General features: G+C 50.1%; 3 protein-coding genes across 5 annotated transcripts; 1 reads left to right on the top strand and 2 right to left on the bottom strand.

Moving 5' to 3' along the window:
* Window positions 1-380: 380 nt before the first annotated feature.
* On the bottom strand, window positions 381-36,876 carry Xylb (xylulokinase). 2 transcript variants are annotated; one of them, XM_021171378.2, is made up of 19 exons: window positions 36,711-36,876; window positions 34,946-35,028; window positions 33,140-33,209; window positions 29,671-29,751; window positions 25,924-26,010; window positions 25,293-25,421; window positions 23,678-23,743; window positions 21,852-21,924; window positions 19,377-19,495; window positions 15,240-15,321; window positions 13,203-13,243; window positions 12,526-12,641; window positions 11,611-11,726; window positions 10,981-11,054; window positions 9,916-10,012; window positions 7,053-7,111; window positions 4,955-5,042; window positions 3,406-3,500; window positions 381-1,999 (listed from the first exon to the last, which is right to left on the bottom strand). In XM_021171378.2, exons 1-19 carry the CDS (start codon window positions 36,810-36,812, stop codon window positions 1,922-1,924), a joined length of 1,656 nt encoding a protein of 551 aa, XP_021027037.1. In that variant the 5' UTR covers window positions 36,813-36,876; the 3' UTR covers window positions 381-1,921. The 2 variants fall into 2 exon arrangements, with proteins under 2 accessions (XP_021027037.1, XP_085684305.1); XM_085828179.1 differs by lacking the exon at window positions 33,140-33,209 and having other exon boundaries at window positions 36,711-36,815.
* A 7,340-nt stretch (window positions 36,877-44,216) lies between these two features.
* On the bottom strand, window positions 44,217-53,106 carry LOC110301085 (3-ketoacyl-CoA thiolase A, peroxisomal). Of its 2 annotated transcripts, XM_021171310.3 has the most exons (12): window positions 52,769-53,106; window positions 52,536-52,629; window positions 51,668-51,725; window positions 50,202-50,281; window positions 49,940-49,982; window positions 47,693-47,791; window positions 46,729-46,809; window positions 45,751-45,941; window positions 45,419-45,598; window positions 45,109-45,164; window positions 44,881-45,026; window positions 44,217-44,559 (listed from the first exon to the last, which is right to left on the bottom strand). In XM_021171310.3, the coding sequence occupies exons 1-12, from the start codon at window positions 52,937-52,939 to the stop codon at window positions 44,484-44,486; spliced, it is 1,275 nt and encodes a 424-aa protein (XP_021026969.1). In that variant the 5' UTR covers window positions 52,940-53,106; the 3' UTR covers window positions 44,217-44,483. The 2 variants fall into 2 exon arrangements, with proteins under 2 accessions (XP_021026969.1, XP_085684304.1); XM_085828178.1 differs by lacking the exons at window positions 44,217-44,559; window positions 45,109-45,164 and having other exon boundaries at window positions 44,882-45,026; window positions 52,769-52,963.
* A 694-nt stretch (window positions 53,107-53,800) lies between these two features.
* Window positions 53,801-58,488, top strand: Myd88 (MYD88 innate immune signal transduction adaptor). The gene is made up of 6 exons (XM_021171309.3): window positions 53,801-54,813; window positions 55,751-55,885; window positions 56,274-56,454; window positions 56,615-56,706; window positions 56,950-57,125; window positions 57,544-58,488. Exons 1-5 carry the CDS (start codon window positions 54,486-54,488, stop codon window positions 57,102-57,104), a joined length of 891 nt encoding a protein of 296 aa, XP_021026968.1. The 5' UTR covers window positions 53,801-54,485; the 3' UTR covers window positions 57,105-57,125; window positions 57,544-58,488.
* Window positions 58,489-60,948: the final 2,460 nt, after the last annotated feature.

Genomic DNA, 60,948 nt, shown 5'->3' with positions numbered 1-60,948 from the left:
GAATGGCTTTCCAGTCAGGAGTAATAATAAAAGCAGTAGAGGTTTAAAAGGCTCCGGCCCTGCACCTGCCCATCACTAACCATTCCCCGAGCCCACTCAAGACCAATCGTGTTGACTAAACAAGCTGGGTTAGATGTGAACACACAGCACACTGCACACTTGCCTACCTACCCTCACACGGCCTCAGTTTTATGGTCTAAGCCTTTTGATGCTGGGTCAGTGATATACAAATCTCAAAACACTGCTAGACCACTTCTAAATGACAAGGTAGACTCTTACGAAACACGTTTGGGAAGCTGGTGGAACATCTCAGTAAGAGCATCTTCAAAGTCACAGGTTCAAACCCCTGCACCAACAAAGGGGAAGCAGGGAGAGGTGGATTTTAGGTGTTTTCAAAGTTTTGTTTATTTTGGGAAGTCCTAAATATCATCGGGGATCTTGTCTTTACTCTCCTCCCTTCTTTCCTGGCGCCTCCCTGAACTTCCTGCCAGGTCTCTGGATCAGTCACGGTCTATCCTTCTGTTTAGGGATCAGTGTCTTCTCACATAAGCTTGCTGTGTTTCCATTTGGATTTGTTTTTTAAGTTGTCACTTACGGTGGCCTTTTTCATCCACAATTGTCTGACTTATTGTAGGATCTGTTGGAATGTCGTCCTGGTTAACTGTTTTGTGGTCCCAGATGCCTTTGCAGTTGGTTGGTAGTGTAAACCCTCTGTAAGAAGCAACATCCCAACGACCGTTTCCTTCTGCGCAGTGGGTTTGCTGTGGGCAAGATGGCCACTTGTTGCTTCTCCCCCCAGCTCACAGGCGGAGCCTTCCAAGTGACCTCATGTCTACACACAACTCTCTTTCCATCTGTGCTCTGTCCTTTTGATTTCCCAGTAGTCACTGCTCTGATCCTGGTCTCACACCTGTCTGCAACATCTGATCTTGCCACCTGTCAGATCCAGTGGTCCTGAGTTCAGCCTGGCCTTGTGGCAGAGGAAAACTTTGGGGGTGATCTGGGAGTGAGGAGAAGTAAAACGGGGTGGAGAGGGAGGACACAGCTCAAACATAGTAGGATGTGCAGAAGTGAGAGTCACAAAGTATGCCAAGTAAAAAGGAAACCCAAGCTGGGTGTAGAGTGCCTGCCTAGAGTGCATGGGTTCGATCCCTGATATTGCATAAACCAGGTGTGGTGGCGCACACTTGGGGGAGGGCAACAGGAAGATCATACGCTTAAGGTCATCTCTGGCTCCAAAGAAACAAAAGAAAAAGAAAGCCAGAATTTAGAAACTTCACGAAACACACAATTATGTCATCGTGTGAACTGGGAAGTGTTTAGCCTAGGAGATGTCCATCCAGGTTACCCGGGAAACCCCAGTCAGGCAGTCTCTATGGCAGAGAAGGGGGAGGGGAGGAAGGAGATTCACCAGGCCAATGAGGGTCGTCTTGTGTGGGAAGTTACCCAAGGTACATATAGGGAGGGAAGATGAAGGAGGAGACAGGCAGAGAGAAGAGAGCCCTGGGAAGACACCTACAGGAACAAGAAGGTCACAGGCAGGAGAGAAGTGCTTTAGTCTGGTTTAAGGATGGAGGGGGTGGTTCCAGGATGGGGGAGGTGGCCGAAGGTGAGGAAGGAGGAGTGGTCAGTGTCAGGGAAAAGGCTGTCTCTCCCTGTTCTGCTGTTTTGGTCCCTCTGAAAGGGGAACATGACTGTCTTTGGTGGCCATACCCTACAGTGTTTTCCTGAATGAAAGACAGAAAAGGAGAAATTGCTTTTCCATCCCAGGACATGTAGCCCACGTGTCTCCAAGGAGTCATGGCTTCAGGATGGTCCAGGACAGGGCAGGAGCGCTCCACAGAGCACAGCCGAGCTGTTCAGACCAAGCACAAGGACTGGTGCCACTGGGGAGGCAGCAGGGTGTCTGGGTCGGAAGAATTCATTCCAGAGGCCTCTGGGCGGTGGACAAGATTCTCTGTTCCAGTGCAGAGTATCGAGGGAGAAGGGCCGCATAGACCTGGACAGGCAGGAAGAGCAATGTATGTAACAGGGAAGGGGCAGTGTCTCTTACGGCTGCTGGCAGCTTCAAAGTTTAAAAACGTAAATTCTGCAGCTGGAGAGATTGCCCAGTGGTCTAGAACACTGGCTACCCTTCCACGGGATCCAGGTTTGAGTTCCAGTACCCACATGGTGACTCTTTATGGTCTGTAACTCCAGTTCCAGGGGATCCAACACCTTCTTCTGGCCCCCTCAGGCACCATGCATACACGTGATGAATAAACATATGTAAGACAAAACACTCATACCCATAAAAGAAATAAAAATTTAAATAAATATATATACATATTCCAAATTTTACAAACCTTGTGCAAAACCTATGTGAATTATGACATCACTATTTTCTCTAAGCAGTATATGTTAGAATGATGATACTTTGGATAGATTAGATTAAATGAAATAGATTATTAAAATTAATTTTGTTTGATGGGTGTTGGTGGCACACGCCTTTAATCCCAGCATTCGGGAGGCAGAGGCAGGCGGATTTCTGAGTTCGAAGCCAGTGTGGTCTACAGAGTGAGTTCCAGGACAGCCAGGGCTACACAGAGAAACCCTGTCTCAAAAAAACAAAAACAAAAACAAACCAAAAAAAAACCAAAAACCAAAAACGAAGTTGAGGCTGTGGAAGGAGAGTCTCTTGGTTCTGGGAAGGCTCAATTCCCCAGTGTAGGGGGGGCGGAATGCCAGGGTGGGGTGGTCGGAGTGGGTGGGTGGGTAGGCGAACACCCTCATAGAAAGGGAGAGAGGATGGGATAGGAGGTTTCTGGAGGGGAAACCAGGAAACGGGATAACATTTGAAATGTAAACAAACAAACAAACAAACAAACATGTATTACTCTTGCAGAGGACCTAGGTCAGTTCCCCGCACCCTTGGCTTCTTTTGTATGTCAAGAATGTAATTCTGGGGCTGGTGAGATGGCTCAGTGGGTAAGAGCACTCGACTGCTCTTCCGAAGGTCCAGAGTTCAAGTCCCAGCAACCACATGGTGGCTCACAACCATCCGCAACGAGATCTGGCGCCCTCTTCTGGAGTGTCTGAAGACAGCTATAGTGTACTTACATATAATAAATAAATAAATCTTTAAAAAAAAAATGTATTTCTGTAGTCAAGTGAATGTTTCACATGAGTGAGACCCTAGGGTCAAAGCCCAAGTGCTGTGGGTTGTGTGTGGAGTGGAGTGTGTGTGGAGTGGAGTGTGTGTGTGTGTGTTGGGGGTGGGAGAGTGGGTGAGGTAAGATTTCCCTCTGGTTAGGTACAGCAGGTTTAATATAGATGAGAGAGAAAAACTTACCTTTTAAAGAAAAGAATAAAGGCCCAAGACAGATTGAGCGGCAAGCACTAAGAGAAAATCCAGTGGTTTCTCACCTGGGAAGCTCCCGGGTTGGGGGTGGCAGCCAGGCTGGGCTGTGGTGCTGACTTCACAACCTCCGAAAAGGCCACACCCGTCCCTCCTGCAAGGCCTAGAGGGGAGAGGTCATCATATCCGTGCATGTCACATGAGGATGTTAACTGAGTGTGTCAGATGCTGCCATGGTGACAAAGTCAACCAGGCAGGGCAGCTCAGCAGCAGGCCCCTCCTCTGCCTGCACAAGACTCAGGCTCCTACCCAGCACCACACAAGAAAACCGTCTTTAAACTGGAGTTGTCCAGCTCAGAAGAGTTATTAAAAGTCATTGATAGTAGCCGGGCGTGGTGGTGCACGTCTTTAATCCCAGCACTCAGGAGGCAGAGGCAGGCGGATTTCTGAGTTCGAGGCCAGCCTGGTCTACAAAGTGAGTTCCAGGACAGCCAGGGCTACACAGAGAAACCCTGTCTCGAAAAACCAAAAAAAAAAAAAAAAAAAAAAAAAAAAAAAAAAGTCACTGATAGCAAAATAGCTTATAAAAATTACTTAAAATGGGGTGATTTTTGTTGTTGTTGTTGTTGTTGTTGTTGTTATACACATCGGAGAATGGGGAGTTCAAGGCTCACCTGGAATCCAGACTGAGTTACAAGTCAACCTGGACAACTTGGTAAGACCTCATCTCAAAACAAAAAGTACATTAAAGAGAGAGAGAGAGAAGGAGAGAGAGAGAGGCTTGTGACAGTCTACCAAGCACAGACAAACACAAGGCCCTGGGTTCAGTTCCCAGCATTGGGGTAAGAAGTAAAAAATTGGAAGTAAATTCCCCAATGATCTTGCTACATGAAGTTGCAGAAGTTGGAGGAGAAACAAGAATGAAGGTAAAGACTCATTATTAAAGAGCATAGAGCTCCACCCTTCATTTTCCATGTTGAAAGAAATATCAAGTTTAAGTGGGTGTGCTGAGGAGTGAGTTCACAGGGAAAGAATGAACCCCCCGGAGTGAAAGGGTGGAGTCCCTGATGCAGCTGACAGCCAGGAATTCCCTAGGGACAGGTCACTGGGTAAAGCAGCTTAACTGAGGAGACTAGCCTTAACCCCTAACTGTCTTTGTCTTCCAGCAATGTCTGCAGTTCCAGGGAGACAGCCCACAGAGTCAGGGCCTCTGCGGAGCTGTCCATGGTTCTGGACTTCTTGGTTCCGAGGCTTTCACCACTGTCTCAATTTCTTGCTTTTCGGGACTCCATCCACTGTCTTCATCTCCCCTGACTGTACAAACCTACAACTAGGCTGCCCTCAAAGCATGCCCTGTGGCTTTTTTGGTCTGCCTTTAGAGTTTGACTTGGACAGACCTCATCTCATTTGAATCCTGCCTCCCTTTCTCCACTTTAACTAGAGCACACAAGACAAAGGGTAGGGGTTCATTCTTGCTGGGATAAAAATGATGCTAACAGTCCTGAGACTGTGGTGTCCTTCAACAGGGAATTCACCCTCTCCCCCCTTCCCACGCTTCTCAGCCCAGTGATGCTTAAACACCCGTGAGACATCCTGCCCTGTTGTTCATTGACCTACCATGAAAAGCTCGGTATGCAGAGCCGACGCAGGCTGAACTGGTGGTGTCTATGACGTATACGGGGGCCCCAAAAACATCTGCAAGCACCTGGGAGGGACACAGAATTTGGAATGGGTAAGTCCTTGCTCAGAGAGATCATTCAGAACCTTCCAGACTCTGCTCTCTTTCCTCACGACTTCTGATGCCTCCCATCCAAAGCACGTGGAGCTGGTGATGAGACAGGAGGACCCTAGAGAAGGGCTACAGTCTCCAGGCTGACTCTAGACCTTTTAAAGACAAGGTCCTACCACATAGCTCAAGCCAGACTGACATTTGGTATGTAACCAGGCTAGCCACAAGCACACCATGTTCCTGCTTCTACCTCCAAGGCGCAGAGACTTCAGCTTACAAATTGGCGAGAGTGGCTTTGGCCAACCCTCGCAGAGACCCCTGTAAACCCCTGGAAGGACTCGATTGAGCGGCTAGGCTCCTGCTGCCCAGACTTCTCTAAAGGCAATGACAGCTGTTCCAGCCCCTTGAGGAGGGACAGTGACCTGGCTCCCTGGGCTAGCGGGGGTGGGGGTGGGGGTAAGCCTAAAATGAGGCCAAAAAAATCCTACTAATCACTGTGCTTGCCCCAAAACCAAGTCAAAAAAATCCGTCCAATCCCAGACCACCTTGGAAAGCTCCACCCCCAGACCGGCCCCCACAGGAAACCCTATGTAAACCTGCCCACCTGCTCTCTACCCAGCAGAAGCATTGTCTGTCTGTCTGTTGTGTGAGGTTTGTTGTATGGTGTGACTTGGTTGTATTCCTTGGCCCCTGACTGCCAGGATACCTCCCACTCAGAGCTGCAGACGCTTGCACCTCCTGTCTCCACTTCCCAGTGCTGGGATTACAAGTTCACACAACCAAGGCAGATATTTTCTGTCCATGGGAATCTGAACTCGGGTCCTCATGCCTATGCCCCTGGCTTTTTAACTATTTATAATCCTCATTGGTTTGTTGGATTTTTTTGTTTGTTTGTTTGTTTGTTTTTGTCAATTTGACACAAGTTAGAAACTGATAAGATGGAAACATAGTTGAGAAATTTCTTTCATAAGCTCAGCCTGATGATAAGCCTGTGGGGGCATTTTCTTAATTACTGATTGATGTGGGTGGGAGCCCATCCCTGGGCAAATAGTCCTGGGTTCTATAAGACAGCAAGCTAAACAAGCCTTAAGAAGCAAGCCACTCACTAAGTAGTACCGGTCCATGGGCTCTGTCTCAGTTCCTGTCTGGAGGATCCTGTATTCGTTCCCACCCTGAATCCCTCAGTGATGGACTTACAAGCTGAACCAAACCCTTTTCTCCCTAAGGTGCTTTTGCTCATAATGTTTTATCACAGCAACATAAACTCTGACTTAAGTTTATTTACTTATTTATTTTCAGTGCTGAAAATCAAACTCAGAACCTCAAGTGTCACAAGACAAATGGATGGACAGCTGAGAAGATGGCTTGTCTCAGTCAAGTGCTTGCTGTGTGTGCACAAGGACCTGACTTTAAACCCCTAGAATCCAGGTAAAGAAGCTGAATGTAGTCGGGCAGTGGTGGCGCACGCCTTTAATCCCAGCACTTGGGAGGCAGAGGCAGGTGGATTTCTGAGTTTAAGGCCAGCCTGGTCTACAGAGTGAGTTCAAGGACAGCCAGGGCTATACAGAGAAACCCTGTCTCAGAAAAGAAGAAGAAGAGGAGGAGGAGGAGGAGGAGGAAGAGGAGGAAGAGGAAGAGGAGGAGAAAGAGGAGGAGGAGGAAGAGGAGGAGGAAGAGGAAGAGGAGGAAGAGGAGGAAGAGGAGGAGCAGGAGGAAGAAGAGGAGGAATGTGCAGCACATGCCAGAAATCCCAGCCCGGGGGAATCAAATCCCAGGGACTTTCAGTCGATCCCTGGGGCTCACTGCCCAGCCATTCTAGTCGATCCCTGGGGCTTGCTGCCCAGGTATTCTAGTCAAATCTGTGAGCTCCAGGTTCAGTGACAGTTTATTCCCTCCAAATAAGGGGGAGAGTGATAAAGACAGACATCCAGCTCCTAGATGCAAGACAAGGAAGAGGTGGTGGTACAGGGCCACCACCACACATACCTGCAAGATGTCTTTATTGTGAGATGCTCCTCCCGTGGCCAGAATCTTCGTCTTGGGCACTGTAGGACAAAAGATAAAACAGAACTGAAATGCCTGTAGCGATTCTCTCAAGGCAGAAAGGACTGTCCTCCAGCCAGATGGCTTGTGGTGGCTCCATGGCTCTGGAGAGACCCAAAGCTTGGCTTACCCATGCAAGGCTCCTCATATGTAATTCGCCTGGGAATCTACAGCCCCTCTGCCTCTATTGTCTTTACCAATGGAAAAATCAAAGAAGGTGGGGTTGGAGGATGTAGTTCAGTTGGCAGAGCAAACACAAGGCTCCGAGTTCACCACCAGCTACTTTGCTCCACCCCCCCCCCCCCCAGCCCCCAGAAAAGGAAAAAAAAAAAAAAAAAACTCCCAACAAACTAATAATAGAAGTTTTCTTCTATTGGTAAGTGCCCCATACCTGAATCTTATAGAAAGCTTTGACGGGGTTATTACTGCTGCTATTATTATTATTGTTACTATTATCTCACTCTTTAAACGGATTTATTTCACTCCGTGTGTGTGAATACACATATGGGAGAGCAGAAGAGGGAGCTAGGTCCTCAAATCTGGGTTTGCACTTGAGAGGTGGGATCTGAACTCTAAGTCTTCTCTAAATGTAGCCACTGAGCCATCTCTCCTCCATCACCCTTTGACAAGGATTGAGATAGGATTTCATCTAGTCTAGGCTAGCCCCAAACTGTCTTTGTTGTAGGTGGATGACCTAGAACTCCTGATCTAGCTGAGTTCACAAGTATCTGCAACCATGCTCAACCCTGACCAACAACATTCTTTTACACTTATTTATTTATTTATGCATGGGTATCTATTCTTGAAATCCCCTTTTGATTCTTAGGCAGTATTAAAATTAAATGTGCTGATGACTGACCAAGAACAAACCGATCCATCCCAACAGCCTGGAGAAGCACAGACGAGCACCTCCACGGGTGCATCTTTGCGCTTGTAGGCATGTGTATCTAGGAGAGCCTGTTTGAGAGTGGGAGATGCACACCCAGCAGGCATGAGGTCCTGGGTCCCATCGCCAAAATTATGGGGAAAAAAAAAACCAACCAACTAAACAGGGGCTAGAAAAATGGCTCAGTGATCAGGAGCACTGGCTGCTCTCCCAGAGGACCCTGGGTTTGATGCCCAGCACCTTCATGGCCACTCACAACTGTCTGTAATTCCAATTCCAGGGGCTTCAATGCCTACTTCTGGCCTCTGCTGGTACCAGGCACACAAGTGGTACATAGACATCTGTGCAGTTAAAGCGTTCATACAGAATTAAATGAACTTTTTTAAATGAAAAATAAAAAAAAATAATAATAAATCTGCTGAGAGACACTTGGTGGCAAGTGTTCAAATCTCAAAGCTCACATGGTAGAAAGAGCGAAATGGACTCCACTCTCATGCTGACTGTGTGCCTGTCCCCATCCACAAATTATAAACATACTGAAAGATAAAAAGGGAACACCCCCTAAAACCCAGGGGTCTTGTTGGTCTTGTTTGAGAGGAACCTAGTAGGGTTTACAAAGCAGGATTGATTCTTGTTTTTTAAAGATTTTATTATATATATATATATATATATATAATTATAAATATATATAAATATATAAAATATATATAAACATAATATATAAATATATTTATAAATATATAAAAAATATTTTATATATGTATATATATATGTATATATATATATATATATATATATATATATAATATATGAGTACACTGTAACTGTCTTCAGACACACCAGAAGATGGCATCAGATCCCATTACAGATGGTTGTGAGCCACTATGTGGTTGCTGGGAATTGAACTCAGGACCTCTGGAAGAGCAGTCCAGTGCTCTTAACTACTGAGCCATCTCTCCAGACTGAGTCTTGCTTTTTAACTTGCTAAGAGGGTAAGTATCTTTATGGTCTAAAGGAATTGCTTATTAAGTATCACATATGGTCCTCACGTGCCTTCTGCACTCTAGGCTGCTGGGGGGGCCCCTCCACACCTAAATGTCCATTATTGATGGTCCAAAGACCCCTGCTAGGCACTCAGAACCAACTTCTCTGCCCTGCTCACACAATCTTGTTTCTCAGAAACTTCTGGGGGCTTCAGAGACCTTCTGGGCTTAAAAAAAATATGATCTGCCAAATGATGTTGGCTTGCTTTTAATCCCAGCATGTGAGGCAGAGGCAGAGGCAGAGGCAGAGGCAGGCAGCAATTCTCTGAGTTCAAGCCCATCTTGGTCTACAGAATGAGTTCTAGGACACCCAGGGCTATATAGAGAAACCCTGTCTCAAAAAACTAAAAAAAAAAAAAAAAATCTTAAAAACAGCCGGGCATGGTGGCGCACGCCTTTAATCCCAGCACTCGGAGGCAGAGGCAGGAGGATTTCTGAGTTCGAGGCCAGCCTGGTCTACAGAGTGAGTTTCAGGACAGCCAAGGCTACACAGAGAAACCCTGTCTTGAAAAACCAAAAAATAAATAAATAAATAAATAAATAAAAAACTAACTAAGTTTCAGGATGTTTATTTGCAGCTAGCACACAGCTGTGGGCACAAGAAGACCTCTCCTAATGTCTACCTACAGTCGTGTCAGACCTAGCGATCAGTTTAATAGTGTCAGAGCTGAGAAGCAGAACACCCTGCCTCTACATCTGTACCTGCTCTCTAAGGCACCTCAGTTGCTTTCTCACCCCACCCAGAACCAAGTCCACCCACCATCTCCCTACAGCATCTTATAATGTAAGACCTGAACAGACACTCTCTGAGCCCCACCCCCACCTCCCCAGAAGCCCCACATGACCCCAGATCATGTCCAGCTGGTCCCTTACTTACTGACTCTGTAGCCTAGGCCTTCTGCATGAATCCTCTTGGCCATGAACTGTCCTTCAATCAGTGCTCGGATCTCCACATCCCCAGGGAAGGCTGAAACCTGTCCCCAGACAATAGGCACAGCGTGAGGGACTCTGTGTGTGTGTATGTGTATGTGCACATGTGTGCATGTGTGTAAAATAGGTACAGTGTGAGGGACTCTGGGTGTCCATGTCTCTGTGTGTGTGTGTAAAATAGGTATAGTGTGAGGGACTGAGTGTCCAAGTCTATGTTTGTGCATATGTGTGTAAAAGGGTCACACGGAAATGAGAGAAACGCAGCTTCCAGCCAAGAAGGTCTGGGTTCGAGCCTCCTCCACCACCTATGTGCTTGTGACTTTGGGCAGGCCATGAAGGCTAAGCCTCCACTTCCACATCTGTAAAAAGGGCTAGCGGTGCCTACATCACAGAGTTGAAACTGAAATCACAAGCATGATGCCTGGAACCCAGGGCTCCTTCATGTCTCTCTGAAGGGCCTTTTCCACTAGAAAGAAATTCCTGCCCTCAGGACCCAAGAGCTGCAGTGCAGTGGAAGATACGGTTACCAAGGAAACGTCCTGCAACAAACAGCAGTCAGGGGAACTGACAGGAGCTCACAGAGCACTGTGACTGCTTGCATTCTTCCTTGGGGAGGGGCGGGACCTGTCTAAGCCCCTCCTGAGACCCCAACTCTAGAATGCACCCGAGCACACCTGTGGATGAGCAGAAGATGCACCCCCTAAAAGCTTGTTACACAAGGCTCAACGCCAGAGTCAATGCATGCAGCTCTAAAGCCCGCAGCGTACGTGTCTGAGGCTGGGAAGTCAGCTGCTGGTTAGAGTGCTTTCCGGGTAGCAAGAGGACCTGAGTCTGGAGACTCCTATGGTGGAGCTGGAGAATCCCCTGAGGAAGCTCTGGCTTTGACTGAGAGAACCTGTCCCAATGAATACGGCCGAAGAGCAGCCCAGGAAGACTCCACGCACACCGGCAACACACATGTAAACACACACACACACACACACACACACACACACGAAAAGGACACAAGTACCTCCATGTTTTCCTCATTAAACCTATGACGCCCAATAATTTCAGGGGTGATCTCCATTACATCGAAATAAAAACCTGAAGCAAAAGCAGAAAGGGATTATAGCTGTCGCCATCTCAGAGCAAAAAAAAAAAAAAAATACAGTCTCTCAAAAAACTTCCAAAAAGATGAAGCAAAGTTATGTCATCTGTGCCTCAGCCTCCTCCCATCCCCCAGAGGGGCCCTGTGATATCCTGTGACCTTTCTCTCTCACTGGACAGAGGGGACTGGGAAGGCCTGGGCTGTTCTGAGGCAACCTCTCTTATTGCACTTGGCAGCTCAGCTGAAGAACAGCTGCCTCACTAACCCTGAGCACCAGGTGAGGTATGCTCAGAGAGACATGTCCCTTTCTTCCTCAGGACATAGCCTGCTGCTTCCTTCTGTTTGGGGCAGACACCTGCATACTGAGGAGCGGGCCACAGGTTTGGGGAGCAGCAGCCAAGGGTACCGTGTGAGTGCACACCCTCAGAACCTGGGCACCCACACCAGCTCATGAGAACACATGTGGAGACAGAAAGCGCCCCCTCCCAACTTCTACACGCCCCAACTCATGGTGCCCCGAGCCTTGCTGCCCTGTCCACAGGCCCAGCCTACCCAAGTTTCCGTTGTTCCCCATCGCCGTGGACTGCAGGGCCTTAGAGAACTTGTTCCAGGAACAGGAGGCCGACTCATCTCGGATCTTCTCTCTCATGAGGGAGCCGTTTTTAAAGCTGCAGAAACACACACAGTATGAGCCCTGGGCTCCCGGGTTTGGTGATGTTAAGTTGGAATCCAGGTGCCCCCCCCATGCTAGGCAAGGATTTTTCTCCCAGACTGGACACAGGGTTGTTGAAAAGAGTCCCAGGCAGATGGTCTCCAGGTCAGGCTAGACCACAACCCATGGGAGGGGCATCACAGGCGGCCCAAATCTCAAGTATTTTAGTGTCTCCTTTGGTTTCATGAACATCCTGGAAGGTGCTGGACTCACGCTTATCTTGGGATATGTTTATGCTGGCCATTGCCATAGAGGGACCCACACAGGGCTCTCTATACCTTGCTTCTGCTCTTCAATAGTGCTGGGTACTAGCCCAACTAGACCTGAATATTCTCCAGTGGTTCTAGATGCTTACAGCTCAAAAGCCTTCTGAGCCAAGTCGCTTCCAACAGGTACCAAAGCCTTGTGACCAGGACATGGAGCATGCAGCTCCTGTAAGAACTCTCGGAAGCAAGCTGTCCCCAGATCATTTGCTGAGGGTCAATTTAAACATGTAGGTCACAGCGCCACGAAGCACACGCCTTACTTACAAAACCAGCACCACCCAGGACAGCATTGGAGGTGGAGTTTGCACCTAAGCTCGGGGGGCCTGTACGTCTTTGGCTCTTCCGCAGATGGTTCTGCTGTCAAGAACTCACGTGTCCCTGTGGCCTTAGCTGCCCAGGAGGCAATTTCGTAGGAAGAGCTTGGGGGGTGTTTGGTTGTGCCTGGACTGTGTGCACTTTCTTTCCCCAGCCCAAAAATTCCAGGATTACCATAGAAGCGCCATGTAATGCTGCGCATCCACTGGGTTGCAGAAGATGTGGCCTTCCAAGGCAGGCATGGGCTTCTGGAGCCAGAGAAACAGGGTGTCGCTGGTGCCCAGGCTGACCTGAGGAGAGCAGAGCAGAGGGTGAGGTGCCTGGGGCTTGCCTACAAGTGTCCTCTGCCAGTGATGCACTCTGCACCCCACCCTGCCTTCATCCAGTCACTTTGACCCTCATACTGCAGGTGACAACTGCTGACCCTTCTTTTTTTCTTGACTCTCCTCATACCACGTGAGTTAAAAGTCAGTTACCCAGAGTCAGGCTCTTGTGGTCACCATCACGGACTTTCTAGAGCTTAATTCCGAATCATGGAAGTAATGGTTTCCACAATGGCCCCCCTGGTAGATATAGAAAAGCCATAGAGGAAATCTTCCCACAGACCTGGGAGCTCACAGCAGCCTAGCCCTTTTCCAACCCTCAGCGACTGCGCCTAGCAGGCAGTCACTGTCAAGCGGACAGGGGTCATGCCTAACATCAGCAAAGGGCAATGACCTAAGGAAAGCCAGTGGGCCTCCATTCTCTTTAGAGGCGGCAGGACCCTCTGGCAGTAGCCGCCAACACACAGCTGAGACTCGGCACCCCGGTCCCCAGGACAGTCGGTCTGCAGGTGTGAGCAGTCACCTTACCGCAATATCTCCTTCCTCCAGCCTCATGCCGGCCAGTGACGCTGGGAATGGAAGGGGAACCTCTGGTTAGCACAAGTCACGCGGTATCCACAGAGCAATGTGCAGTAACCACCTAGACAGCGGCGCGGATACCACCTTCTGCTTTAACCCACAGTTGAGCAAGAAGAGTTTAAGGAGCTAAAAAGTGATAGGGATCAAAGGGTGGACTGCTCCAGCCAAGGCCCTGATTTGGCCTGAGAAATCTCCCTCGGGGATACAATCTTCCCCACCACTGCCAGGTACTCAAAGCCCAGAGAACCAAGGAGACCAGGCCAAGGCATTGAGAACATACACGACAGGAAAGACAGAGGTGAGCACACAGGAACGCAGTGGACTTTGCTCACCCAGGACAAAGGAAGGGCTGAGGTTTTGGCGATTGCCTCCTGCAGCAATCTTCTCTGCCCTCTTTGCTGGTATGCCCCAGCACTAAAGAGGACCTAGCACATAGCTGGTCTACCCTGAATGCTGAGTAGATGAACTGAGTGGAGGAGAATTGGGAACAGAAACAGACACCCCTAAACTCGGTAGTGGGCTGGGCACATGCCCAAGCCCAGGAGACAATGCAGAGTTCATCACAGGAGGTCAGGACGGTTGAAGCCCTGACACATACATCAGGTTGACCAGAAGGACGGAAGCTAATGCATGCACATAGGAAGAAGCTGAGGAGAACCCCTCCAGTGTTAGCTGTTCTTTGAAGGCTGGCTAGGAAAAGCTGGCTTCCCCCATGGGGCTAGAGTACAGCATACAGCATACTCCTCAGTGTGGTCTATCAGGCCTTTCATAGAAACCAGAGGCCTCTAGAGTCCCTGAAAGAGAAGAGGCAAGGTGGAGAGTTCCACAGGAAGTAAACTGTTTATAGACCAGATGGCCTCAGAACAGCATCCTAAAGGACGGGCCGAGGAGCTAAGACGGCAGCTGGAATAGAATGGAGGTGGGAGTGGGAAGACAATGGCCTTCTTTATGACTAACGACCTTCACCAAGACAGTACAGGCCTGAGCCCATGCCTGAGCCTTTGAGGGTGGTGGGGCCTGGCTGGGGTTGAGATAAAGAGCCAGAATTCAGAGGGCACAGCTGGTCAGTGGGCTGGGCACGGATGGTGGTATCCACTGCAGGTAATCCCAGCATCAGGGAGGTGGAGACCTAATATATTCTGAGGCTCTACAACCAGCCAGCATAGTGAACATGGGCATTCCAGGTTAGTGAAAAACCCTACGTAAAAAGAGAAGGTGGGCAGCATATGAAGAATGGCAAACAGCATGGGCTGTCCCATCTATACATGCACTCACACACATGTGCACATGCACTCACACACGTGTACACATGTACCCACACACATGTGCACATGCACCCACACACATGTGCACATGCACTCACACACATGTACACATGTACCCACACACATGTGCACCTGTGAGCACACACATGTGCATATGCACATACACATATGCATAGAGAGAAAGAGAGAGAGAGAGAGATGACCAAGAGGATGGCATGGAATTCTTTAAAAGTCCAGTAAGAATCAGGTTTGGTGACTCACATCCATATTCCTGTACCTGAGAGGCTGGGGCAAAGAGACTGATAAGTATATGAGGTCAGTTTGGGCTATGTAGTAAGATCTAGGCCTTCAGAAACCCCCTTCTCAAAAAAATACACACACACACACACACACACCATACACACACACACACACACACACCATACACACACACACACACACACACCATACACACACACACACACACACACACACACACACACACCATACACACACACACAAACACACACACACACCATACACACACACACACACACACACACACCATACACACACACACACCATACACACACACACACACACACACACACACACACACCAAACACACACACACACACACACACACATGGGTGTGTGTATGGTATGTGTGTATATGGAAAAAGAAGGAAGTATAGCAACCCAGCTGGTCTGCTAGCAGAGCAACCCCCACTGAGATACTTACCTGGGTTGTCCCCAGTGAAGGCCACCACTTTGCATCCTGGAAGGAATCCATAGCGCTGGACATAGTAGGAAGAAATGGCTCCCTAGGGAGAAAGAACACTATGTTCTGCTGAGGTAGCCACAGCCTGCTAAGCACAGCTCAACCCAGGAGACTTCTGGCTCCAGGTCACTGGAGCAGAAGGAATTTCCCACTCCTCGGGCCTTGAGGAGCTGCAGGAATCTGTGACATAGCCTGGAGCTCCATCATCCTTCCACAGAAGGACCCCAGTACATTTGGAACTCCACGCTTGAGGGCAGCCACCCTGAGGATCACATGAGTTTGAGAAATTCAGGACCATCAGAACACAGCAACTTCCACCCTCTACCTACTTGGTGGATACCAAATCTGGATATGATGCTGAAGGATAAAGGACATCCATCGGTAAGCAAGCTCACAGACACAGCAAGCTCACAGATGACACAGCAAGCTCACAGACACAGCAAGCTCGCTCACAGACGACACAGCAAGTGCCCATTCATTTGTTCATCATGTCAGCAACTAGACTAAGAATATAAGATAAACAAGTGCAGAGAACAGAGTTCTAAAGAAAACGAACCTCAGAGTCAGCTTGGGCTAGCCTCAACTAGATAGCAAGCTCAAGGCCAACCTGGGTGACATGAGACTGCCTCAAGAAAATGGGATTAGGCCTGGAGAGATGGCTCAGAGGTTTAGAGCACTGACTGCTCTTCCAGAGGTCCTGAGTTCAATTCCCAGCAACCACACGGCAGCTCACAACCATCTGTAATGGGATCTGATGCCCTCTTCTGGTGTGTCTGAAGACCGCAACAGTGTTCTTATATACATAAAATAAACAAATCTTTAAAAGAAGAAAAGAAAAGAAAATGGGGGGTAGATTAGAGGTACAGTACATTTGGCAGAATGCCCAACCAGCATTCACTAAGGAAACACTGGGTGTGGTCCCAGCACCATGCAAACCCAGCATGGGAAGGGGCTCCGGAGATGGCTCAGCAGTTAAAGCACTTGCTGCTGCATCAGGTCCCAGCATCCACACAGTGGCTCAGCCACATGTAACTCCAGCTCCAGGGAACTTGATTCCCTCTTCTCGACGCTGTGGGCACTACATGCACATGTATACACACACATACATGTAGGCAACCACTCACACACACAAATCTAAAAAAAAAAAATCTAAACCAGGCATGGTGGTGTACATGTAATCTTAGGACTCAGGAGACAGAGATAACAGGTCAGAAGTTTAAGGTTATCCTTGGCTACACAGCAAGTTCTTGGCCAGTCCAAGATACCAGAGACCCTATCTCCTCTTCTTCCTGCTCCTCCTCCTCATCATCATCATGATACTATTAATAATGGTGGTGGTGAAGTGGAGGCAAGTAGATCTCTGAGTTTGAGGCCAATGTGGTTTGCAGAGTGAGATCCAGGACAGCCAGTATTACACAGAGAAACCCTGTCTTGAAAAACCAATAATAATAATAATAATAAAGTAATCCAGGATTCCTTTAAATCAAGGTCAGAGCCCATCTCTCCCACAAAAGGTAAGTATTCTTTAGAAAGTAGTTAAAGGGCTGGTGAGGTGGCTCAGTGGGTAAGAGCACCCGACTGCTCTTCTGAAGGTCCAGAGTTCTAATCCCAGCAACCACATGGTGGCTCACAACCATCTGTAACGAGATCTGGCGCCCTCTTCTGGAGTGTCTGAAGACAGCTACAGTCAGTGTACTTACATATAATAAATAAATAAATCTTTAAAAAAAAAAGAGAGAATTAGTTCCTAAAAAAAAAAAAAGGAAGTAGTTAAAAAGGGCAGGGAAAGCCAGACAGTGGTGGCACACACTTCTAATCCCAGCACTTGGGAGGCGGAGGCAGACAGATTTCTGTGAGTTCAAGGCCAGCCTGGTCTACAGAGTGAGTTCTAAGACAGCCAGGACTACACAGAGAAACCCTGTCTTGGGGAAATAAAAAAGCAAGTGAGAGAGTGAGCGAGCGAGAGAGCAAAAGAAAAGAAGAGAGAGAGAGAAAGCAAGAAACAAACAAAAGGCATGATGGCTGATGCCTATAATCCCAACTCAGGAAGCTGAGACAGGAGGATGACCATAAATTCAAGGCCACTCTGGACTACATAGTAATGGGCCAATATGAGTCATATTAGATTGACTCAAAGAAACATATTTTTTAAAGATATTGTTTCCCCTACTAGGAGAAGAAAAAAATTTTCCATCCATCATTGTTTTGAGTTTTCAACAGAACGATCACCCATCCCCTGGGAAAATAAACGACTCTGACCTAGGTTGCCTCAGACGCTAGAATGTGATGGGGCCTGTGAGCAGGTTAACATGGAGGAGCGACCTAGGAACGTAGAGAAAACCAGAAGGCAGGAGCTTAAGGGAGCCTCGTCACACTGGGCACCCCAAAGGCAATGAGGTGGGAGCCACAGAGGAACCTCTAAAAGCTGGGGTAGGTCCCGAGGACTGACTCACAGGGGACAAGCAGGAATGGGTCACTCACTCACAGGGGACAAGCAGGGAACAGTTGCTCACTCACAGGCTCCTATGCCTCTCTGATGATGACTGCCCTACACACTCACAGGTCACAGTCAGGGAGTCAGGGAGGCCCCAACATGGAAAGCTTGATTCCTACAGAGGTGACACCCCGTGAAGCCACAGTGACTTCTCATTCACATTTGGTCAATAAGTGGAAACACATTTTCTCAGAACCGGTTCTTTCCTGTTCCTCTAATACTTGCCTCTAAAAAGACTCCTTGGAGGCATTCTCGCTTTACATAAGCAAAGCCCGAATTCTCCATTTCACATGAAAGAAAAGGCCACAGACGGTGGTAACATTCCAGGGGCTCAGTGTACACACAAAAACCCAAAAATAAAAGCAAAATTCCCACACTTCAACAGTCAAGCCCAACCACTGACTTGGGGTTTGACCCCTAGTGACCCATGATACCTGAAGCGTCGCTTTTTGGTTGGTTGTTTTTCTGTGACAGGGTCTCACTTGTGGCTGACTGTTCTGGAACTTGCTATAGAGGCCTGGAACTCATGGGGATCAAGCCACTACTCCATGCTTGCAGCCTAATTCTCCTCTTCCTCCTCCTCTTCCTCCTCCTGCTCCTTCCCCTCCTCCCATTCTATCTTCTCTTCTTCCTCCTCCTCCTCCTGCTTCATCTAACACTACATTGCTACTCGACAAGGTAACTTGATATCCACCTGTCCACATTGGTGGACCCCACACAGGGGCACGTGAGATGAGACAACTAACTCCCCCTTGGCTGCTGTAAATGAAGTCTCATGATCCTCCCTACAGCCAAGAACAGGGTCAGCCAAACAGAATGCACTTGGGTGTTCACAGCCCATATCCATTCCAAATGGGTGGCCCCACACTTACAAGTGCCGGAACCACCCGCTGAAACCCTCTCAACATACTGTATCTCACCTCACTTGCACAGTGGCCTTGCACACAGACAGTACTATTTCCAGATAGAGGAAGGTGGGACACTGATTAAATTCAGGTAGGCCAAGCAAGCTAGGTATGGTGGTGCACAAGCCTTTAATCTCAGTACTACGAGGCAGAGGGGGTGGGGGGAGTCTCTTTGAGTTCTAGGCCGGACTGGTCTACACAAGTTCCAGGCCATCTTAGGCTATATAGAGACCCTGCCTCAAAACAACAATAAGCCAAAAACAGGAGGGTATGAGTGCAGCCAGGGTTTAATCTCTGTCTGTGTGACCCCAGCGCCTGTGCTCTGTCTGTCAGATGCTCAGTATCTGTTTTCCATACCCTACATGATGCAAGTTTCCATGCAAGTGCCCAGAATTTCAGCACTCTGCATGCTTACCCTTAGGGGTGCAGTCACCCAGAAGCCCCCCAGAGAGCTTGGGAACCTAGCCCGGTACTTGAACACTACTACAGTATTCAGATATTCTGACTAATTTCAAATGTTGATGCACTTAGGCTTAAGTGAAAACTCTTTCTCTCTCTCTCTCTCTCTCTCTCTCTCTCTCTCTCGTGTGTGTGTGTGTGTGTGTGTGTGTGTGAGCTCACGTGTGTGTGTACACGACCCTAGGCTTCACCAGCAGTGCCCAAACCCACACTGAAGTCACTTCCGGAGAGACAACTTACCACAACTGAACAAGAAGGGACCGGTGAGCCCAGCTTCTCCTCCAGATGGGGAGCACAGACATCCAGGCAAGCCTGGGACCAGGCTTTCTCCTGGATCTGCAACAAATTCATTCCAGACCCTAAGGAAGGAAGGAAACCAAAATAATAAACCTCTGGAGGGATGGGAGCTTTGGTGGCAGAGCTGGGTAAAACTGGTGGAGAAAGTCAATTCTCTGGTGCAAAGGTGTGACTGGTTCTCTGTCTTTGTCCGCTTTTTGAAAGATTTACCTGCTTTTCTATGAGTGGATGCTTGTGTTTGCATGTATAAATGCTTGTTTGCATGTATAAATGCTTGTTTGCATGTATATCTGAGCATCACATATGTATAGTGCCAGAGGATTCCAGCACACAATGTCATGCTTTTGAAAATGGAGTTTCAGATGGTTGTAAGTTGCCATGCAGGTACTGGAAACTCAGGGCCTCTCTCCAAGAGCACTGAGCCTCCTTTCCAGCCCTGTGGCTGAATCTGTGGCATCACAGAAAGAAGGGTCCTCTTTGAACCTAAGAGCCAGAAGGTAGCAGGGTCCATGTAAGGAAACCGTGGTGCTTCCACCTCCTCCAAATACTCCCTCAGACGCCCATCACACAGGGAGCCCGAGAGCCTGCTGTCCCGAGGTCTGCCAGGCAGCAACTGTTCCCATGTCCTGTGAGCTTTAAGGCATCCACCTGAGGCAACCTTGAGAGAGGGCAGTCCTCACATACCCCAATCTCATGGCCCTTTCCAGGAAAAGACATGTAGGGTGGGGGTCCTTAGGATGGTAGCTTTATTAAAATATATATTTTTTATTTATATAAATAATGTATTATTTATCATTTTTATCATTTTTATTAATGTGTTGATATAGCTGACTGTGGCTATGTGCACATGAAGGCAGGCACCCAGAGAGCCCATACGAGGCTGTTGGATCCTCCATAGCTGGAGGTCCGAGTGGTTGTGAGCCAGCAGACACGGGTGCTGGGAACGAATGGGTAGTTTGCAAGACCAGCACATGCTAAGTGCAGAAAGAGAGCAGAGCCACACACTTGCTGTTCTGGGTGTCACGGTCCAAGGCGGCCTCAGTAGCTGCCCAGAAGGTTCAAGTGCCTGTGCGTCAAAACACTGTTGTTTGTCTTTCTTCTTAAGACTCGGTCTTGCTTCACAGGCTCACCCCAAACTTACTATGTAGCTGAGCTTGACCTGGGGGTTCTGATCATTCTCCCTCTGACCCGCAAGGCTGGGATAACAAGCAGATACCAAAGGCACCCAGTTTTACATGGTCCCAGAAACTGCCCAGGGCTTCATGCACTAGGCAAGCATTCTACAAACTAAGCTATGTCCCAGCTCCCAAATAAACCTCCATTCTTTATATATGACCTGATCTCAAGTGTTTTTATTACGCCAACAGAAAATGGACTAAAATATTCTCACACTCACCAATGAGTTCTTTCAAGAACTTCCCTCTAGCTTCCCCTCCCTGCTGACATCGATTCTATTTAATGAGAGTTTTGATACCAAAAGTTCATGATTCTGAGTGGGGCGTGGTGGTATACATTTGTAATCAAAGCACCTCAGGAGGCAAAGGCAGAGGCAGAGGCAGGAGGATTGCTATGAGTTTGAAGCAAGCCTGAGCTACATAATGAATTCAAGGATAGCCTAGGCCACACAACAAAATCTTGTCTCAAAAAACTAAAACCAGAGGGTAGAGAGAGATAGCTCACGGTTAGGTTAAAAGCTTGTACTCAAAAGTAAATCTATCTTTAAAGCTGTAAGTCAAAACCAAAACAAAATCCAAAATGCTGAGCATGGTGGCTAGAAATTAGGAAGCAGAGGCAACAGGTCGGATATTCAAGGTCATCTACAGCTTTACTGTAAGCTAAAGGCCAGCCTGGGCTTCAAGAGACTATCTCACAGAACAAAATTGGGCTGAATAATAAATAATTAAAGAAGATAAATAAGAATTCATAAATTTGGCAAGCATGAACAACAAAGTAGACTGCTGGAGCCAGGTTCCAACGCGCTCCCTGAGGATCCTTGCCGCTGGTACTCACACCTCCTGAGGTGTCCCCAACCCTGTTCTTCATGATCCCTGTGACCAGAAGGATGAAGCAAGGAGCAATGCCCTTCCCCCACTGCTCCGCTCCCTCTCCCTCCCCTCCCTCTCCTTGCATGCCCTTCCTCACATAGCCCCCCTCTTCCTTCCCACAGTCTCATCAAGGACCTTACAGAGGGACTTTGGAAGCTTCCCCGACCCCGCCACCCTCCAGATGCCTGCACCTTGGCTGCTGGTTTGGTTGCTACCCTGTGTGTGATCTTGAGCCAGGCCCACTCAGTCCAGCTTCTGCTACATTCCAGACTAAAGGATCCTCGGTCACTAAGGGACGTAAGCCTTTGCCATCTTCAGCCGGTGAGTGATGAGGACACTTGTCACACGTGAACTAACGTGTTCTGAGGCTTACCATCACTGTAGTCGATGGGCGAGTACCCACCCAGGAACAGCGAGGCAGCAAAGCTGCTGACCAAGGAAATTCTCTGGAAAAGAAGGAAACAGGATGAGAGAGTACTGACTTCCACACACCCAAGCTACTGAACACTTCACACATGCATGCACACACATGAACACATACATACATACATAAGCACATACATGTGCACATGCACACACAAGTACACTCATGTGCACAATCACACAAGCACATGTACACACGTGTGCACACATGCACAACACACATAGAGGCACACAAGCACATACATATGTACACTCACACACATTCACACACGTGTACACTCACATGCACACACAGGTGCACATGCACATACATGTGTGTGCATGCCCACACACACACACCATGAGTTGAGAATGGAAGCTTCAGCAAGCAGTGATGGAGACAAGACTATCCACTCAGGCCGGGCGTGAAAAAACCAAAAAAAAAAAAAAAAAAAAAAGACTATCCACTCAGAAGCAGCCTGAGTTTTAGTTTTTAGTAGTGCTGATTTAAAGCAAGGAGACCATCATGATTGATGACATCAAAAGCCAAGGTCCTGTGAACATGCTGCACTTAGGCTGGTTTCCCATCTGGAATCCATTCAGACAGTCTCAATACTTCACTCCACTTCTGCGTCTTTGAGATTTGGACACAGGAAGTGACCAGAACATGAGTTAAGACTCTCAAAGCTACCATAAGTTTAAAGAAAAACTGTCAGCCCCACGAGAAGCTACAACACCCAGTCTTACCCCCAAGAGAATCACTGATGGGCTGTAAACATCAGCCCCAGCTTCTTTAAAGTGACTTTCATACCAAAGGCCCCTAGACTGGAGGAGCCGCCCCGCCGCCTTTAGTCCTCATTAGGGCATACACCTCATTCTGCACATATAAGGAGGGTTCCATTCTTCAGTGGTTAACACTGCAGAGTAGTTTGAAACCTGGAGTCAGGGGCTGGAGAGATGGCTCAGAGGTTGAGAGCACTGACTGTTCTTCCAGAGATCCTGAGTTCAATTCCCAGCAACCACATGGTGGCTCACAACCATCTGTAATGGGATCTGGCGCCCTCTTCTGGCATGCAGTCATATATGCAGGCACAACACTGTACTACATTTTTTTTTTTTTCAAGACACGGTTTCTCTGTATAGACCTGGCTGTCCTGGAACTCACTTTGTAGACCAGGCTGACCTCAAACTCAGAAATCCACGTGCCTCTGCCTCCCAAGTGCTGGGGTTAAAGGCGTGCACAAACATATCCGCCTGCCAAAACCACAAGTAGTTTATTGTGGGAGTCAGGCTTCAAGATGGTCTCCTTCACTGACCCAGCCTACCTCATATATGTGTGGAATGAGGGGGCAGCACCGCCGTGAGCTGGGTCGGGCTGAATGGAAAGGGAAAGGGAGCCGTGTGGTGCAGCTCATGGCTACTGACTAGGAGGGGGACAGCCGCGGCCCAGAGCCCTCTGTGTCTAAAATCAGGAGAGACTCGGGTTTGTTGCCTTTGTCTTGTTGTATTTATTTATGATGTGAGAGAAGAATATATATTTATTTATATATATATGACACATGCACATATGTCATAGCACTTGGGCAGAGGTCAGAGGGCAATTTTCAGGACTGTCCTGGGGACAGAACTCAGGCAGTCAGGCTTGGAGGCAACGGAGCCTGAGCCGCCTCAACAGCCCCTCCCCGAACCGTTTCACACCTAGCGGTCAGAGGCATTCATTCACCAGCGCACGTAAGACGTAAGATGCGCTCCTGTTCAGGACAGTGTGAGGGTGATAGAGCATGAAGGCTCACTCACCTCAGAGTGTGAGTAGGCCTCAGGGTTCTTCTGGAAAAGCTTCGCTATCTGGCTCCCTGTGAAACGCTGGGGAGTAAGAAAGCAGACTCTCAGAAACGCAGATCCCACACAGAATAATCATCAAGTCAGGTCAGTATCGCGTGGTCGGGATGCAGCGTAGGACGCCAACAGCTTCGAAGAACTCCCAAATCTAGACATGCTTGGTAGCAGCTGGGCACCAAAGTCGGTGTATTGTAGCCTTTGAGTCCTAGAAATGTTCTTGTCAATGGAGTCTTGGGCAGTCAGCAATCCCTTAGCACCCACTGACAAGGCAAACCCAGCCTCCTGGGAGGGCTTCTCACGAGCCAGTCAGCTCTGTGAATAGTCCTTAAGATAACTGTCCTTAGCCGGGCGGTGGTGGCACACGCCTTTAATCCCAGCACTTGGGAGGCAGAGGCAGGTGGATTTCTGAGTTCGAGGCCAGCCTGGTCTATAAAGTGAGTTCCAGGACAGCCAGGACTATACAGAGAAACCCTGTCTCGAAAAACCAAAAAAATAAAAAAAATAAAAAATAACTGTCCTTAGCCGGGTGCTGGTGGTGCACGCCTTTAATCCCAGCACTTGGGAGGCTGAGGCAGGTGGATTTCTGAGTTCGAGGCCAGCCTGGTCTACAAAGTGAGTTCCAGGAGAGCCAGGGCTATACAGAGAAAACCTGTCTCGAAAACTGTCCTTAAAATATATTATTTCTTTTGTTAATGCATATTTGTCTGTGCTTGTGTGTGTGTCTGTGTGCCATGTGTGAGCAGGAACCTACAGACACCAGAAGACAGCATCGGATTGCCCTGGAACTGGAGCTACAAGTAGCAATGAGCTGTCACACACGAATGGAACCTAGGTCCTCTGCAAGAGCAGCCAGAGCTCAGAGCCCCCTTCCCAGCTCCTGGAGCACCCCAGGCTGGGCTCAGGTATTCTCCTTGTGAAGACCGTATTCCTAGTGTTTTAACTGGGCTCAAGGGGTTTGGGGTGTTTTTGTTTTTTGTTTTCCCTTTATGATGGAGGCATATGCATGCCTTCTACACATAGATAAAGTGTGTTTATTTGTGTGTGTGTGTGTGTGTGTGTGTGTGTGTGTGTGTTTGTGAATGTACACATGGGTGCCCAAGGAGGCCACAAGAGGCCTGTAACCCTGGATAACCCTGGAGCCGGGGTTACATGCAGTTGCAGTTATTGCTCACCTGACATCCTGGGAGCTAAACCTTTGCAAATGCATTGTGCACTCTGACCTGCTGAGCAATCTCTAGACTGCCAACCCCTACGCAAGCCAGTCATGTGACCCAAGATAGCCAATTACAACAAACTCTGGGACAGTGGCTACAGCCCCTGAGGCCCCACACTAAGGGTCTTCTGGACTGCAACTCCTTTCACCTTCAAACCTACCTCAAATAGAAGTCCTGCTTGCTATCATGAGGTTACGGACCTCTATCTGAGGCAACACAGTACCTCGGGACACCTGGATCAGAACCCAAGATGGCATGCTCCACACTACTACACTAATTACTTCAGATGATGCTGCCACCAGGTAGGCACCAGGTACATCCTCCCAGAACACAACCCCCCACCTGGGCAAATCACCTACCTCATAGGCCCGGGACCCTGTGAGGCAGCTGAGAGCCTGGGGCCCACCCACGGCAGCCTCCAGCTGGTGGCACTGAGCTGTGGTACTGGAGTCCATCCATATTGGGCAGTCGCTGATGGAGAAGCAGCTCTGGAAAGAACAGTGAAAGTTCCAGTTTCCCTTCCCCCACCGACTGCGGGCAACCCTGCGGCTGGTAGTCACCCTGTCTGTCATACCAGGAAGACCCTGTGGATAAGCCCTCTGTGAGGTCAGTGAGGTCTCTCCAGAAAGCCTGAGGATGGGTGAGCTCCTCTGTTGAGGGCACCTGGGCAAGTCAGGCAGCAAGCAGCTGGCCTCAAAGTGCAGATCTAGCTGGGGCTTTGGAACCATGGAAAAGGGAAACTGGAGACCCACCTCCCAGCTGGCGATCACCAGGAGGCACAGAGCTGGTCTGTGAAGGAAGGGGCATGGGGGGGTCACTACAGGGAGATTTTAGCCTGGGAGGCTGGGCAAACCACACTCACTGAACTTTCAATGCCGCCTTCTCACACTGCAGAGAAGCCCCAGAGAAACGCCAGACTGCAGGGTCCACAGCATATAGGGCACCCTTTGCCTGCTTTGCAGTTTATTAAGACTCACAAAACATCCTCACCTGCAGCTGCTGATGTAATGGGAGAGCTGGTGACAAGCTTGACAGCACCAGGCTGGCTCCAGTCTTCCAGTAAACACTTCCGTGTTGCTGTAGAGGGAACACAAGCACATGTTCACTCACCATACCCGGAGTCGCATGTACACGTGTATACACGTGTATACACATGTCCACGCACCACACCCTGGAGTCACAGCCTCCTGCGGATGCATCCCCAGATCTCGAGCCAGTCTCTGCCAACTACCTCTCTGTCACATAGCTCAGTGTCTTTGTGATCATTGATTTTCACTTTTATAAAATGAGAAGGAACTGCATCCCTGTCACCTCCAAACTTGCAGGAAGGGTTCCAGAACCACTGGACCGATTCTGGCATCTTTGGTCAAACCGTGCTAATATTCAACATCACCGGCACATCATCGGCACATCACCTGGAGCCGACGCATGGCATCTATTCACTTAACAAACATCTTGGGCACCAAGAGCATGCCAGGCCTCAGATATTTCTAACCCTGATACCCAGGCCATTGCAAACCCTGCAGAGTCTGGGGGATGGCCTGGACATTAAAGTGCATGTCTTACAAGCATGAGGGCCTGAGTTCAAACCCTCGGAACCCACACTTAAAAATAAAGCGGGGTGACAGAGAGATACCTCAGTGTTTAAAAGGCACTGGCTACTCTTCCAAGGGGCCTAGATTCAACTCCCAGCACCTACATGGTGGCTCCCAACCATCTGTGTTCCCAAGAATCTGATAACCTCTCCTGGCCTCTGCAGGCCCCGGGTGTGCATATGGTGCACAGACATACATACCTGCAGACATACCACTCAGGCATAGACAATAATAATAATAAATAAATACACCTCAAAAAGAAATCTAGAAGGCTGGGACGATAGCTCAGTGGCTAAGAGATATGGCCACTCTTCCAGAAGACCTGGATTCAATTTCCAGTGCCCACAGGGAGGCTCACAACCATCTGACATACATGCAGACAAAAACAACAATAATCCGGGCATGGCGGTCTGTACTTATAACCCAGCACTGGGTGGTGGGGACAGACGGCTTCCTAGGGCTCACTGGACAGTCAGCCTAGCCTGCTTGCTTAGCTCTAGAACAGCTAGAGACCCTGCCTCAAAAAGTAAGGATGACACCCAAGTTTGTCAGCTGACCACACATATGTGTAGACATGTATATATGCACCCTCACACACAAACCCATGGAGCCAAAGGGAAAAGCCACGAGAACACAGAACTTCGCCAGTGGGCGTACATGCTGGGCGCATGGACAGGGGGTGTACAGACTGGGCGCATGGACAGAAGGTGTACAGACTGGGCGCATGGACAGAGGGTGTACAGACTGGGCGCATGGACAGAGGGTGTACAGACTGGGCGCATGGACAGAGGGTGTACAGACTGGGCGCATGGACAGGGGGTGTACAGACTGGGCGCATGGACAGGGGGTGTACAGACTGGGCGCATGGACAGAAGGTGTACAGACAGGGCACATGGACAGAGGGTGTACAGACTGGGCGCATGGACAGAGGGTGTACAGACTGGGCGCATGGACAGAGGGTGTACAGACTGGGCGCATGGACAGAGGGTGTACAGACTGGGCGCATGGACAGGGGGCGTACAGACTGGGCGCATGAACAGGGGGTGTACAGACTGGGCGCATGGACAGGGGTGTACAGACTGGGCGCATGGACAGGGGGTGTACAGACTGGGCGCATGGACAGAGGGTGTACAGACTGGGCGCATGGACAGAGGGTGTACATGCTGGGCGCATGGACAGAGGGTGTACATGCTGGGCGCATGGACAGAGGGTGTACAGACTGGGCGCATGGACAGGGGGTGTACAGACTGGGCGCATGGACAGAAGGTGTACAGACAGGGCACATGGACAGAGGGTGTACAGACTGGGCGCATGGACAGAGGGTGTACAGACTGGGCGCATGGACAGAGGGTGTACAGACTGGGCACATGGACAGGGGGTGTACATGCTGGGCGCATGGACAGGGGGTGTACAGACTGGGCGCATGGACAGGGGGTGTACAGACTGGGCGCATGGACAGGGGGTGTACATGCTGGGCGCATGGACAGGGGGTGTACAGACTGGGCGCATGGACAGGGGGCGTACAGACTGGGCGCATGGACAGGGGGCGTACAGACTGGGCGCATGGACAGGGGGCGTACAGACTGGGCGCATGGACAGGGGGCGTACAGACTGGGCGCATGGACAGGGGGTGTACAGACTGGGCGCATGGACAGGGGGCGTACAGACTGGGCGCATGGACAGGGGGTGTACAGACTGGGCGCATGGACAGGGGGGGGTACAGACTGGGCGCATGGACAGGGGGTGTACAGACTGGGCGCATGGACAGGGGGTGTACATGCTGGACAGACTGGGCTCATGGACAGAGGGTAGCATGGAGCTCCAGGCTGAGTATAAGCTGGAGTGTAAGCTGGGTACCTGCTGCCCAGCCTGATAAACTGAGTCTAATCCCGAGTGTCCACATGGAGAAAGAACAGAAGCAACGTCTAGAAGCTGTCCTGAGGCCTCCACCCAGGGGTGGCACAATATCACAAAGACACACATACACTAACTTCTTTTAAAAGAGTAGTTGAAAGAAAGTTTACTATGTTCCAGGTGCTGTGCTATGTATTTAGCAGCCACAGTGACCCTATGCCAGGTAAGAATACGGAGGCCCTAAGAGTGTGAGTGTGCCTCAGGTCGGGCTTCTAGGTGGTAGAGCTGAGCATGCCCAAAGTGCCTCCTCTCTGGTTGTCAGTGCCACCACCAGCTCAGAATCACCTCTCCAGCTCAGTTGACAACAGTAGGAATACTTCTTCAGTTTCCTGCTGAAACTACTCTCGGGGCTTGAGAAACGGCTCAGTGATTAAGGGAACTTGCTGCTTTGGCAGAGAACCAACACCCACACTGGGGGTGGGGAGTGGGGACAGGGACTCACAATTGCCTGAAACTCTGGCTCTGGAAGAACCAACATCCTCTTCTGGCCTCCAAGGGTGCCTGCACTTCTATGAACAAACCTACAAACACACACACACACACACACAAAACTGCTCTCATTGTTAGGATCAGTTCTTATTGTTTTCCTTCCAGGAACTAAGTGCCACCAAACAGCCGTAATAAATCCACATCTAACGCTTGCTCCATCCCTTTATGGGAGCTGTACGTACCTCCCCTGCTGTCTGCCCTGTATGTCTCTGTCTATTGAGTACTGAGGAATGAATGTTGCGCCTCACGTGTGTTAGAAAAGTACCCTACCACTGAACTGTATCTTTAGCCCTCTGTTTAATTTATTTTGAGGCAGGGCCTCAACTTGCCAAGGCTAGCCTCAAACTCATCCAGGTATCCCAGGTAGGACAAAATGTCACCTTTCATATAATGCTTTATCATCGAAGCATCTCAGATTCTTTTGCAAGGAGGCCAGCCATAGAAAGAGCTGAAGGTACTGCCGCTACCAAAGAAATGTGTACTTCAGTTCAAGGCCCGCCTTTTCTACAGAGCAAGTCCCAGGACAGCCAGGGATATACAGAGAAACCCTGTCTCAAAAATATTTAAAGAAGAAGAAGGAGGAGGAGGAGGAGGAAGAGGAGAGGAAGAGAAAGAGAGAGGAAGAAGAAAGGAAGGAAGAGAGAGAGATTTGTACACTACAGGGAGCAATTAGTTCAGTGCCCCACCCACTGCTGAGATAGCTAAGTTTCCAGGGCCCATGGAGCTGCTGTTTACAAACCTGGCCTGCTCCAGATAAGGCTAGAACTTGAGAGAAGTCAAAGCCAGAAGACTTCATCTTCTCCAGGATCAGGTCCAGAGCCTGAGAAGAAGAACAGAATCCACCATGACTCAGCAGAACCACGAGCTCTCTAACCACAAGCCTGAGCATAGAAATGCCAAGGGCCCTGCCTGGAGGAAGGTCCTCAACACAGGATCTGTATGTGTCGGGATCGCTGTGCGGGGATAGCTGATTAAACAAGCAGGCATCAGTCAAATAAAAGGGTCAAACTGAACACACACATCTTTTTGTTTCTGTTTTTATTGTTTATTTTATGTATATGAGTACACTGTCGCGGTCTTCAGACACAGCAGAAAAGGGCATTGGATCCCATTACAGATGGTTGTGAGCCACCATGTGGTTGCTGGGAATTGAACTCAGGACCTTTGGAAGAGCAGCTAGTGCTCTTAACCACTGAGCCATCTCTACAGCCCTTGGGTCTGTTTTAAACGTGCATTTGTGTGTGTGTCTTTGTGAGTGTATGCCCCCCATGTGTGTAGTTGCCCAAGGGGGCGAGGAAAGCTCTGTAGCTGGATTTACAGATGCTTGTGAACAATCTGACATGGGCGCCAGGGACTAAACTCAGGGCCTCTGGAAGAGCAGCAGAAAGCACTCTTAACCACTGAGCCATCTCTCCAGTCCACTTTGTTTTTTTTTTTTTGTTTTTTTTTTTTTTTTTGAGAGAAGGCCTCATTGTAGTTCAGGCTAGCCATAACTCACTATGTAGCTAAGTGTGGGGGTCCCTGAAGGTATCCAGTCGGGGAAGCGGGGAGGAGGGGAATCGAACTGGGCAAAGAGACAAGAGTGAAAACCCAGTGCAGATTAATTTCCTTAACGTGGATCAGATTTCGGGGTGTCTAATAACAAGTCGTTTATTCCTAATGTGTTTAAGCCCTGTATAATTTGGGGGGAAAGTTCCCTGGTGTAACACTATCTCTGGTGCACAAGGAAGCCTAAGTACAATGAAACTCAACTCGGGAATATGTCATTTCTTCCAAGAAGACAAGTTCTAGATACGTGCTGCCTGTACTAGCGGCAGGGCCTAAGTGTCTGGCCTGGTCTTAGTTATACAGATAGCATAGAGGTCATTTGGGCTGTTAGCCACCTCTAGCCCTACTTAAGGAGCTTGATATGGCCTGGGCCAACAGATAATGCAGATCACCAGGCTCTTAATCACCCCAGTTCTCAGCTTTCTGAGGGAAGAACAGGTTTTTCATCTTTCCTATTGGAAAGACAATCCTGTGTGCCTAACAGTCCTGGTTTCTCTGGAGATCTGTGGACGCCAGGACCTTCATTCTGTGCTCCAGCTAAGGGTGGCCTCCACGGAACTCCTGACCTTTCCGCTTCCACCTCTGAAGCGCTGGGGTTCCCGGTGTGCACCACCATCAGGATTTCTGTCTGGACCTGGCACCTCCTGAGCACCAGGGGAGACAGGAAGCTCACAGCTCACACCGTTTGTTTCTCTCTTACTTGCATTTCCATGTCACATTCTGAACGATCTGACCCGAGTGCCACAGAGAGGAGCAGAGACCCCACCAGGAGGGCGCCAGGGCCAGACTCTGACACAGGAGCCTGACACGGAGGCATGAGTGGGGCCAGTGGTGGGATGGCATCCAGCAGAGTGTGACCTCATGGCCAGATGGACTGGGGTGCTTGAGGCTTTGTTGGTAGAGAGCTTGCCTACCTTACCGAAAGCTGTGGATTCCATCCACAAACCGCATGAACACAAGCGCAAACGTATAGGGAGATCGAGAAGGGGGGGGGGTCATAAGTTCAAGGTCATCCTCAGCTAAGAAGGATTTGAGGCCAACCTGAAATACATGAAAACCTGTCTATACATATTTCATGACAGAAAGACAGACAGATAAATATAAACATTTCATGGCAGGAACCTGAGACTCATCGCAGCTTGTATCTCCTGAGGACAGAGAACTCACCCCAGCTTCTGTCTAACTCTGAGATCCCCACTCCATGCTGAGATCACTCCAGGCCCTGACAATGCTTCTTGTCAAACCTTAGATAGGAGGGCAGGGACTGGCAAAGTTAGACACAAGTTCAGCCCCAGAGGCTGCCACAGCTTAGTGACCATCCTGGCTCTACATGTAACCCCCACCCACCCTGACACAGCCCTTAACTTCACCTCTGAGACCTTTCGACAACCACCCTTCCCTCTGATCTTCCACTAGCTCTTTGGGTCTGGTTCTGTCTTCTGAGGCGCATTTTCAGCCAACGAGTCTGGTGTTAGAATCCGTCCTTAACTCCATTCTCCCGGTGTCTGACTCATGATCAGGTAGATAAAACAGAACTCACAGGAGTCTATTTTTTAAAAAGAAATAATAATATAGGAGATGGTTCAATGGGTACGGGAGGACAGAGAAAGGCTTTTGGCAGACACACTAAGTGGGGCCTTTGGCTGAAGGATTTTGGTGCCATCAGCATGAGGCAAGCTCAGACATATCATGTTTGTGTTAGATGGATCCTTGTATGGGTCACCAGATATGGCCACAGGAGGGTGGTCCTGACCAGGCAGGTCTAGCTTGGGGTTGACCTCAGCCTGACTAGTTAATTATAAGACAACATTCTAAGTGACCCTGTAGTGGGGACAAATACTAAGACACTAAAACCCTGGGGCCATGCTTGGCCTGATGACAGGGTCTAGGAAAGCCCGGCTCTGTGTCCTTTTAAAGGTAGCATAGGGGACTGGTGAGATGGCTCAGCAGGTAAGAGCACCCGACTGTTCTTCTGAGGGTCCTGAGTTCAAATCCCAGCAACCACATGGTGGCTCACAACCATCTGTAATGAGATCTGACTCCCTCTTCTGGTGTGTTTGAAGACAGCTACAGTGTATTTACATATAATAAATAAATAAATAAATCTTTTAAAAAAATAATAATAAAAAAATAAAGGTAGCATAGGCTCAGGATATAGCTCAGTTGGTAGAATGTTTGGCTAGCATGCAGGAAGTCCCAGGGCCACATACACTGGGCATAAAGCTACATACTATAGTCCTAACACTCATGAGGTAAAGATAGGGTCAGAAGTTCAAGGTCATCCTTGGCCATATAAGGAGTTCAAGACCAGCCTAAGCTATGAGACCTCATCTTTAAAAAAATAAACAAACAAAAAAAATAAACAAACAGCCAGTCGGGTGTGGTGATGCACGCCTTTAACCCCAGCACTATGGAGGAAGCACATGGATCTCTGAGTTCAAGACCAGCCTGGTCAGAGTGAGTTCCAAGATGGCCAGGATTACACAGAGAAACCCTGTTTCAAAGTAAATAAACAAACAAATGCATAGACAAACAATGAATGCTGGCTTATTTTAACCCCAGAATTAAACAGTCTCATTGGATGCCCCCAAGAGCTGCCATTGCGGGGCCAGCAGTGCCACAGGCTGCATAATGAGGGAAGGGAGCCTCCCTATGCTTACCTGAACCCACATCAGGACTGGAGAGGTGACCGTCAGCCTGTCCTTGTGTACATGGACACCGCCCTGAGTTCTGCAGGGAGAACAGGTATGTGGGACTGAGCCCCGGGCAGGCGGAGCTCTGAGGAACTGCCCCACGGTGGGTGGCAGAGGCCTCCACACAAAGGACAATATCCCTTGAGTGCCAAGCAGAAACTATGTACTAAGCAGGGAACGATGTAAAGAAAAGGCACGGAGTCTTTTCATACGAAACTGGACAGCTCTTTCTCAGTTTCCGTTTCATTTATTTGGGTGCTTTGCCTACATGGATGTATGTGTGTGCAACACCTGTGTGCCTTGTACCCTGGGAGGTCAGAACAGGCCATATGATCCCCTAGAACTGGAGTCATAGATGGTTGTGAGCCACCATGCGGGTGTTGGGAACTGAACCGAGGTCCTCTGGAGTGCACTTAACTGGAGTCTCTCCAGCCCTGGAAGACACCATCTCAGAAGAGAAAGCCTTGTCCAGAAGGTAGGGTTGGACCTCAGTACTAAAAACTGGTTGCTTTCCCCTCTCCCCTCTTCCAGAGACTTATATTGTAGCTCACTCAGGCAAGCCTGGAACTCACTCCGGATGGCTGAGGTCACAAGTGTGTACCACAATACCCGAAGAGCAGGTGACTTTATGTAAGAGAAGGTGAGGGTGTAGATCCATGATACACTAAATCTTTAACATGTAACAAAGCCCTTTTTGATCCCCAGGACAAAAAGAAAAATGAATAAAAAAATTTTTTTTAAAGGAGCAGTCATGAATGATGGCACTCTCCTGTCATCCCTGCACTCTGGAGGCTGAGACAGGAGAACTACCAACTGGGAGCTAACCTAGAAAAAGGGAGCCTTTTTCTCAAAAAAATAAAACAAAACAAACAGAAACCAACACACAAACCCCAGAAGTGGCAGCTGTGAGCTCCGGATTCCGGATGTAATGGATGAGGATTGGGAATTTAAGGTTATCGTCAGCTGCCCCACGAGGTACAGGAGATCCTGTTTCAAAAAGGGGTCCAATGTGAGAGAAGAAACATTCAGGTGCACATATGTGTGCACATGCCATGTGCCAAAAGTAGTCTAAGAAAAAGAAGGCAGACAGTAGCTGTGACCACTAGACTCTGGCCAGAAAGAAGATGAGCTCGTGAACTTTTTCTTTATAATGTCTCCAGCCTGTGGTACTTTCTTTTTGAGACACGGCTTCTCTGTGTAGCCCTGGCTATCCTTGAACTCAGAGATCCACCTGCCTCTGTCTCCCTCGTGCTGAGATTAAAGGCGTGTGCCACCACTGCCCGGCTTTGTGAGACCCTTCCATTAGTAACAGAAGGTAGCCAAGAACAACCATCCAACTGTGCCTGGCACAAAACAGATCTCAAATCTATGAGTGAATAAATGAATTCAGCTGGGAAGGAATAGGGAAGAAATCATTATGTGAAGGAAAGATTCTCAGGGGCTGCAGAGATAGATAGCTTAGGGGTTAAGAGCACTGACTGCTCTTCCAGAGGAACTGGGTTCAATTCCCAGCACCCTGTGGTGGCTCACAACTGTCTGTAATTCCATTTACAGGGGATCCAATGTCCTCCGCAGGCCTCTTTGGGAACCAGGCAGGAATGTGGTGCACAGACATACATGCAAGCAAGCACACATACAATAATAATAGATGCTCAGAGGTCTATGTAGACCTCTCTTGCAGCTGGGTTAAGTCAGAATAGTATAGCTGATAAATGCAAATGGCTTAGGGAGGCTCTAAAACCACCCACCCATACATGCACACCAGGTACCTACCCAAATTCCGGAAGGTCTCTGTCAAAATGCACACTGTCCTCATAGAAGACGTTCAACTCTGCATCAACAGCAACAACTTTAACCTGGAAGACATTTGTGAAAATGATGTATAGGATTTCCTTAGCCTCTACCTTTGTCCAAGAGGCTTCCAAGTCCCGTTAAGGTTCAGCATTGAGACAAAGGCTAATGGGCATCGTTTTTTTGTTTTTTGTTTTTTAAATGGGCATCATTGTAACCATAGCAACATAAGTTTCATGGGGTACATGCTCAAAAAAAGAAAAGCAGAAAGATAAGATTAAAAAATGAGAAATCACCGAGCGTGGTGGCGCACGCCTTTAATTTTAGCACTTGGGAGGCAGAGGCAGGCGGATTTCTGAGTTTGAGGTCAGCCTGGTCTACAGATTGAGTTCCAGGACAGCCAGGGCTACACAGAGAAACCCTGTCTGGAAAAACCAAAAAATAAAAATAAAAAAATAAAATAAAATAAAAATTCAAGAGGTTTTATACTAGAAATTTAATGGCACTCTTGAAAGCTCTAGAACAAAAAGAAGTCACATCCAAAAGGAATAGACAGCAGGAAATAATTAACTCAGGGGCAAGTCTCGAAAAACCAGGGAGAGAGAGAGAGAGAGAGAGAGAGAGAACACGCCACACAGAGAGAGGCAGATGAAACTCCCACGGTCTACAAGAATCCACTCTCCAAACAATGGAGGCTATGGTCCTGCACCTGGCAAGGAGGCTTGTCTCCAGGGGCTGCCCCCAGAGCCATGACTATGGTCAAGTCAGACCTGACATCCTAAGGAAGCCATTCCAAGCTCGGGGAAGATGGAGAAACAGGTCTAGTAGGGCAAGGTGACTAAGTTCTATGGGACGTTCCCCAGAGGGAGCCGCAGGTTCCAACTCTCCTCATCGGGCTGAGAAGGGTCTCACAGCTACTATGCTTATTTCTCAGGCGTGCAGGATGAATGCCTCCTGGACGTCCCATGCCTACTTGGAAGGCAAATTGCTAATTCACTCAGCTATCGCTGGGAACACCAACCTCTGACCGGCAGTCCTGGAATCACAGACCCTGGCACACTAGTGCCAGTCAAGAGGGGGCTGGGGGAGACAGGGAACGGGCAAAGTCCATTTGCATACTATGCCCATTTCACTTTTAACAAATAGAAGTGCTTGGCGTGGCACCCTCCTTTAAACCCAGCACTCAGGAGGCTACGGATAGTGGATCACTGAGTTCAAGGCCAACCTGGTCTACACAACGAACCTGGGCCAGCCAAAGCTACACAGTAAAGTTCTGTCTCAAAAATATAAAATAAAAATAATAAAGAAAAGTAAAGAGGCCGGGCGTGGTGGCGCACGCCTTTAATCCCAGCACTCGGGAGGCAGAGGCAGGCGGATTTCTGAGTTCGAGGCCAGCCTGGTCTACAAAGTGAGTGCCAGGGCAGCCAGGACTACACCACAGAGAAACCCTGTCTCGAAAAACCAAAAAAAAAAAAAAAAAAAAGAAAAGTAAAGAAAAGGCGCTCAGGGGTGATCTGGATCTAGGCTATGCATGTGCGCACACCTCTGCTGTTTTCGCGGAGTGTCTCGGATTCTAGCCATCTGCAGCCGAGACTCGCGTGGACCCCTCGAGGTACTCCCCCCCCCACAGCCCTCCGCCCCCGCTACGTGTTCTCCGGGTTCCGCGGGGAGGCACCCTCGGTTTCCGGGAGAAGCCTCTCGCTGGCAGAGCATCGTCAGGCTCCCGCTCCGCGCCCCGCGCGCGTACCTGCTGCGTGCTAAAGTCCCAGCCCAGGCAACAGCGGCGCCCGGCGCGCTCCGCCAGGGCCCTGGGGGTTCCCGCCGCCCGTCTGTGCGTCCGTGCGTCCATGTGTACTGCGGCGGCGAGAATGTCGCTGCGCTCCGTCGCTCAGAGACGCCAGAGCCCGCCTTTCGCCACGCCCCGCAGGACTCTGGACTGGAGTCACGAGGCGGGAATGCCCTCTGGCGCCGCCTGCGGGAAGGTCGCGAGTGGAACTCCGTCTGGCTGGGGCACAGTGGTCGCTACCCACACCAGCAAGGCAGCGCAGTGGCTTCCCTCCAATTTCACTCCACCCACACTCACCCCTGCGCCGACCTAATGTAATCCCAGCACTTGGGAGGCTAAAATAGGAGGATCTCAAATTCAAGACCAGCCTGGGTAATAGCCGGGCAGTGGTGATCACGCACGCCTTTAATCCCAGCACTTGGGAGGCTGAGGCAGGCAGATTTCTGGGCTCGAGGCCAGCCTGGTCTACAAAGTGAGTTCCAGGACAGTCACGGCTATACAGAGAAACCCTGTCTCCAAAAACCAAAACCAAAACAAAACAAAACAAAAAACAAAAACAAACAAACAAACAAACAAACAAAAAAACCAGCCTGGGTAAATGGTTGAAACCCTGTCTCAAAATAAAATTAAAAAGAGGCAGAAGAAGCCAGTTGTGTTGGTGCACGCCTTCAATCCCAGCACTCAGGAGACAGAGACAGGAAGATGTCTGTGAGTTCAAGGCCAGTCTAGTCTACACAGAGAATTCCAGGACAGTCAGAGCTATATAACAGAGACACTTGTCACAAAAGTAAAATGGGGGGTGGTCTACTGAAGGTCAAGCTGGGCGTGTTGGTGCATAGCAAGTTCTAGGTCAGCCAAGGCTACACGGTGAGACGATGCCCATGCCAAAAATAGATAAATGAAAGGAAAGAAAAAGATAAAAGGAAGTAGAGGCCAAAGATACTGCTTTTGTCTGACCTGTGCCCTAGAGTCAACTAAAAAATAAAATAAAAATAAAAATCTTAATTAAATTTGGGTTAGTAATACTGGAGGCCCATGAGTTTGAGGCCAGCCTGGAAACATAGCAAGATCTGCCTCAATAATAATAATAATATCAATCAATAATCAATCTCTCTCTCTCTCTCTCTCTCTCTCTCTCTCTCTCTCTCTCTCTCTCTCTCTCTCTCTTTCTCCCTTCCTCCTTCTATTGTTTGTTTTGACAGTCTTGACTAGGCTCAAAAAATTCCTCCTGCCCAGATTGGCCTTGAATTTACAATCCTCCCACCAGAGCCTCCCACAAGATTAAAGGCCTGTAACACCAAGTGTGGCCTGACATGATCTGTTATAAGATAAGGTCTCACATACCCCAGGCTGGCCTTGAATTTACAGCATAGCTGGGACTAGCCTTGAATTCCTGATCCTCCTGCCTCACTCTTCCAAATGCTGTGATTGCATGTGGAAGCCATGATTCCCAGTTAGAACTCATCTGTTATTGTGACCCACACGTCAGCAGACTGCCTGGGCTGAGCTCAGGTGGCGGTGGTGGTGGTGGTGGCTCTACTCCTCAAGACTCTCATCCCCACCCCCCTACCCCCACCCCTGAACAGTATGCTCACAGTGTGCCTGTCTGAGAACCTCAGAAAAGAGCTTAGTGAATGATGTCAGCAAAAGGTGTGGGTACCCAGTTTAAAGAATGGGCCTTTATATTCTGGAGGCAGGGGGAGGCAGATCTCTGGGATTTCAAGACTAGTCTACTTTACTTAGAAAGTTCCAGGACAGGCAGGACTACATGGTGAAACCTAGTCTCAAAATGGGGTGGGGGTGGGGATGATGAAATCCACAAGAGGCCATTGCCAGATGGAGAGGGCTTCACACTCTTTGTTGGACACATGGAAAACGAACTCAGGCTGGGCCATGTGGATGACCTAGTAATTTAGCTAGAACGCTTGAGGCCCCTCTGGGGTGTCTGAGTGGAGATGTTGAGCAGGCCAGTTTGGATGTGTGGCCTCTAAATCAGGTAAGAAGTCTGGGTTGTGAACAATGATTTGGGAGCTGTCGTCTCCAAGTGGGTGAAGTCAGATGTGAAAAAAAGAGCTCAGAATAAGACAGGTGGGGGCCACTGGGAATTATGAAGAATACAGGGAACACACATGGGAATCATGACAGGCATACGGACGGGGGAAGATACTAGATTAAAAACTTTCCTGGAAGGCAGACTTTTGCCAGTTGCATGCTACCTAGAAGTATGTTAGGTTGAAAAATGGAGAGGTGGGTTCTAAAAATTTGTAAAGAAGAGCCAGTGGGACCCCAAGGACCTTACTATGTGTCACTCATGTTGCTAAACCAATGCCAAGGGCTAAACAGTTTCTCACAGCTCTGGAAGCTGGAAAGTCTAAAGCTATATAGTGCTGACAGTCAGCTCCCGGGTGAGGGCTCTTTCCAGATGTGCAAATGGTGGCCTCTTCTGTGCGCCATGTCCGTAGAGATGTGCTATCAAGGGGTACAAGGAAGAAGGCACAGCTTCACCCCAACATCCACTGTAGCCTGGGCAGCTCCCCCTCACCTCTTAGTTACCTCAACTCCGGCCAACTGGAACTCCTGGCTCTAACACAGAAAAGAACCTCAGGACCAGCCAACATAAAGCAGAGTCCGTTTTATTTCAGTTTTTGTCTTTACACTGATTGATTGATTGATTGATCATTGATATGGTGTGCATGGTGTCATGTGTGTAGCTGCCAAACAACAATGTGAAGAAATAGGGTCTCCCTTCTACCATGGGAATTCTGGGGATCGAACTCAGATCATAAGGCTTGCCAGCCAGGGTCCTTACCCACTGAGCCATCTTGATGGCACAAAGGCTGAGAGAAAGGCTGCACAGAAGAGGGGCTGGAGAGATGGCCCTGTGGCTACGAGCACATACTGGTCTTGCAGGAGAGCTGGGTTTGATTCCCAGTACCCACATCTGTAGTGAGTTCAAGCCCAGCCTGAGCAGTTTAGTGGTCCATCTGAATATAAAATGCAGGTTGGGAGAGCAGCTCAGCCATAGAGCACTTGCCTAGCAGGTACAAGGCTATAGATCCCAGTATTGTGACACAAAAAAGCTAAACAAAGAAACCACCAGAAATTAGGGACTGAACTAGATAAGGCAATTATAATTCAGACTCAATAATTTGTTTTATGTATCTGTAATTTTATATGTTTATATGCAGAAGATTCATCTTGGCGGTATACTGGAAATTAAATCTATATTCAGTCTATTTCTTTAAAGAATTTTTTAAAAATCTATTTATGTTATGTATATGAGTACACTGTCACTCTCCCTACACACAGCAGAAGAGGGCATCAGATCCCATTACAGATTGTGAACCACCATGTGGTTGCTGGGATGTGAACTCAGGACCTCCAGAAGGGCAGTCAGTGCTCTTAACCACTGAGCCATCTCTCCAGCCCCTTATATTCAGTCTATTGTGACTCAGAAGAAATAAACTTAGTCTTTAGATTAGTGGGAAGTGGTTATGAGGGAAGATGGCATTTTGGCCAACTGTTTCTATCAGGCAAGCATCACTCAACTCCTGGTCCTCCTTGGAGGGTGGGGTTGGACCTGCCTTCTGTTAAATCAGTAGCCTCTGTTAAAAGGGCAGCTGACATTGCGTTTTTTAAAAAGCGGAGTTAATGTTTGCAGATAGAAAAATGTTGACGGGCTGTGGGGTGGGAGCAAACAGCTCTACCAGGAGAGGAGTTGGTCTTCCCCAAAGGGGACGAGCCTGCCGCATGTTTGTACTCTCTTTAGAAGCAAATTTGGTTTAGGACAGTTAAAATGTTCATCTTCTTTCTGATTTTACTGTGTTCATCCCTTGGGGTCTGCTTGCCTCCTTCTGTGCACATTCGAAGTTAGGACATCTACACACGTGAAGGAAAAGTCTGGAAAGACATAGCCCTGTGCTACCATGAAAACCACTGGGACTCAGAAACTGGTGGTTACGGGTGATTATTTACATTGCCGTCTACATTATATGGCTTATAACTTGTAACTTATAGACTGAGATGACACGGAAAAGGAAAACATACAGGAAAATAACCCACTATCATCCACTGAGCCATCTCTCCCTACCTCTTTCAGGGGTAGATAATGTCTTATTCTTCAGACCACACCAGCCTAGTATTATGTAGACCTCAAACTCACAGCCATTGATCTTCCTGCCTCAGCCTCCTAAGTGCTGGGATTATAATCAGATTAGAACTTTCAAAAAGAAATATTCACCTTAAAAATTATATGTATGTGAGGGCAGATGCCCCTGGAGTTCATGAGGCTGGAGTGACAGGGAGTGGCGAGCCACCTGCTAGGAGTGAATCAGATGCTCTGAGGAGCCCGATGCACCTTCAACCACTGAGCCATCTCTCCAACCCGGATTAGAACTTTTCATGGTTCTCTTTATGAGACAGAATCTTTTTTCCTTTTATTGAAAATAGGATTTCTTCCTATATACTAGATCCTGATTGTGTGTCCCTCCACTCTATTTCTTCCGGTTCCCCCTCACCTCCTCTTACACATGAATCTACCCACTTTCTGGTTCTCACTAGAAAACAAACAGGCTGCTAATGAATAATAATAAAGTATAACATGGTGAAAAATAATCAGATAAAACAAGAACACATCAGAACAGGACAAAACAGACAGAAGAAACAGGACTGGAGAACAGGCACAAGAAACAGATACAGATGCTGAGATCTGCGCATTCGCACACTCAGGAATCTCAGTGTGTATGTGTGTTTCCTAGGTGTCTTCCAGAGACTCTCTTTTTTTTTTTTTTTTTTTTTTGGTTTTTTGAGACAGGGTTTCTCTGTATAGCCCTGGCTGTCCTGGAACTCACTTTGTAGACCAGGCTGGCCTCGAACTCAGAAATCCGCCTGCCTCTGCCTCCCGAGTGCTAGGATTAAAGGCGTGCGCCACCACGCCCGGCCAGAGACTCTCTTGAAACTCAGGCTTGCCTCAAACTCCTATGTTCTCAAGAGAATGAACTCTCCTGCCTCCACTTCCCTTTGCAGGTGTTGGGCTTACAGGCATATACCACTGTGCCTGGCTTAAATTTATCCTCTTAATAATTACTGGTTTGGTCAGGCATGGTGGCACATGCCTTTAATTCTAGCACTTGGGATATCTCTGTGGGTTCTAGGCCAGCCTGGTCTACAAAGCAAGATTTGGGATAGCTGGGGCTCTATTACACAGAGAAACCCCGTCTCAAAAACAAAACAAAATAATAATTAATAATAATAATAGGCTTCAGGAGGGGTGGAGGCACGAGCCTGTAATCCCAGAACTTGAGAGAGAAACACACAAGGATGCGGAGTTCCGGCCTAATTCCCACCCTGTTAGCCAAAGTTCCAGTCTCCATCCTGCTATTCTTAGCGAACTCATGTTCCACAGCCCAACTCCCCACAGTGGCCAGAGGCACTGTAGAAAGAAAAACTGCCTGTGGATGTCCCTAGCAGGGACACCTTCAAGATACAAACCATCTCTCCTCAGCCCATACACACAACCTCAGTTCAGGTCATGCTAAGTGAGAAGGGCAGGTTTTTTTTTTTTTTTTAATTTATTTATTTTTACTCTTGTCACCTCTGGTCCCCAAAGTCCTGAGAGCAGGGAAGGCCTGGCTTCTGCCCCCGACCATGAACCGCACAGAGCATGTGTGTGGGAAGCAAATGCACCAGGTGGGGGCGCTGCTGAGCTGTGTGCTGGGCAGCTGGGCCAGTCAAGCTGGAGAGACTGCCCCAAGGAGGGGTGGAGGAATTCCTGTATCTTCTGAAGCTGCAAGAAGAAAAGCAGGGGCTGGAGAGATGGCTCAGGGGTTAAGAGCACTGACTGCTCTTCCAGAGGTCCTGAGGTCAATTCCCAGCAACCACATGCTGGCTCACAACCATCCGTGATGGGATCCGATGCCCTCTTCTGGTGTGGCTGAAGACAGTGAGAGTGTACTCACATACATAAAGTAAATAAATATTTTTTTTAAAAAGAAGAAAAGCAGGAGACAGACAGCTTCAGATGGAGCAGCCCACTTGCCACCAATAACCTGGGGTGACGCTGTGTCCCCTACCTGCTGTCCTACTAGATCCTCCAGGTATACCAGATTGTGCTGGAGTGGACATGCAGCAGACTGAAAGATGGTGTTACCTCAGGGGTCTGCCCCTAGAGTGTACCAAGCTAACCCACTCAGGCAAACTGGAGGCTTCCCTCCCCGCCAGGAAGGGGGCCAGCACCTGGCTGGGCTCTGCTCCCAGGCCTGCTTGCCCTGAGGGTAGAGGCTGGAGCATGGGAAGTGAACCATGGGCCCTTACGGCGGAAGAGGAAGCCTGTGTCTAGTATTCTAAAGAGAAACGACTTGGATAGATAGATCCAGGGGACGGCCTGAGGGGTGGCGACAGACAGTGTGTACCCAAAACAGCTCTGAGGGACACTTTGGGGGGAGGGGGTTGCAGAGTCTCATAAGCTTCACTGTCAGGAAGGTCACAGGCCAGTACGGAGCCATAGCCCTGGGTGACAGATGTTGAAGGACAGACCCAGGGAAACACCAGAGACCGGAAGCTGAGGCGGAGCAAGCTGGCAGGACTCTAGAGCCTGGAGCCTGGGCAGCAGCTGAGGCCAAGGGTTGGAGCATAACCTTCCTGGGGTGCCAGCGGTCAGAGAAACTGCCCCATGGAGCCCAGAGCCGAGCTAGCAGGGGAACCCCATTCTCCAGTTGTTGGCTTCCTGAACATTCAGCGGCTGAATGTTCAAGACAGCAGCCATACGAGAAGGGTCCATTAACAACTCACCATGGAGGGCAGAGAGGGCTCATGAGGTTGAAGACACGAAAGCCTTTACCCATCTCAGGGGGACTGGGTGGGTGGGTGGGGGGGTATGTTTTCGTCAGTGGTGTGACCAAACACAACCTACGACGCACGTAAGGAAACCCAGACAAACTCTGGTTCATGAAGCTGGACCTGAGTGGAACGACCTTTGACCTGTTGCTGGCAGGTACTCTTTCTGCAGAAGAGTCATTCTGTTTGTCCCTCCTTTGGAAAAGATCACGTGACAGCTCCATAGAAGGGAGGAGGGGAAGGTGACCGTGGGAAGCTAACCCCGGCGCCTATCCCAGGAGCAGTGGGCTAGACCGAGTCCAGGTGCTGGAAAGTATGCTGGGCTGCAGCTGTGGGCAAGAGGCTCTTAGGATACATGGTGCCTGGGGATAGCTAGTCCCCAGCCGCGGCCTCTGCTGAAGAGTTCCACATGGCCCAGGGTTGGAAAGCAGGGGCAGTGGCTATGGGCTGAATGGCTCCTGGGATAGGGGAACCTCCTCTAGGTCAACGGTGTCTGCTGAGGTCCCGCATGACAGGTCTCCAGAGCCTGCACACAGCTAGAGCTCACCGGAGAGAGACCCTGGTTCTTAATCATTTATGCACAGAATCCAGGAGGCGAAAGCTGACCCCTGAAGGAAATGACAACCACCAAACTGAGACAGTACACATTTACTGCATCCCTCCCTCAAAGGTACAAATGGCTTTGCAACCAGAGTGTCCTATGCTCACTTCAGCACGGTTCAGGGTACCTGACGGGGCAGTCCCAACCCTCTCTCTGTTCCAACATCAATTACGTTTTCTAAAGTAAAGTGCTGTGACACATCCCTCCACTGCTGAGTGTCCCACGTAGATGGCTTCTGTAGCGTCCCTCTCTGGACACCACTGTAGCACTCTCTGGGTTGTGCCGCCTGCAGCCAGGCCTCAGTTCCCAGGGTATTCAAAGACAGCGGCTGCTCCCATCCCAGTCCCGATGCACATGGACACCACGCCATAAGCCCTGGGGAAAGGAACCATCGTTGGCTCCCACAGCCAAACCCCAGCCCATGCTCCCGCCAGGCAGAGCTGCAGCAACAAGGGCTCATGGACAGAGTCAAAACCTGCAGAGCAGGACTGTGGGAACTGAGTCCCAGACAGACACACACCCGGGTGGCAGGCACCTGGTTATGCTGTTTTTGAAGCAAGGCTTCTGGAAGACAGGTCTCACCCCTCCACTCCCAGTTCAGAACACCTATGTGTGGGTGCTCGCCTCCCCAAGCCCCAGGTATCAGACACCCCAGCTCAAATAACCCCCACAACACCCCACAAGGAGCAGCCTTACCGTCTGCCACGGCGCTTCAGTTCATTGAGCAGCGTGACAACCTGCCTTGCTCCAGTGCAGCCCAGGGGGTGGCCCAGGGCTATTGCACCCCCCAGCGGGTTCACCTTCTCTGCAGGAATTCCTAGCTTCTCCACGCAGTAGACGGCCTGGAAGGAGCCAGAGCAGCAGCTAAAGCCTCCATCTGCTCTGAGCTGCTCTGATCAATCCCACCATAACACCCAGGCTCACCTGACTTGCAAAGGCCTCATTGATCTCAAAGATGTCTATGTCATTCACAGTCAGCCCTGTAGACAAGATTTGGATGAGAGCTGACAGTTCTGGGCAGGACTCTAAATCTCCTCAGGCTCAGCTCCAAGTACAGCTCTATTGTGTATGTCAGGTGAGTGGGTTCTGGTAGTAGGTTAGGGAGGTCTTGGATGTGAGGTGCTAGCCTGACTCACCTTCATCCACAGCACCCACAAGGTCAAACCCAGCCCTCCCCAGTCCCAGATACAGGGCTTGCAGGATCCAAGCACAGGATGAGAAGGAGCCACCTCACCTGCTTTCTGCAAGGCTGCAGGGATGGCATAGGCAGGTCCGATGCCCATGACGTCAGGAGGGACCCCGACCACTGCATAGGACCTCAGGACCCCAAGGATGGGGAGGCCCAGTTCTTCAGCCTTGGACCTCCGAGCCAGCAGGACGGCAGCTGCTCCATCACTCACCTGACTGGAGTTTCCTAAGGGAGGAAGGGTGGGACAAAGAGGCATCAGGCCAAGCCAGAGAGAGCCAGGCTCCACCTACCATCACCTTCCCAGGAGGCCTGGTCAGCTCAAGGTCTCAGAGTGGGACAGGCCACTGTGATCGGCCCTATTCCTGGCCCGCGCTCACCAGCCGTGGTAGAGCCTCCATCCTTGAAGGCAGGCTTCAGCTTGGCCAGGCCCTGCATGGTGGTGCTGGGGCGGACACCCTCATCCTGAGACACGGTGATGGTTTTCTTGTCACCCTTGTCATCCAGGACAGTGGTTGTCACAGGCACAATCTCAGCACGGAAGCATCCTCTGCTCTGGGCGCTTGCTGCCCTAGCAGCACCATGGGCATAAGACATAGGCATGTTTGGGATCCATTCCTGCCTGTCCCTAGCCTTGGCCAGCTCAGAAGAACATGCACTTCAGGGTTTGGAGTCTGGAAAAATACCTGGCCCCTGAGGAGCTCTGATGGAAAGGAGTTCCTCAGGACCCTACCTTTTGGTAGGTACAGGATGCCTGAGGACAATCATAGCCTCTCCTTCATCTGCCCCATGGTGCTCGCTAGATCACCTCAAAGGGGAGGAGGAAGTTTGAAGATGTTGGTCCTCTTTACAACCCTTTTAAAATTAAATGTAATGTGTGTGTGTGTGTGTGTGTGTGTGTGCATACATCCCCATCCCCCACAGCATCTATATAGAGGTCAGAGGTCAGCTTTGCAGAAGCAGTCCTCTCCTTTCACCTTTTAGGGAGCAGTCTCATTTCTGATGTTACATCTAAGTTCTGCAAATTGCTAGACAACAGCTCCTAGCTGCTTCTCGCATCTCTGCTAAGAGCCCTCCCTCCCTGAACCAGACACCACACACTTCTAGCCTGCCCAGAGATCTCAGGCTTTGTACTTCTCTGATGGCAGCTCAGCTTTGCCTGAGGTCACCTCCCCAGACTCAACCTAGTCCATAATTTGGGAAGCCAGTGCATTTTCCCAACCCATCATGATGCTGGCCACTGCTACCTTCCAAATAGAGCTATGAAGTCTATCCCTTAGCAAAACTCTACCAGGTCCACTCTCCAGCTCCCACCCAACCCCGCGTCCCCCCAGCCCATCCTGTCCTGCCACACTCACTTCTGCTGGGAGGCCAGCGCAAAGGCATCCTGCTTCTGCCGTGAAACGCCAAACCGCTCAGCCACATTCTCCGAGGTTATCCTAGTGCACACACAGGAAAGCAGAGGCTGTGGGTCTGCAGGCCTGAGGGCCAGGGCCACGCTGAAGGACTGTGCTTGCACCTCTGGGTGAAGGACTGTGCTTGCACCTCTGGGTGTCCACGTCAGAGAGAGAGCTTCCAGACATGCCCCAGGGACTCCTGGGTCATCATAAATACTGAGAGCCCATGTCCACAGATGCTCAAAGACTCACACCTCAAAGAGGGAAGAGCAGCCTGAACTTGGGGCCTACAGAAGGAATTGTCCCCTGGTGAGTTGTCTCTGCCCATAAGAGAAGGACAGGAAGATACTAGGGACACTATCTGGCCCCAGTTTCTCCTGTGGCTTCCAGGCTACTCTTGGAAACACACAGGATGTGGAGAAAGACAGGTCAGGTTAGGGTTCTCCTATGGTGAACCTCCCAGAATCCCTTGCCCTTGGACGTGCATTGAGGAGCGCTCACAGACATGGCTGCAGAACTAAAGCACTGGAGAAACTTCCCACAAGGTATCTCACAGGCCTGAGCCCTCCCCTACAAGTCCAAGAAACCAAGCTCCCTGTGTCAACTGTTGGGGCCTCCCAAGGCTCTGGGGACTGTTCCCACTGCCTACCCTGAGACATAGCACCTCAGACACAGTGATGAAGAATGAGCTACATTTGGAAATGTGTGGAGTCAGAGAGGAGTGTGAGTGTGTGTGTGTTTGGTGGGAGGGGGGGTCCTCAGGAAAGCGAAGTCAAGGACAACATTAATCTCATACCTATCAAGCGCATGACAGCCAGGGGAAGAAGACGAAGCGAAGTACTGCCAGCCAGAGAAGAAAATATCCTGATGTCTGGTCAAGGACAGGCAGAACAGTGAACATGCACAGCCGCCTGTGAACACTCACCCCATAGGAATCAGGCAGTCTCTGGCTTTCTCACTCTCCAGCAGGCGGGAAGAGATATTCCCAGGGTTCCCTATCCTAGACAGGGACATGGACTCCACCCTAAGGAGGAGGAAGAGGAGTGAGCTTTAGGCTCTAGTAGGAAGCCCCAGGGACAGCCAGCTATGTGGCAAGTGCTAGGGAATAAAGATCAAGGGAGCCCTTGGGGAGTGAGGTAAGCTCTCTAGGAAGCCTGAGGGCAGAAGGTCCATGGGATGAAGCAGGTGGAGGTTACAAGGCAGCTGAGCCTGCTCTCCCTCAAGCTGAGGACCCAGCACTTTACCAGACATACTCCCAGTGCTGCTGCAGGACTCTGGCAGTCCCCAGGAACAGTCGTCTTCTGGTACCCACCCCTCAGCCCGGGACAAATGCCCAGAGCTCGGCCAAGCTCTCAGCAATATCAAAGTCAAAGGGAAAAAGGAGACATTCCCTTAAAACAAGCACAGAGTTAATGTCAATCAAAGAGAGACCTGTCTGGAACAGGCAAGGAGGAAGTCCAGGCAGTCGGCGTCCAGGGCTCGGAAAGGGTGTGTGGGTTGGGGGTAAAGCTTACAGACAACAGCTGATGACCTTAACCAAGAGCTTTTTTCTACCTCTAACACTAAGTTTTTTCTACCTCTAACACTAGCTTGAACTCTTTTTTTTTTTTTTTTTTTCGAGACAGGGTTTCTCTGTGTAGTCGTGGCTGTCCTGGAACTCACTCTGTAGCCCAGGCTGGCCTCGAACTCAGAAATCCGCCTGCCTCTGCCTCCCGAGTGCTAGGATTAAAGGCGTGCGCCACCACGCCCGGCTAGCTTGAACTCTTTTACAGCATAAGAGCCCCTCAAATGGTGTCACCACACAACACAGACCCCATGGTGCCATCTGATCCTCTCGTAAACTTCACAGAGCTGAAGTAGGTGTCCCTTTATAAAGATGAGGAGAGTGAGGTCTGAGCGGTAAGGGAATGTCCTTAGGTGTCCAACCTGGACCACAACCAGGCAGTCTGGCCCCAGAGACAGCCCTCGGCTAGGGGATGGTCAGGTCGTGATGTGGACATCCTATAGATACACCTGCTTTGTTTCCAACACCAGAGTAGTCAAGCTGACTGCGTTGAGAATCCCCCAAGGAACTCACAGAGCCCTAGCTCTTTTCTGTCAGCCACGTCCGCTGGCCTCACTGTGACAAACACAATGAACAGCAATGGCCAGGCTGGCTGTAACTTTTGGCCATCACAGTCCTCATTTGTGGACTTGGGTTGTCTTCCTACCCACACACAGGTGAGGACAACCTGGTGCAGGCAGCCAGGACCTGGCCATAGGCCAGCAATGCTTCCTATCAAAAACTATTCTACAGAACCAACCGCTAGCTCCGAAGCCTGCCAAGGCCGCCCTTAACTGTCTTTCCAGCTTTGGACAGCCCCAAGTCTAGATCCTAGCACCTCTGGACTGCAATCTAGGTGGTGTCAGTGAACAGATGCCCAGCAGTCTGTCCCTCAGAACACAGATGTACCCGAGTGCCAGGCTGGTGGCAGGAGAATGGCTGAGGAGTAAAAGTTGTATAATAAAAGCTGTCCCTGGGGCTGGGGCTGGAGAGATGGCTCAGTGGTTAAGAGCACTGGCTGCTCCTCCAGAGGTCATGAGTTCAACTCCCAGCAACCACATGGTGGCTCATAATCATCTGTAATGGGATCTGACGCCCTCTTCTGGTGTGTCTGAGGAGAGTGACCGTGTACTCATATACATAAAACGAATAAATAAAAAATAAAAAATAAATAAAGTTGTCCCTGGCTTTACGATGGCTTCCAACCTAAAAGCCTCTTGTCTCACTAGCTGGAATGGGCTGGGATGGACAGGCATGAGCCACTGGGCTTTGCTCTGTATGTCTCTGAGTTTAGAGAACCAAAACTGATATTCCTTTCTGTACAGGCAGAGAGGACACATGAGTACCCTGGGGGCACTCTCAAGCGCAGTGCTTTCTCAACATGCATGCCTATAGTCCCACCCTGGCAGTTCCCCAGGGTACTCCCCTTTCTGCGTGTGCTGAGACTGGCCCAGTCCTGAGCAGCCCAGTGCTTGGGCCACTCCTAGACACATTTCTGGAAGCCCAGCCTATTCAGCTGTCTTAGTGGGCATGGAGAATCCTGGAATCATAGCCCCTCAGAACTGAGGAGAGAAAAATTAGTTTGATTGCTACATTGGTTAATAGGGTCCGGCAGGAAGGCGATCTTACCCACAGGCCATGCCAATGTCATAAGACCCATTTCTGATGCCACCTGAAATAAAAGCACTTCATAACCACCCCTGGCCACAGCGGGCCTGCCCGGGAGCAGTATGGCCTATCCCCTCCCTCACAGGAGACCCAGGAACACCCAAAAAGACTTGGGATGTGGCCCAGGGTGCTCCTCCTCTCTCTCTCTCTCTGCCTAGGGTCCCGAGGGTCAAGGACCAAGGTCAGGGTACACTCATGGGCACACCCAGCAGTCACCACTTACCAGCAATGTTGGCCACTGCCTGCAGTCCCGATGAACACTGTCTGTTGACCGTAGACAAAGGTACAGTCTCTGGGATGCCACTGAAACAGAGGGGAGATGGCGGTCAGCCCTGGATGTGTGACCAGCCCTGGACGTGACCCAGTCTCATGGAAAGTAGGTCCCATGAGTCTTCAGGGTCCCAATAATGGCCCATAGCAATGCACAGACCAGAGGGTAACAGCTGGCTTTGCCTCCAATATGGTAGACATATACAACTTCTAGAAACCCCTGAGGAACTCATGGAACCCCAGCCGTTTCCCGTCAGACACATCCGCTGCCCTCACTGTGACAAGCATGACCAACAGCAACAGCCAGGAACTAGGCTGGCTGTGACCTTTGTAGTTCTCATTTGTAGACTTGGGTTGTCTTTCTACCCCCACACAGGTCAGGACAACCCAACGCAGGCAGCCAGGACCTGACCCTAGACCAGCAACTACTAGGTAAACCCTGTCGCTATAGCCACTTGCAACTGAAGAGACAATTGGAAGCCTTGCCATGAGACCTCATTCTTGGGCTGGTGGCCAGTCTCTCTGTGGTCAAAGGAGATGTCTACTTTTCTTTGTCAAGAGAGCAAGAGCACCAGTGGCCCACGCAGCTTCCCTGCCTGAGCTTCGAATCTCAAGGTTGCAGAGCTCACGTTTGCAGACCCTCGGGTGCAACGTCTGTAGCGACAGGGAGGCACTTGGCACCCCAGTGGACAAGAAGGTCACTCATCTTGAGAGTCAGTCTTCCAAGCTGTCTGTGTAGGGACTGGCCAGAGCTAGGTGAGTAGGAGAGAGCTCTCTATGGGGACAGAATAGGCAGAGTGAGTGTATAGGGGGCGGCCTGCACAGCAGAAGAAGGGAAAGTCAGAATGAAGAAGCGGGTGAGAGATGAACTGGAAAGTTACAAGAGGAACTAGGAGGCTAAGCTGACCCTTTCCACATCTCTAGAGGGAAGGTCTTTCCCTGTTCTGACTCTGGCTACTGTTGCTACTATTTCTCACCCACGTGGTAGGAAGGACTAAGGGAGGTGGGTTTCAATCTACACCTGGAAGTAACTGGACTACCTCTTCCCCACCTGGAAGGCCAAGATGACCAGGGACCCTGGCTTCCCCACCCCTCCCCTCAAGCTTCTGATAACTGACTGAGCCTGGGGTTCTCAAGTGGCTCAACTAGGAAATGAAGAAAAGGCCCTGATCAAGTGGTCACGTGATTATTAATCTGCCATGTGAGGACAGAGTCCATGCCTCCAAAGGGTAAACAAGTTGGCTTTGTGAAATACTTGGTCACCTTCGCTCCAGTCCCTGCCTCTGGGCCGGGTAACACACCCTTCAGAGCAGGAGCAATGTTGGGTCCAAGGATTCTGGCTGACTTGGTATCTAGTATCCAATCTGATAACCTGTCACCTACAGACTGGTTAATCCCTACCAGAGGGAAAAGGGTTACCTCAGAAATTGGGCGATGCGTGCCATGACAGCCCCGGATCCTGGCTCAAGAACATTGCCTGTAGATAGAAAACTTATTCAGTACCAAGTAGTGTTCTGCATACTAGGGTTCAACTGGGAGTTCCAGAGAAGAGACATTCCAGATCTTTCTTCCGGATCACTTTAGGGTTTTCCCAGGCTCATGTGAAACTATAGAAGTTCGGAGTCTGGAAAATAGGGAGACAGCTACCCAACAGCTTGTCATCCACCTGCCCAGTGCTGGAGGGCCAAAGCAAGCTCTTCTAAATCACGGCCTTGGGGGGGCGGGCTTGCCTGGTAACAGGAGAGACTCTAGAGTAAGAGACACTGTGCAGAGCCATGGAGGAGGGAGGGGAGCCTGCAAGTGCTCACCTCCCCAAGCGTCCTCCTCCAAGCCCCGCGTTGCTGCAGGGACGAGGAACAGGCTGGCACCTCAGGACAAGACCGTGTCCTACTCTAAGTTCTAGTTCAGGCAAAGAGTAGTGGTTAGGGCAGGGTGGGGTGAATCCATCTGCACCTGTAACCCAGGACACCGTGTAGGTAGAGAACTGCGTTTTCCCACCTCCTGCAGTCTCCAGGAACATCTAGGCTTCTGTGGTGACCCCCAGCCATAAAGTTATTTTTCACTGCTACATCAGAACTGTAATTCCGCTACTGTTAAGTATCGTAATGTAGATATCTGTGTTTTCCGATGATCTTAGGCGAACCCTGTAAAAGGGTCCTTCGACTATCCCACTTAAATCGGTGGAGTCTGTAGTCTTGCTCAGTGAAACCCAGGTTCTCGGTGAGAAAGAGAGGCTTCGGGAAGGAGGACAGGGAAGGGCCGGTGCAGGACCCGCAGGGGAGCTCACCCACGGAGATGTCTCCCAGCTGCTCAGGCTTTAGCTTCACGTCCTGGAGAACCGCGGTCAACACGGCCGACAGAAGCTCGTCGGGGGTGGTGTCCTGCAGGGCGAGGCGCAGCAGCGGTGAGCCAAGCTCCCGCATCCCCGCCCGGGGACTCTGCGGTCACCGGACCCCCGATGACAGGATCCCATCCGCGCAGGCCGCCTTCTGCTCCCCTCGCCCGCCCGAGGGGCCTCACCTTGAAGCCTCCACGGCTGGCGCGGCCGATGGGAGTGCGCCGTCCGTGCACCACCACCACGTCGGAGGCCGAGGCCTGCGGGAAGCCAGCGGAGCAGGGCGCAGCTTGCAGCGCGGAGCTCGACTCGGGCCGGCCGGCCAGGTGGCCCAGCACTACCTGCAGCCGATGCATCGCGGAGGTGGGTCCCACTTACTCGCTTAGGTTCTGGGTGCAGAGCTTTAGGAACAGGAATGATGGCAGGCGCAGGCGCGGGCGCAGGCGCAGGACAGCCTTCTACCTCGCGAGGCCTGAAAGGGGATCACAACCCGGGTAGAATGATACTGCGAGAGGTAGGATGGGGTCTGTAGAGGGCCTGCCCACTCCTAGGTACAACCAATTAGATTAAGGGGAGTCTGATTGAGGGCCGCCCACCCACCCCTTGCCCCAGAGCCCCGCCCAATGCCTGTCCTAAGACGCTTTCTCTCCACTCAAAGCCCCGCCCGCCATCCTACGGAAGCCAATCATAATGCGCACTCTTAATCCTCCTCGAAAGGCAGACTGGAAACTTCAAGTTTGCACAACCTTTTGTAGACACTGGGAAAGGAGGTTTCCCAAACTGCTGGTTTCCTAGGATGAACTCAGCCTCAAGGGAGTCCCTCCCCTTGAGCTAAGCGCGCAGCCGCGTAGAAGGCGGAGCCCGGCCCATGGCTTCTCTGTTGGGCTAGTCCGGGAAGACCCTTGTCTCCCATCAAAATTTGCTGTGCTCAGCCCCGGGTCCCAAAACCCAGAACTGAGGACCTAGAAAATGTTGAGGCACCTAGTTAAGCCCCAACCGGGTTGGCCGTCACAGAAGCTCTCTCAGAAAACAAAGTAATTTTGGGTTCCCGGCTGGTGTGAAGAACCGATTAAGGTGCTGAAAGGCAGGCAGGTTCTAACTGTAACGTGCTCCGCATGTCTTAAGCCTGTTGATCTACGTTTGTTTGGGATAGTGCCATTAGTGCCCACATTCCCCTAGGAATTCTACTAAACCCGGGGATGGGGCTGGGGGTGGGAGGGTGGAGACCCAGTATTGGAGATTGACACCTAAGTAGATTAACCAAGTGAATTAACGAAAAAAAGTCTTCCTTGGGTCTAGACCCAACGTTAAAGAGTAAGGTGATAGGTTCCGCGTGTTTTTTTCAGACCCCGGGAAGGTAGTGCTGTTTGTCTCAGAAAACAAAGGACAGGATACCCTAAATGCCAATTTATAGGCAAGGTCGTGGGCTTTCCCCTTTAAAAATTAGAGTCACAAGTGACATCAGATAGCTAAAGGTAGACTGAACCTTCGGGTTACTACTTCCGAAACCAGTCTGTCTCTTCCCTCCCTACTACCAGAATATAAATTACTGTACAGAAGGGCTGTAACTCCTTCAAGTCCTAAACAAGGCTGATTGAGCTAACCATGCATAACAACCACTACCAGATCGCCTAGTCGATCCGCCTTGATCGGTGGGCCAAGGCAGATGCCAGAGGCGGTTTTTATACGTCCTCACACCTTCGAGGGGAGGTGAGCAAACGTTAGAAACACAAGTGGGTTGACTTTAAGGCTGGGTAGTTCTGGCCCCTTAGTCTAGATTCTAGCAAAGGGCGGAGCTTCTCGGAAAGCGAAAGAAGGAGGGGCTGGAAGGAGACTTAAGGGAAGTAGGAAACTCCACAGGCGAGCGTACTGGACGGCACCGGGGGCCCAGGGTTGCCTGCCATGTCTGCGGGAGACCCCCGCGTGGGATCCGGTTCCCTGGACTCCTTCATGTTTTCCATACCCTTGGTCGCGCTTAACGTGGGAGTGAGGCGCCGCCTATCGCTGTTCTTGAACCCTCGGACGCCCGTGGCGGCCGACTGGACCTTGCTGGCGGAGGAGATGGGCTTCGAGTACTTGGAGATCCGAGAGCTGGAGACGCGCCCCGACCCCACTCGCAGTTTGTTGGATGCCTGGCAGGGGCGCTCTGGCGCGTCGGTCGGCAGGCTGCTAGAGCTGCTGGCCTTGTTAGACCGTGAGGATATACTGAAGGAGCTGAAGTCCCGCATCGGTGAGGAAACGTGCTTCCTGGCTTTGTGCCAAGGATCAACGAGGCTAGCCTTGGCATATTAATCTTGTTCATTTTTTCTGGGGTGCGCTAGGGAGGGAGAGAGTGACAGTCGAATTTTCTGTCAGTATGCAGGTCAGCGTAGGGATTGGGAGAGGGGTCAAAACCCCTGAGAAAAGATGGAAAGAGCTTAGGCAAAGACCTTCAGTTGTACCAAGAGTCAAGATCTGCTTCTCTCGCGGTATCTCAGTTGTGTCAGGATCAACAGGACAAGTGAGGACCCCTTCCATCACTCACTGGCACTCAGCACAACACCCCGCCCCGCCCACAGTGAGGTACACCTTGCTAGATGGGGGTCACCATTCTCACTGAGCACTAACTGGGTGCCTGAGCCCTTCTGACATTCAGTCCTCTGCTCTGATTGCTCTGCGCCCTGCTAGATGCCCAGTTTGGCTCCATTCTCTAGAGCCTTAGAAAGGGAAGGCAGGAGGAAGGCTCAGAGAAGCAGGCTGACTTTGGAGTCCTCTCAGATGCCCATTTTGGGAGAGTCTGAAAGGGAATGTTAGTTTGTAGAGCCATCCATGGTACCAGTGGCTGGGGAAGGCTCAGCCCAAGTAGGCCCTTTATTTTATTTTTTTAAACATTTATTTATTATTATACATAAGTACACTGTAGCTGCCTTCAGACACAGCAGAAAAGGGCATCAGATCTCATTATGGGTGGTTGTGAGCCACCATGTGGTTGCTGGGATTTGAACTCAGGACCTTCGGAAGAGCAGTCAGTGCTCTTACCGGCTGAGCCATCTCGCCAGCCCCAAGTAGGCCCTTTAAACTAATTCAGGATTTTGAGTGTGTGTACAGCAGCAGCCTGGGGCATGGGGGTGTGTGTCGGGGGTGTGGGGGTTGGGGGAGGAGCCTCTACACCTGTCTCTTCTCCACAGAGGAGGACTGCCAGAAATACTTAGGTAAGCTGCAGAACCAGGAGTCTGAGAAGCCCTTACAGGTGGCCAGAGTGGAAAGCAGTGTCCCACAAACAAAGGAACTGGGAGGCATCACCACCCTTGATGACCCCCTAGGTAAGGGCCCAATACTGTGCCCCTGGGTAGAGTAGGTGGGCCACAGCCTCAAACATGTGACCTGCAGAGGGCATGGATACCGAAGCAGATGGATGGACCTGGGACCTCGGGCAAGCCGCTCATTCTGAGCCTTGGTTTCCCCATCTAAGAAATGGGAATAATGGCAGTCCTCTCCCAGAGTGGTTCTGAGACTTTAATGGCATGCCTCCATCATAGTTAACCGGGATTTCATCTGGGAGGAAGTTATCTTTTCACTGGTGGGGAGGGCATGTATATGACATTGCTTTGGTATGGATACAGGCCCAGGTTCCCTTGAGGGAAGACTCCAGGTTGGGCTCCTTCCAGCCTTCCGCAGAGGTTGACGGTTTCCCTTGTCCCCTGTCCTCAGGACAAACGCCGGAACTTTTCGATGCCTTTATCTGCTACTGCCCCAATGATATCGAGTTTGTGCAGGAGATGATCCGGCAACTGGAACAGACAGACTATCGGCTTAAGTTGTGTGTGTCCGACCGGGACGTCCTGCCGGGCACCTGTGTCTGGTCCATTGCCAGCGAGCTAATTGAGAAAAGGTTGGTTAAGCAGCTAAGAGGGTAGGTGGGTGAATGCATGAAACCCAGAGGTCCAGATGCGAGGACTGTCCTGCTAGCTGGGCTCTGTCCTGCCTGGGTAATGTAGTCCTTCCTGACACCATCCTCTGAAGGAAGTCACCACAGTGTCACTCTCCCTCAGGTGTCGCCGCATGGTGGTGGTTGTTTCTGACGATTATCTACAGAGCAAGGAATGTGACTTCCAGACCAAGTTTGCACTCAGCCTGTCTCCAGGTAAGCTTAGGCCTGCTTTGGTCAAAGACAGAGTGGAGGTATAGCCTTAAGATGATAGTCCAGGAATGCAAAACCAAAGCACTACAGATCTCTGAGGATGTACCTGTGTGCTTCTTTATGTAGTGGATATGTATCATGGATGCCTGGTTGGTGGAGAGCTGGTGTTAGCCTGTGCTTTGGGGACTGAGCCTGTCCCACCATAGGGCCCCACGTGGTCCTAATACCACACGCTTTGGCCTTCAGGTGTCCAACAGAAGCGACTGATTCCTATTAAATACAAGGCGATGAAGAAGGACTTTCCCAGTATCCTACGGTTCATCACTATATGCGACTATACCAACCCTTGCACCAAGTCCTGGTTCTGGACCCGCCTTGCCAAGGCTTTGTCCCTGCCCTGAAGATGACCCTGGGAGCCCTAGGTATGTCAGTCTGTCTGTGTTCTTCCGCTTGCCTCCTTTGACACTGTAGGGGGGAGCTTGTGGTCCGTCTATCCCTAGACATCTACAGTAGCCAGATGTCATCTCTCAAGTCCTTACGGAACCAGTGACTGCAAGTGACATTATGACTTGCCAGGTTGCCAGCCAGCACAGTGAGTCTAAGCGGAGGACTAGTTGAGCTACATCTCAGACATCTTTGGCCTCAAGATCTCCTCCTGAGAAACAGGATATGGAGATCAGGCAGGGAAATGGTGAGGTACTCTTCTGGCTATCCTAGGAGACCCAGTGTGGGCCGAAGGGGAGCTGAAGGAGCACACACTGGCTGTTAAGGAGCACCACAGGCTTGCCAGGACAGCTGCTTCTACCTGCCAACCTTAAACTTCCTTTCCTCTTCCCACAGGGCAGAGGGGAAGATGAGCCTGACACAGAGCCGGATTCTCTGATGCCATCCTGTCTGCATCTTTGACTCCCCTCAGGTTCAACCCGTGTTCAATGACGACTGCCTTTCCTCCCAGCCACCCATGCCTGTGCACGCACCTCTCAGCACACACATGCCTCCTCGCACACACAGGCATCTGCATACGTGTGTTTCCTTTGGGACAGCTCCCAAGAATAGCTGAGTGGAAGAGTTCTACCATCAAGGGCGCCTGGCCATCTCCCTGGACTAAAATGGGGTGCCTTTGCTACAGGTAGTGGCATGGGCCTATAGTTTCAACATTTGGGAGGTAGAGGCAGGAGAATCAGGAGTTCAAGGTTATCCTTGGCAACACACCTAGTTTAAGGTCAGCCTGGGCTACATGAGAGCCTACCTCTCCCATCCCCTACCCCCAGAAAAGAAGAAAAATCTGGGGGCACTGTTGATTTCTCCTCTATTTTCTCCACCTGTTGAAAGCAAAGTCTAGAAAGGCCCCAAACGTGATAGCATTTGGGCCCTTAGCAAACTGAAGATAAAAAGGAGAATCTGATTGGCTTCGCCCCACAAAGCAGCTGCAGGCTCAGCTGTTTTCTCCCCAGCAGTGAGGTTTGCATCTTCTTATTCCTTTCAAGTTCTCTATCATAGAGGCAATGTCATGGTCCCTCTCAGGGCACACCCCAGGGTCCTGAGTCCCCAAGAAAGTGGGTCTCCCCTCAGTGTCTGGGGGAGGAGTGAGGCCTCTGTGCACGGTCTCATGGGGCATTTCAGTGCTTGATGCTGAGCATTTTAAAGCCACCTGGGTCAAGTGTCTCCTACACCTGTGTTAGAGGTTTCATGGGAATGTCAATAGAGAAAGAAGGGCTGGTGTTTGTACTTTGTACTTCTGTGTGTGAATTTATAATAAAAAGTATTCTATTTTGAGGAAGTGTACTTGCGACTGACTGTATGTGTGTTAAGGTGTTTGGAAGCAGAGAGGTAGGCTATGAGTTTCTAGTATAAGAGAAAGTGCTCTATAATGTGGTGTCCCCTAGGGCTTCCAAGATGGCTGAGCCTTGGGTTTCCAGATGGCTGAGTCTTGGCCTCACGGGCTTGGGCTTCAGCAGGGACCAGATGGAGCTAAAGGTATCATCATCAGCTCCAGAAACCTGCTCCTACCCAGCAGCCTGAGTCTTTCTTAGCTTAAACTATGTGCCTGGCCCTGGTATGCAGTCTCAGGGATTGAACCCAGGATCCATGTTAGACAAAGTATGTCTTCTGAGCTGTATTCTCAGATCACCATCTGTCCCTTGATTATGGAGTCACACATATCCAGCCATTGGATGACCAAGTGCTATCTATACACACAATGCTGATGTTACATTTGTAGTCTTCACCTTTCCAACTTCCTCAGGATCTGTAATTATCTCAAGGAAGAGAGTTTTTAAGCCAGGTAAGGTAGTGTGCCTGTGGGTCTACCTACCTGTGAGACTGAGGCAGGAGGACTGTTTGAGCCCTACAGTTTAGGAAACAGGGCATTCTGCCAAAAAAAAAAAAGTTTTAAAAATTGTTTTGTTTTGTTTTGTTTTTGAGGTAAGGTCTCTACTATGAAAGTCTGGCTGTCCCAGAACTTTCTGTGTAGAGCAGATTGGCTTTAAACTCACAGAGCTCTGCCTGCCTCTGCCTCCTGAGTGTTGGAATTAAAGATGTATGTGTCACCACACGCAGTACTTTAATTTTTAAAGGAACACTTGTTGTTTCTGCATCTCTGAAAGTTCATGTATTTCCAACCACCCCTGCATTTTAGAAACTTGCTTTTTTGAGGATCTGTTTGTTCCATGGGGCCAGGCCAAGGCAGAATATAGAAACGAATCATGCTCTGATCTAAAGGAAACTAGACAGCAGTAGAAGAAGCAAGATGCAAATGCAGGAAAGTCAGAACCACCCAGGAACCAGGCAGTGGAGCCTTGGGCAGCAGGTATGCTGGCTGGACCAAAGGCATGTATCCTCCATGTCCTGAAGACGGGGCTCTGAGAGGTGGTGAAGGGGACAAGGTAAACCCTACGCTGGGAGACATACTAAGGGAAAAGATCTGATCGAGAGGCATGACTAGGATGGAGACTAGAACAGTCAGATGAGACCTGTGGGGCTCAGGGGAGATGACTGCAGCCATAGCACGCAGGCTGCAGCAGGGACCCTGGCTTCCATGTGGGCAGCAGGGGGTGAGAGGAGCAGAGGAGTGGCTGCCCGGAAGGTGGATTGGGCAGGTGGAAAAGCAGGGTTGCTGTGTCTGCTTTCAGGAAGCTGCTTGGAGGAGGATGAGAACGGAAGTGGTGGTGAGCTGGCCGTGGTCCCCACGCTTCCTCTTTCCTTGGATCACACCCAACTGGCCTTGTTCTCACATAGCCAGGCTTGCAGCACATCTCGGTTGCAAGCGCTCAGTTGTTACGCGTGGACGGTTCCCACTAGACTGACCTCTTTGAAACCCCCACTACTGACCCCTGAGCCAGGAGCATCAACATCACCTCCCCTGTTAGATATGAGGCCTCTCTTTGTCGGGAGGAGGCACGGGGAAGATCATTTATCAGGATGCCTGTGCTTTTTAATCTCTTAAACGATCTTTTAGTTTGTGTATGTGAGTGCTTTGCCTGCATGTTTGCATGTGTACCACATGCATGCCCGGTGTTCGCAGAGGGCAGAAGAGGGTGTTGAATCCCTTGGAACTTGAGTTATAAATGGTCATTAGCCACTAAAGGTTGTGGGCGCTGGAAACGGAATGTGGGTCCTCTCCAAGAGCAACAAGTGCTCTTAACCACTGAGCCAACTTTCCAGCCCAGAATTCGAGTACCCGAGAGGCCTTAGATGTCGGGGTCCAGCCTCCACACAGGACTGGAGTTCTCAACTGGAAGCAGGGATATCTGGAAGGCACATAATAAGCGGACACAGACTACTTTTTGGGTGCAAACTGACAGGTAAGCTTAAAGCTGCTCTCTCTCTCTCTCTCTCTCTCCTTTCTCCTCTCTTTCTCGCTCACTCACACACACTCTGCATTCTCTTGCACACTCTGTTTTTCTCCTGTGTGCTTTTCTCTTCTCGGAACAACCCCCCCCCCAACTCCTACTCACCTCTGTGTGTTCCCCTTTCACTCTCACACACACTCTCTCTCTCACACTCTCTCCACTCACTCTCTCTCTACTCTCCTCATGCGCACCTCATGCGCACCTCACTCTCTCTCCACTTGTTCTCTCGCCTTTAACTTGCCCCAGTCATTTACTGTTACCCCAAAAAGCAGGTATATAAAAGGACGTTGTGTAATCATTGCCAAATCAAATTCAAAAGAATCACCCCATCCCACAAAGAATCAAGAATTGCAACTGTTCCCCAAAGTTTCAAGCTTCCCTACTCCCAGGCCTG

Source organism: Mus caroli, unplaced genomic scaffold (assembly GCF_978045245.1).
Source record: "Mus caroli unplaced genomic scaffold, Mus_caroli_1 scaffold_11, whole genome shotgun sequence".
NCBI classification, from domain to species: domain Eukaryota; kingdom Metazoa; phylum Chordata; class Mammalia; order Rodentia; family Muridae; genus Mus; species Mus caroli.
This window is presented reverse-complemented; position numbering and strand designations above follow the sequence as displayed.

Bases quoted from the DNA above. Each gene is read 5' to 3' on its own strand.
- Xylb (XM_021171378.2), bottom strand. From the start codon at position 36,812: ATGGACGCACGGACGCACAGACGGGCGGCGGGAACCCCCAGGGCCCTG. The intron at 35,029-36,710 runs GTACGCGCGCGG...AATGTCTTCCAG, and splicing joins GGGACTTTAGCACGCAGCAG to GTTAAAGTTGTTGCTGTTGA. The intron at 29,752-33,139 runs GTAAGCATAGGG...TCTTCTTCTCAG, and splicing joins CAGTCCTGATGTGGGTTCAG to GCTCTGGACCTGATCCTGGA.
- LOC110301085 (XM_021171310.3), bottom strand. From the start codon at position 52,939: ATGCATCGGCTGCAGGTAGTGCTGGGCCACCTGGCCGGCCGGCCCGAG. The intron at 50,282-51,667 runs GTAACCCTTTTC...CCTCTGTTTCAG, and splicing joins CGCATCGCCCAATTTCTGAG to TGGCATCCCAGAGACTGTAC. The intron at 45,942-46,728 runs GTGAGTGTGGCA...TGGTGCTGCTAG, and splicing joins GCGCTGGCCTCCCAGCAGAA to GGCAGCAAGCGCCCAGAGCA.
- Myd88 (XM_021171309.3), top strand. From the start codon at position 54,486: ATGTCTGCGGGAGACCCCCGCGTGGGATCCGGTTCCCTGGACTCCTTC. The intron at 56,455-56,614 runs GTTGGTTAAGCA...ACTCTCCCTCAG, and splicing joins AGCGAGCTAATTGAGAAAAG to GTGTCGCCGCATGGTGGTGG. The intron at 56,707-56,949 runs GTAAGCTTAGGC...TTTGGCCTTCAG, and splicing joins TGCACTCAGCCTGTCTCCAG to GTGTCCAACAGAAGCGACTG.